Raw genomic sequence first — 72,089 nt, 5'->3', positions numbered from 1 at the left:
ACTAATGTACATAAGTATCCATGCAAGATGACCTAAGCATAGTACTTTTTAAGGGAGTTCATGCTGGGACTCGAGTAATTAATCAATACGGATGAACACCAGAGTTTTATTGTTGTCATGATGACTAAGCATCGACTCAGTCAAATAATATAGTAGAACTCATATAAGGCTTTGCTCCCATGCCCCCTGGGTGAGGGTGGGTTACGAGTCAGAGGAAAATTGGTGAAAACATGGGTAGGGTAAAAACTCTTAAATCCATGAAGGGATAGAGGTGCCCTTAGTTGAAAGATCTTGATCATCTCAGGGCGGACTGACACATCAATAAGCAATGGAGAAGAGGACTCTTCAAAAGCGGTAGACATGACTGCCAGGCAAGGCAAGAACGAGGAGTGATGATAAGTATCGATCCATGGTGGTTCCTTGAGAGACATGATTTCCATGATACCTTTATCAACGAGGAAGGTCTCGGCTAAGGGATTGGATGATTCCAAAGTGCCAATCTAGGGGGATTGAGAATACATATCAAAAGAGGTCTTTGACATATGAGAATTAGAGGATGCAGAGTTCGAAGCAAAAGTAATTTCCATGTAATTAACTTTGGCGGGACTAAGTGGCATGACATTACCCCAAGCATCAACAAGATCTAGTGCAAGTATGACCTAGGGATTAGATTTGACTAAGATCATGTTGACAGAGGCAACATGAGGAGGTGGGAGTGGAAAAATTCCCATTAAGGCAAAATCTTTGAAGAGACCTGCCCCCACACTCTCATAGGGAGCACAAGAGTGCTTTACGTACGGAACATTACCATTCGAGGAGGAAGAGGCAAAGAAAGACCGCAGATTGATGGTGACAATATTCCCTTGATGGGGAAAACAGATCAAGCGAAACAAAGAGGAGACCATAGCATGCATGGTGTGAGTCCAACTTCAGCCTTGTAGAAGATTATAATTGAGATTGGTGTCAACAATCTCTACTTCAACTTGCACTTTCTTGCCTTGCAAGGTGATGGCAAGGTTAGGTAAGACATTGAAGGGTCACGAATCACATCCATCAAAAGCTTCCAAAGTGTTTGGAGACTGGTTTAGTGCAGGGGAACCAATAACCTTCTAGCATACAATTGACATGATGCAGGTGGAAGCACCTTCATCAATGACAATGCGGTGGATGGTCTTCTCGTTAATGATTACCTGAATAAGAAAGGAAATCTGATGAGGGAGTCATGGAACATGGTTCTCCAGATCGAGATAGATCAAATTAGAATTGGTGGGATTGATGCCCCTGATAGATGACAACAAAGATTTCCATTGCAATCGAAAGCTCTGGAGTACCTCGAGATCCAACATGGCTAATGGCGCCTGAGCCAAATCTTCAACAATATTGTAGTGCTAAGTAGCTCGGGCATTGGGATTATATGAGGATTTCCACAGCACAACTCAGGAGGGTGGCCGCGTAGCGGAATCAGGGTTAGGGCGCTCGATTTGTAGAGGGCCAGAACTCGACATAGAAGAAGAAGGCGTGGCTTCTTTTTCTTTCTCAGCTACCAGAGCTGGAGTTTGATAATATTTCAATCGGGTAACCACATTAATGGGTGTGCCCATCATGAGCACTTGAGATCTAGAGGAAGCAGATCGGGGTTGGTCTATCATTTGAGTTTGCTAAGATGGAAATAGCTCTTTAAGGACAGTAGGGGTACCTTTGAGCAGGCAACTAACATGGGATCATTGTGGACAATCCTTAGTATAGTGATCCTCCTCGCAAATGAGGCAAGGATACTTAGGCTTCCGTTGTGAAGATTCACCAGTAGACAATTTGGGAGGACCCTATTTTGGGGCATTGGCTTTAGCTTTGCCTTTACCTTCCTTTTTTCCTTTCGAGGATTTGTCCGCTGCAGTATACTAGACAACGTGGACCTCTAAGGTTTTACCAGGGCCTGGTGGGTTTTGAGATGAACTATTAGGAGCAGAATTTGAAACCGACTTCTGTTTGGAAGAAGTTTTAGTAGGAGTCTAGGACACTGAACCAATAACTCCATCAACGGGAGGAACAGTTGGTGACTTTGATGCTGCAGGATTGGATGATGGTCGTGGAGAATTGGGCAAAAAATCGTGTAATGTGTCAGACTAAAAGTAAACCAGATTCAAGTACTAGGCACAGACAATGGCTTGCTCTTTAGTGACACATCCACCCATAGCTATATCGCGAGAAATTGGGGCTATGAATGATTTGGTAAACCATTCAGTGAGAAACTAATTAGCTATCTTGAACTTGATCAGGCAATGTATACGTCTCCATTCATGGATATGATCAGAGATGTGCATCTCAGTGTCTTACTTAAGCAATGTGAGTAAATAGGTTCTAGTTTCATAATGAACTGATAGTTGAAAATGTGTGAGGAAAGCCATGGCTAACGAATTGAAGTCATGGAAGGTACTTCGAGGTAGCTTGATGTACCATTTCATTATGGCACCCTTGAGAGTCCATTGGAAGAGACGAAGATGAATGGAATCATCCACGAACAAGTTTGACGAGCACCAGAGACGATATGTCATCACATGGGCCTGAGGATCTTCTTTAGTTTTGCCATTGAACTTTGGGCAATCACTTGGTATCCTGGATGGCACCAGAGGCTAGTATGGTGAATGAAGGATCAGATCATTCGTAAGGAATGATACATCTGGCAACTCAAGTGTAGCCAAGAAAGGTAATTAGGTGTTAAAAGGCATGAGAGGTCGATAAGTGGGCCCACAGGGAGGAGCCCATCCTTGCTGGTAAGGATTTTGGCCCCATAGTGGGGGATTTTGGCCATATGGCATTTGAGGCTACCCCCATTATGGATTACCTTGATCAAAGGGAGGATTCTAACCTTGCACACCTTGAAATTGTCCAGGCACAGGTTGCTGATAGGCAACGTATGGGTTAAAAGGCTATTGAGCCTGCTAACCTTGGACATATCGATATGGGACATGTTATCCTGGAACACAGGGCCATTGAACCTGTTGCCCTTGAACAAGAGGGTTCTGGATGTGCAATCCTTAGGCATAAGGTTGATACACTTGCTGCCCTTGGATGTAGGGGTTTTGTACCTGGTGCCCTTGGCTGGCAGGATTCTGAACTTGTTGACCTAGGATAAGAGGATTCTGCGCCTACTGTTGCAGGACTTGACCTTGACCCTGTCCTTGCAAGGGTTGACCTTGTTGATATGTATACAAGGGTTGCTACTGCCTTGGTTGGTTTTGCTATTGCAAGGGATGACCTTGTGGTTGCAAAATTTGTCCCTGGGTTTGCAGAGGTTGGCCCTGTGAGGGTATGGGTTGAGAGGTATGCAAAGCATATTGCATCTATTGTTGCACAACCTGCTACAACTGTTGGAAGGATTGGCCTTACGGTTGTTGCAGAAGACTTTGTTGTGGGATAACCTGCCCTTGCTGTTGCGCAGAAATCCCTTGCTGCAACAAAGGTTACCCTTGCATAACAAAGGCTGCGCTAGTTGTTGTAAAGGCCATCCTTGCTATTTCAAGGGTAGTTGAATAGTTCCCAGGAAATTACTGAACTGAATCTGGCTGTCACAAGGCTAGATGTACTTCCCAGATTGGAGGGTGAAAGGTTGATTAACCAATCCTTGAGGACCATATGGAATTTAAGGATTTTGGTATTGGACTTGAGCCCCATAGGGCTGCTGATATTGAATATTGCTCGATCTAGATGGACCACCAGGATTCTGAACCTGTTGGTACAAGAAATTGCTTGATCCAAAAGGGTTAGCAGGTGATCTAGGTGGATGTTGGTGGCCACCCACCTATCCCATTTGGACCCCCACAACTGTCTCTTTCAGTTTTTCTGTTTCCTTAATTATAGCACAGTTTACTATTTTTAGCAGTTTTTCGGGTCCTAAACTTCCGAAGCCGTTTTGAGGCCCTAAATGACATTTTTTGGGAAATCCACTAGCCAACAACTTTTCTAACAAAAAATCGCCTTTTTCGTCATAGTCCTCGGAGAGATCTTTCCAACGGGCTATCATGCGCGTCAAACGGAGATAGTACGACCAATTCACGACCCCGGGAAGTTGATGTACCAACTTACCCAAAAATGGGGCCCACAATTTGGCGTTTCATCTTCTAGGGTTAGGTTTTGGAATGTGAAGGGTTTTTCATTGTTTCTCAACAATAAATAGGCCCTCGAGCCTCATTGTAACACAGTTTTTGGAGAACAGTTCAGAGGCATGTAGCCGACACATCTCTTCTCAGAGATAAGCTACCATCGCCCTAGCTGGGTTATTTCCATTTCTATTTGTAAGCATATTTCAATATTTTACAGTAATGAAATGAAGTATTATTTCCGTTGTATATTTGTATTTATGGTTATCTCTGTATTTTATTGCGTTCCTGTTTAAATTCGGATCAGTGGTATCAGAGCGGTCTGCTTTTTCTCTGTTTTTCTTTGCATGTCCCCAACGAGGTCAGGTATAAGGAGTTAGGTCTGGAATTGGTCAACCCTTTGCAAGACCAGCCTCGCAAATCTCGACGACCTCCCATGGCGGATGAGAAGAAAAATGAGGGGGCAGGAGATCCTATCAAAATCTTGCTCGAAGAAGCCCTCGAGCGACAAAGGAACGCGATGATGGACAACTTTGCCCAAATCCTTCAGCGGCTACCTAGAGGCGACGCATCAGCTTCCAACAGAAACTCTGGAAATGCCACACCGTTTAAGGTACAAGTTAATTTTGCAATCCCCATCTTCGAGGGTTAAATAGACACAGATGCCGTAGATAAATGGTTAAATTTGCTCGATGGGTATTTTTCTGTTCATGAATTTTCAAGTCAGGAAAAGATTATTTTTTCTCTTCTCAAAGCAGCCCCCCACGCCAAGGACTGGTGGGAAACCTACTGTGAACAGAAGGATGAAAGTACAGGCTCACTGTTTTTAGCCGCACCCACTTGGAATGACTTCCGGGATGCCATCAAGGAGCAGTACTACCCTGTAAAAAGCTATGAGGACAAATACATCAAATGGACCACACTACGGCAGGGACGAGACCAAGATGTGCTGGAGTTCACAAACATTTTTCATACCCTTCGCACACAATTGGGTATCAAAGATTCTGAGCTACATTTGGTACTCAAATACCGCGGCTGCCTACACAGATACATCCAAGAAGAGATGGAGTTCTTGAACATCTCCTCACTCGACACAGCATACCGATACGGTGTCAAAATCGAGCAAAAGTTCAAACAGAAGAAGTGAGACTTTGGATCTGCAAATCCAAAGCCCAAAGGACAAAGCCAAGGCGGAGTGACCCAAGACAACCCGTCGAAGCCACAAGAAAAGAACAACACCACGAAGCTGAAGAAGGACACAGGAAAGTGGTGTGAGTTCCACAAGAGTCCCACTCATAACACAAGTGAGTGTCGGACCAAGCAGTCGCTGGTGGCCGAGTTGAAGGCTTTCGAATCAGATGCATGTTCTGACTCTGAGTCAGAACCCGACAAGGGGAATGACAAAGGGAAGCAGATCATTGATGTGGATCCCAGCGCCACTGTTGCTACTGCCAAGATCCAGAAAAATGAGCTCAAAGATCCAGAGGAGGGGGAACGTCTTTTCCACTCACAGATGTGGGTGAAGGGTTCGCCGCTGCAATTCATTGTCGATAGTGGCAGCCAAAAAAACCTCATTTCAGCAGAGGTCATGAAGCGGTTGGGCCTACCAACTACACCACACCCACAGCCGTACAGTATCGGTTGGCTTCACGAAGGACGAGATCTCAAAGTTCGCCAGTAGTGCCGCCTTCCCTACAGCATCAAGCCCTTCACAGACGAGGTATTTTGTGATGTTACACCTCTGGATGTTTGTGATGTACTATTAGGCCAGCCATACTTGTGGAGACGACATGCTGTGTATGAGTCAAGGCCTCGAGCTGTCATCATTTCTTTGGATAATTCATTATACAGGATACCGGAGGTAGCCCCGCCTACTGCCACCTCTTTGATCACTGCTAAGAAAGGCAGCAAGCTCATCTCACAGACTAGGAAATTTATTTTCTGTCTGGTTCACTTCCAAAGTAAGGGGAAGATCACTGCTACATCCATGAACCCCGCGAAGGGTTCGTCCACACAGCAGCAGCAACAGAGGGATACAGTCGTGACAGAACACAGGAACAACTTCTCCTTACCCGGAGGGGTACCACACAAGTTTCAGGTGGGTGACAAAGTTTGGTTACATTTGCAGAGAGAGTGCCTTACCAAAACCCATCAGAAACTTAGACCCCTTCGACATGGTCCTTACACCAGTAACAAGGCTACGGGAAACAATGCTTTGAAGCACAACATTCCTCCATTCCTTTGCTTGCACCGAGTGTTCAATGTGGACCATCGCCGACCATGCTCCCCACCATTTCTGGACACATCAGAGATTGTAGAACAGCTCACCAGAGACCCAGCTCAGCAGAAGCTTCCTCATCTCAGGGAGGAACTCAACGCAATGGGGACCATTGCTTCCTAAGGGGGGAGGAATGATCCAGGTGGATGTTGGTGGCCACCCACCTATCCCATTTGGACCCCCACAATTGTCTCTTTCAGTTTTTCTGTTTCCTTAATTATAGCACAGTTTACTATTTTTAGCAGTTTTTCGGGTCCTAAACTTCTGGAGCCGTTTTGAGGCCCTAAATGACGTTTTTTGGGAAATCCACCAGCCAGCGATTTTTTTGATTAAAAATCATCTTTTTTTTCGTAGTCCTCAGAGAGATCTTTCCAACGGACTATCATGCGCGTCAAACGAATATAGTATGACCAATTCACGACCCCGAGAAGTTGATGTACCAACTTACCCAAAAACGGGGCCCACAATTTGGCGTTTCATCTTCTAGGGTTAGGTTTTAGAATGTGAAGGGTTTTCCATTGTTTCTCAACAATAAATAGGCCCTCGAGCCTCATTGTAACACAGTTTTTGGAGAACAGTTCAGAGGCATGTAGCCGACACATCTCTTCTCAGAGATAAGCTACCATCGCCCTAGCTGGGTTATTTCCATTTCTATTTGTAAGCATATTTCAGTATTTTACAGTAATGAAATGATGTATTATTTCCGTTGCATATTTGTCTTTATGGTTATCTCTGTATTTTATTGCGTTCCTGTTTAAATCCCGATCAGCAGGGTTATAAATAATACTAGAAGTCGGTTGGTTTATACCAATCATGTGAGATTGTGAGACACTTACATTATTGGCACCTAACACCATAGAGACATTCAGGTTCTGCCCCCCAGGTAGTGGCACAATCTGGCCACTGACTAATGCGACATAAGAACTGGCAGAGACAATATTTGAAACCACTGGTTGTCACTGACGTGTAACTGGGATCAATGATACAAGAGTATTCAGGATGGTGGGTTGCATCGGAACTGAAGTAACAACTGGTTGGGAAGTCATGTTCGTGACAAACAAACCTAACGTAGGCCTGATGCCTGACACCAAAATAGGATTATGGTAGAGTGATGAGGCACTAGGTGTGCTTGAAACTAAGTGTCCCAAAGACACATAGCTAGGTGCCAAGCTAGCAAGAATACCTTCCGAATAAGGGAAACCATAGGGAGGAAACTGCAATTGCAATTCTTGCCCCTCAACAATGTGCAGAGTAGAAACTTCAGACTCATCTGGAGAAGTGACTGGAGCATCGCCTTCAGGTTCCATGTTTGAAAACAAATGACGATGAATGGCTGAATGTGTACTAGGGGATAGTTCCAAATGAACACCCAGCTGGTCGTACAGACTGTAAGGATGTTGTGGTGATATCTCAACAGCATCAAATAGAGGGTTTGGAGGATAGATACCTAGTCCAAGATGACCATCAGTGGTTGGCAAGTTCTTTGGAGTTCGAATGGGGTTATTCGGAGATTCTGGGCCAAGATCAGTAGATGACCCTGAATCATAGGTAGGCAGAGGACAAGATGACAAAGGTTGAACACTTAAAACAATTGCAAGTTCAAAATTTTTGTCCTTAAGTGACTCTGATAACTCAGAAAATGGATCCTCAGACAATATTTCAGATGGAGGAGAGGTAGAGGAATTGGGCGAACCAGATGGTTCAGTGTTATGAAACTAGCTCATATAAAGATAGAAAATAGAGATCAATGCCTTAGAATTCAGCCTCTTCGAGGGGGCAACCTCCTTTACATTACACAAATGAACAATTCTTGGATGATACAAATGAAAAGACCTCCTTTCTATATATAGAAGTCTAAGGGGTCATAACATAATCAGAGCTGACATAACAATAATAATGTAAGGGCACAATAATAACAATAGTGGGCTTCTATGTGGCACAATAGTAACAATATGGGCACTAAATGGGTACGTCAATATAATAAGTGGGTTGTACTAATAACAATAAGGGGTTACACTAGTAGTATAGGGGCCTAACATGTCCCTCTCGTTCAAAAAATGTTGTCGTCAACGCTTGAGTAGTTCTTGATGCTTCTGTATAAAATTCTTGTCCTCCCATGTGGAATCTTCAGCGAGTAAGTTCTTCCACTTGATTAAATACTCTGAAATTGATCGATTTCATAGCTATCGGGTTCTTGTTTCTGTGACTGCTCCACGTTCCAATATGATTTTTCCTTCCTCTTCAATTTCTGGCAATATTGTTTGAATTGGCATCTTTTGCAACTTTTGAATAACTGGGAATACTTCTTCGTCCTTCTTCCATTCATCCCTTGCTTCATTTATCCAATCTAGTTGGATAATAGAAATAGCACAAAACAATGCTTCCACATCCTCATCCTTGAAGAGTCTTCCCATTCGGTAAGGTCTCCATTTTTTAAGTGCATGTAGTATTGCCAACATTTCCTTCTCATAAATAGCTTGCTTGAGATGTAGCAGTAAAAATACCCAATCACCTACATCAAAACATTTTTCACTACGATGTTGATCTACCTGTTGTTTCGTTTGATTTTTCACCGAAGTGGCGTTATCCTTTAAAAGTTGGAGAACTTGTTGTTGATGCTCGATGTGATCTTTCTCTACTTGAACTTTTTTCTTCTTGATATGTCCTTCTATCTCTAGAGTTTGAGGAGTGGTAATTTCTTCCAATCCTTTACAAGATATGGTCGGATTCATTTCTTGATGCTCAATATGGTCTTTCACTTCTTGAACATTTTTATTCTTGATATGTCCTTCTATCTTGATAGTTTGAGGAGTGGTAATTTCGACCAATGAATTACAAGATATGGTTGGATTCATTTCCTCTTTCTTGATGTGATATTTCAATTCTTGCACCTTTTTCTTCTTGATATGTCCTTTTATCTTAAGAGTTTGAGGAGTATGCTTCCTGGTTTCCATAATTTTGCTTTCCACTATGTCACAAAGCCCTTTTACTCTTTCCAATTGTTGTGGTGTTGCTCTAAAGAAGGTGTTGCTCTTTGTATCCTCATAATGTGCTATCATTTCCTCCATGAAAATTGACCACGTAACAAGTTGTTTACGAGAACAAAGCCCTTCATACCATAAAAATTGATCCGGTTCTAAATATGAAGATGTAATACATACCTTTTGTAACAGTGGTACACCATGTAGATCAAAATATTGCTCCATTTGAAGTATCCAATTTACCGGATCCTTGCCATCAAACTTCCTCATCTTGCTTTTTCTTGATTTTAGGAGCTCGATCTTGAAATGAATGTAACTCTGTACTTTTGTATCTTTAAGTTCTGAAATTGTGACCTGTAGTAGCCCTCTGCATTCTCTTTCTAATGCCACTAGTCTAATCGAAATTGGATTCTTCAAGAAAGAGTTATGCACAATCTCCCAAGATGACCTGATTATACACCTTTCCAGAAGAGCGAAATTGTATGAAGTGCCACGTGTCACTGTTTTGACCTTTGGCTTTGAAAAATATATAGAAGAAACTACAATCCATCCTCTTTCTGTACCTTCTTATGAAATTTCAATCCAATGCTCAAAGAGAAAGTTATGACGATTCTCCCCAAGTCACCTGTTTGGAATGTAATTCAGGAGTCTGCAAAAAGACCAACTTCCTCAGATCATATCTCCCCAAATATAGAGCGAAAAGATCTGAAATTTGGATCCAAGATTCAGTGCGATTTCTTATCAAATGGGTTTCTTTTTTAGCTTTTGAAACGTCGCAGAAAAAAAGTTATAGCGCAAATTCCACAATGACCTGTTTGGAGCAGCGAAACCCTAGAATCCAAAGCTCTGATACCAAATGTTATGAAACCAGCTCATAAAAAGATAGAAAATAGAGATCAACGCCTTAGAATTCAGCCTCTTTGAGGGGCCAACCTCCTTTACATTACACAAATTAACAATTCTTGGATGATACAAATGAAAAGAGCTCCTTTCTATATATAGGAGTCTAAGGGGTCATAACATAATCAGAGCTGACATAACAATAATAATGTAAGGGGACAATAATAACAATAGTGGGCTTCTATGTGGCACAATAGTAACAATATGGGCACTAAATGAGTACATCAATATAATAAGTGGGTTGTACTAATAACAATAAGGGGTTACACTAGTAGTATAGGGGCCTAACATTCAGCCACGATGACCTTGTCTTAGTCGACATAATAAATAACTTCAAAGCTTTAAAATGTCCTTTTAAGGGAACTCATGATTTTGTCAAAAAGACTAACAGGATGTTTTGGATCATGGGAAATCAATTATTAAGATGCATAAAAGACTGATGTTATTTCATTTTTTAAGAGTCGAGAAAGAAATAAATATGACTCTATCACTTTCGATTGGAAATGAGCTTGAAAGGACAAGTGCTTGAATGATCTTTTAAGTTTAATGAGTCAAAAATATCAAATGACTACTCTGGATGATCTAGGTAAACAAGATTACCAGGAAACTGTGAACTACAGAATACCTCTTGGCGAACCAAGAAGTACGAGCAGGCAATCTCCCTGAATGTTGTGATTAGTGTATCATGTTCGCAAGGCAATCAACTTGGCTTCCTAAGGATAAAAGGATTGTAGCCTAGTGGGGTTTCCCATTATATACTCGATGGTACAGGGAGCACAAATCCATGCTAGCACTGTCTAATGCTGAAGCTAACGACAACTACTAGGTTTAAAGATGTCAGAACACGTCTCTAGCCTAGACCTTCTAGATATTATTGCTAATGTCAAATGCACCTTAGGTTAATTGAATTCATTTTAGAGTTGATATTGAGTTAAGTTTAAGTTTTTAGGTCTTAGTGATGCTACTCAAAAAACCTAAAATGCAACTAAATGGGACAAGACCCTTTCAATCAAATGCAAACAATCAAGAAACTGAAAATGAAATGATCTTTCACTACTTTTTCTTTTTCAAAAAATAAACTAATGAAAAATGCATTCCAATTCCTAATTTCCTGACAAGCACTTATCTATTAGTCCTTTCAAAATAAAAAAAATAAAATTTCTTTTCCTTTTTCAAACGCTGATGGAATTCTAGTTTTTAAGAGATGCAAATCATGATGATGCAACAAGCTAGAATTTCATCATTTCTCATGAAACAATGAAACAAACTTTTTGCATACAATATTTCAATGAAATTTTTTTCAAGACTATGAGCTCTTCAAGCAGATGAAAACATGAAAAGAGAAGTTCATTCAGATCAATGAAACACCAACTTTACCAAACACAAGACCGACAATGTAATCTATGCCTGAAAAAGATCAACCTAGTAAACGAAACTTTTTTCAAACTTGTGCAAAAGGAGGTCAAAGTCGTAAAAAGACCAAAAAACAAATGCAAGGAGAAAACACACCCACACTCGGACTTGATGAGTCCACAAGCTGCTGAATGGGTGACTAACTAGATGCCCTAGTGTCACTAACCACTTAATGACTCAATCAATCAAATAGCAAGATGACAAGCCAACAAGCAAGAAAAAACCAAATGAAAAGTAGCTTCCTAATCAGGGAGAAAATAGTCAAAAGGGCTCACGGGGTCAAAAACACAAGAGTAGAACACACTAGCCAAGATTGGGGTCAAGCCCTAATCTTCACTTACAGGCATCAGCATGACTGCCTAACTGACAACAAGCACCAGAGGCTGGTCGGCGTGACTGTTCCTCTGCAATTCACACTGGTCAGCGTGATTGTCAGTAGATTAAACATGCTAGCCGAGGAAACTAAGGAAATTTTTTTTTTTTTTTCAAAACAAGGACCAAAGCTGCTACTATGAATTTTAGACTTAGGTGAATAAGCAAGAGAAAAGAAACAAAACTAAAGGGAAAACAAGAAACTAGCAAATTTCTTACAAAATCATGAAATCCAAAACAAACAAAAGATGGGATCTCCCCAACGGAGTTGCCAATTTGTGGTGAAGTAAAATGATAAATGCGGACACGAATGAATTCCTCTAGCCCGATAATGGGTCTAGCCACAACAGATACATTCTATGGAAGATTTCCTTAGGTTAGAATCAATCAATATGGCTAACCTCTTGGTCGCTTATCCTACTTGATGATGTCCTCGCTTGCTCGCTCCAACAACCTCTCGCTTCCTTCTTCAAGCTCCTGAAACAAGTAAGCAACAACAACACACAAACATAATAATAGACAAATTGAAATTCAACCTACTTAACAAGTCAAGAAGCATTAATACACAAATATGTAATATTACTAAACATGTAGGAAATCAATCGATAGTTGCATATATTAATATCAAAGAGATATTACAACCATTCATCTTGATGTCACAATCTTCCTCTGACAATACCGAGTTCCCACACACTTCTGCTAGCACTCCACAATGGCTTCAAACAACAATAGTTTAAAGGCTCTTCCCTTTAGGCCTCACTCCAAACCAAACACACTTCTCCCTCACACAACTAGATGGCTACAACTAGTAATAGTTTTCTTGTCTAATCAAAATAGTATACTCACACTTAGCTAACACTCTAACTATGACTGCAACTAGTTTGTTCTTAGGAAGAAGGAAGGTTTGTATAGGAAATATGGATGGGAGATGGATCCTTTTCTCATGGGAGAACAACTTATCCCTTGAGGTAATTCCATCATTATAGGGGAAAGGAGGCCAAACTGTCATCCTCGACCCCATCCGGCCAAACCATTTACTAGACTTCCGTTACGAAGCTTCTAGAGCTGGAAGCTTTGGCTATAATTTAAAAAAATTTCCGTAACAGGACCAATGCGACTGGAACACAGCTCAGTCACACCGGTCGGCGTTGGGAATAGTGCTAATATTTGCACGTTGGCGTAGGGGAGACAAAGGTAATTAGTGTCGACCTTGTAAACTAGGAAAAATAGAAGTTTTAGGGGAAATGGTACAAAAGGGAAATGATCTGCTCATGAAGAGGGACATAATGGGAGTTTCTCCATGAAGATAAAGCATGTGGGGTTCACTGTAGAGGTCCTCCAGGATCAAGGAATAGGGATTATAGGGATAGTGACAAAATGTTGTGTAACACACGACCCTGACAACAACGCCAAAAAGTGATAAGCACAAGTATTGTAGCAAGAATGCTACAACTCCTGGGGCTACCAGCTTTACTTTATCAACCTGGCATTCGTACAAACTTGTAGGTGACAGTGCTATATACACAAGTAAAATTAATGGTTCTTCCTTTTGTCACTATTCAACTGGCAAGAGACCACTAGGATTTTCAAGCCAGACTTCTATGGATTCAGAAGAATCTTGATTACTAATGCAAGAAAGAGAAATCTACTCTAGGAGAAAGCTTGTCTACTGTAATAAGGAAAAGGACTAAAATCCAAAGCTAAAAACACACCATTTCCTAACTAACTGCTGAGAAACTATGCTTTACAAGAATGCCAAGCTAACATGTATGAAATGCTACTGTTCTAAGCATGGAAGTTCAAAACATCAAACATCACTACTTTGCATGTAAAGGAATGAAATAAATCTATTTTTTTCCTCTTATTCTTTTTATGGAAAAACAAGTGTGAAATCTAATCTCTTTTGGTGATGTGGCAGGTGGCTTAGGGATGTTGGTGGATGCTTGGAAGGTTTGGGAGACCCTTAGGTGACCTCGTGTGGCTTCCTGGAGGTTTTCCCTCAATTCGGCCTTAAAACATGCCAGTAGAGGAAACCCTATAGGATGTCCTAAAAACCTATAGGATTCCTTATATTTCTATAGGATATAGCCGAGAGAAAAGAAATGGATGTTGGAGGTGATGGAAGGCCTAGGGAAGGTGGTTGGTGGATTGAATGGAGTGATAAAATGCCTAGGATCACTCAGAACTCAAAACCAAGGTTGGGAGATGGTTGGATTTGCTCAACATGCTTGCAGAAGTTTCCATGCAAAATGATGAAATTGGTGAAGGTATTAGTGAAAGAAAGGAATGATTATGGATGGATGAAGTTGGAAGGAGGTTGCTTGCTATGAAATCTTTCTCTACTTTTTAAACACCTGCACTTCATTAAACAATGATATTTGCCAAAAAATCATGTAAACATGAAAAATTTCAATGATCTAGAAAAACAGAGTTTAATGAGCTAGATATCTACATCATGCATGAGGAAAATTTGTAGAATAAGATGAAGTCATTGATGAGATCTATCGTAAAATTGAAAACGGAAGAAATGGTAATTAAATCCTACACTTGAAAACTAATTAAATGCTGGTTCAAGTACAGTAAACTCTAAATTCTACGAGAAGTAGAAATCTGTCTTTTTTGGGTTGCATAGGGGTCCTTTCCTCAAATCATGATCCCTGAAGGAGGAAGTGAGGCCAAGACAACTATTGACAACTTTTTGGTGTTCCTTTTATCCCTTCTAACCTACTGTTGAGGTAAAGCACAAATGGAAGTGAACTAATAAACAAACTAATCAAATCTACACTACTTGCAATGAAATAATTCTAAGGACAATTTAACCATGAATCTATGAAACTAATCTAAGCATATAGATACAAGAAGACAAGCCTTTGCTGATAGGGTTGGGACCTAACCCAAGAACTCCATCCCTCTGAGTTAACTTAGTAGTGGATTATGAAAAGGCTCATTCTGATTATGAAAACAAAAAAATTACATAGCAGTCTGGAGCTCCAAAATAACTAGTGTTTGTACAAAAAAAAATCAAATCCTAATGAGGCTCTAGGGGTCTTTATTTATACAACTGAAGTCTCCAATGAATTCCTTAAATCTAGCGAGGCTTAGCTCCCAAACTTGAGATGAACTAACTCTTTGACTATCACTTGCTCTACTGCCTTTTGATCTTCATGACTTGGCTTCTTGTACTCCGAGATGGTGTGATTGATGGAGGAATATTCAAATGATGGAGGAGTCAATGAGGAGGATTTACCTCCTACAATCTCTCTTCCTTGTCCCATTCGAGTTTCAGCTCTTAATCTTGCCAAAATTCCCTTATTTTCACTCATAAACCTGCATTCAATGCACATTAGTCCACTAGGCATAATATCTCACTTTAACTCATCTCATTAAGCAAAATATAATCAAAACATGTAACAAGTTCTGAGAAGAGTTGATTTGACTAATGTAAGAGGTGAATGAAGGTCCATATAGTTACCCAATGATGAGGCTCATCAATGTGTCTTGGAACTTTCACTTAATTCAGAAGCCTGACAATAGGAGAGCATGTTTTGACACATGTATTGTATTCGTTTGTAATACTATTCTTTGGATTCTTGTAACGCAGGTTTCTTTAACCTTTATTAAGGCAATTGAACTATTTCAATTTTTCTAATACATATGCTTTAGAAACTGTTTTGCATAAGTTGTTAACATTGTCTCGCCCGTGTGGACAATTCCGTCGGACACTCGAAATAAACTTGTCATAACGACTGTCACACTTGTGTGGACTATTTCACTGGGTGTTGTACATGCTATACATTCACTATGTGTTTGTGACTGCCGCATCCATGTCGACTACTCCACCGGAAGCTGTGCATGTATTGTTATGTTGTGTGTCTCTAGCAGAGTTGGGACTGTTCCCTTTCAACCTGAGACTCACTTTCACCCTCTCCCTCTGCGATGACATAACTTTGACACAAGTGACACTAAGCACTCACCACACACATGAACCTTGCTATTTGAAGACTAAGTACACCACTCTCAAGTCCTAACAAGCAAGAACTAAGGTATATCTTTAGGATAATGGTAATCGGGCCATCATGACAGATAGGACTCCTACACCAAACAATGTGAGGTCTAGTTGGGACCTCATACCAGGGAGATCCCCTGAATGTAGGCAGCTCCAGCATCGTCAGCACAGAGCTATGGTTACAATCAAGGAAGGGCATCGAATCACTGTGATTGATTACAGTTCAGAATCAATAGTTCAAAGGATGGAGTAATCAAGATCAGAACCAATGAAATTATATCTCAGTTTTGGCACAGTCTCGGATAAATTCAAGATCACAGCTACATTTCAAATCTTGCCCTTGAAGACTTAGTGTATAATCACATAAGAGTTCTAGATTATATAATAATACTATAGTTTTCAGTTGGGTCATCTACACTGCACTTTCAGATAAGTCTACAAATATTGCAGCATGAATAGTATACCTCATGACATGAAGGGTAATGCTCAGTGCAAGGTTTCATTAAAGTTACATAATGATAAGTCCAGTACTGATCAATGCTACATGATGATATCACAGAACCTCAACATTCCCCTTGATATTTTCGATAAGAGAAACTTGGATCTCTTTCACAACTTGGACCACAGTCACAATTTTAGATTATAGTCTTCCAAACGTGATGACCTATACTCGAATTCTTCCCACAGTCTCAGCCTCAGGAAGCTCAGACAAAATATGCAAATGGTCACAGGCAGAAGACTCAGTTAGGAGATCTCATACAACAGTTCAATTCAGATATACATTTCAGTACCACCCACAGTCAGATGACATTCATTTCATAGTCTCGACAGTCACAGTGCTACAAGTAACCACAGTGCTTGGGTTTCTTCTAAGGTGTTGAACAGGAATTACAGTAAAGAAATAACCTGAAGATCCTAGAACATTTCTACATTGTGGCAAGGATCTCATCCTTACCCTTGGAGAAGGTCACCCGGAGAAAGCATCAGTGCATCTTCAACATGATCAAGGTGAAGATTTTATCTTCACATGTCAAGTAAGTATTTTCATTAATCAATTTGGTAAAATGACTTCATGATTGCAAGGAAATCTATAGGTTGGATGGGTCATCAAAGGTCCTTGCATGAAATAATGAGGATTGTCATAATCCTCATAGAAAAGAGAAGTCAGTGATATCTATGGAAAAGTCTCTAAAGGTCAAACATTGTTTGAATAAAGGGACTCATAGGATTCTTATGAAATCAGTCCTAGGTCATCTCTATGTAGCAGGAAAGGAGACAAATGACATACTAGAAGATATATTCTCTAAAAAATGTAGTAAAGAAGGTCACATCACTTAGACCTGATCTACACAAAATTGAAGATATCAAAGAATGAAGAAATATCTTCATGAGATCTCAATTGGGAGATCTGGAAAAGATGATAATAAGAGAATCATCATTGCTCTAACTGATAGGCAAAGAAACAAGTGTCCATGAACAAGAAGGATACCTCATTCAACAATTTGTGGTCTCTATACTAGATAGAGAAAGACAAGTTGAGGGAAAAAGTATTGAAGGATAAAGGACTTAAAAATGTGCAGAAAGGAAAGAGAAGTTTGGTCCTCAAACAAGACAAAATAGTATAGCTAGGATTATGAAAAGACTATGGAAGCTCATATCACCAGATAGATGGAGGAAGTTGAAGAAAAGGGCCAAGAAAAGAGGGAGTAACAAATATCTCCTATGAGTAAGATGGTATCCCTCACAAAAGGGTCCTATCATAAGCTTCTGCTATAAGATATGACAATAAGATGCATCATGGAATCATGGAAGCATTAGAAACAAGAGCTTGTGACATCACCATGGGAATCATGAAGGACAAAAGCCATGGTAGACAAAAATGTAGGACATAGCTCTTGGGAACCTCAGTGGACATTGAAGGAATGGAAGGAGTCATCTAAGACAAAACTCATCATACATTTAGTCAAAAAGGAAACATCTTCCAGTTGGGGATATACAAGATCCTCAAAATTACCTGATTGAATCCTCATCATAGGGTTCACTAGTCTAGAGAAGAAGCAAGTGTTTCAACAAGAACTCCAACTTATGGAATCCATGAGATGATGATATGATGACATGAAGCAGATCAAGGGATTGAAAATATTTTCAATCAATAAATTTGTTGGAAGAAGCCTCGATGACCTTAAGGTAAAATAAGGTATGAGTGCTTATGTTTAATATTATAATGTCATGTCATATGGTTGCAGGTAACAAGGATAATTTATTCTATATTGAGAAGCAAGATCAAGAGAAAAATATCGCCTCCTCTGAAAGGATGCAAGAAGGCATAAGTCACACTAGATGAAATCAACACAATATGTCCTCATATGAAGTATGAGGTGGTTGACTAAAATTAAGAAAATATGATTGAAAACTCCTAGGAATAGAATGTGTGAGGAAGGAATAGATCGTGAGATATGCAATCAACATCAAAAAGACCAAGAATATTTGACTAAGTAATCTCCCGGAACGATATCAAGACTCTGATGAAAGTCTGAAAAATATGAAGACCCTTGACAATTGATATCTTTGGAAGATGAGTCAATATGTGTGTAGGATGTTGATACCTAGAAGAAGATGTGAGGATGAAGAGCCATCTTGTAAGGTATGATTTGATTTAATATGATGTTTTTATTTGTTGAATAATAATTGGATAATGCAGGGCTACACGAACAAGAGTTGTAAATACAAGCACAACTAGCATTCATGTGGTCTATCAAAGAAGCATGATGAGAAAGAAGTAGTCATATAACGAATGTTCCATATATGAAGAAGGACACTTTCCATGAAGAAAGGAATGGCATGATGAACTAAGGAGGAATGTAATCAATGGTTGTTTCCCTACAAGGAAGAAGCTCAATAAATTGTCATGACATCAAGGAGAGAAGTTGATCAAGCAGCTGAAGGACCCAAGAAGAAGAAGTTGTTAATAGAAGAGGCCCTAGCTAAGAGGGAGCTTTGATATATCCCTAATTAAGAGGGAGCCTGGATTGAGTCACTCTTAATTAAAAGGTAGGGATAGATGTGTTTTTCCATTTCATGTGTCATGTACTAGACTAGTACTAACAACTGTAAGTCTTAGTGAAGGCCATGTATGGAAATGTAGACACATGGTAGACACAACATTCTTGTCTTCACCTGGGAAGAAAGAATGGAGGATTGGGTAATCATTTGACATCTTATGCTCTTTGAAGATGTGTATGGCATCCAAGACAAGAGTAGGCAAGAGGACCGATATTCTTTGAGGGCTAGGGACCCAAGATAAGAATAGTCCTAGAAGGTCATCCTCAATGAACACCCGGGTGGCTATGTACCTTGAGAGAAAATGATGAAGGTGTCTATAATCATTGGTCTTGCCAAGATTATGCTCTGAGGTAATGAGAGATAGAGCTGCCAGTCAAGGCCTTGCTGTGAAAACAATGTTGGTTACTATGATGCTATATATATAAGTTACCAATCTGATTCTTCTTATGAGAAATTATTCAGATTGAGAATGACCAAGTACCATTATGAATACCTCCCTAGTTAAGAGGGTGTGTTGAAGAAAGTGTAACTAGGTTCAGTCTTCGTAACAACTTGTAATTGTGATTTTATGTAAAGAAGAAACAAATATATTTATTGTATTCCTTACATCTTGGGTTTCATGAGAAAGAAGTGTTTTTCTTTGGTCAAATAATTATTCTTGATGTCTTTAGGGATTTGTCATATTATCATAAATATATAATTCAAAGTCTATGAAGTGTTGTTACACTTGTAAGAGTCCTCTAGAATAGACAAGATCAATCATCCTCACAACATCAATATATATATGATCAAACATCATGTCATCTTCAATAAATGGAGAAACAACATTTGGAGAACGTCATATATATATATATATATATATATATATATATATATATATATATATATATATCTGTATGTATGTATGTATATATATATGACATCTTGGCTCAGCAAAAATGACACGTCGGTTCATAAGGACAGGTTGGCTTAAATGTATGACCCAACAACTATAAATAGGAGAATGTAGCTTCACATTTCCATAGCAAACAAAATAAACAGAAACATTCATGACATATTCTCTGAGTTTCTCGGTGATCTAGGAAGCAAGAAGATTAGTTATTATAGTGACCACAGTGCATATTACTTTTGGGTGATATTACAATAATATTCTCCTTGCCGTCTCAGGCTTATACTCACTAGAATGCGGATGGACAGTGGGGCTCAGTAATGCTCAATGATAGTAGGTGTTGTAGTAATACGATCAATGATGAAAAATGTTACATGATGAAGGAATGATGAGGCCAAAGTTTAGGGATAAATCACAACATTGGAATGCTGCAGTGATCATGTTTTGGTGCCATGAAGAAATCGAAGAATCAAGAGAAGAAGGATGACTGTGTCTTGGTATAGGAATGGAAATATAGGTCAAGGTTCTTGGTTTTTGTCTTCATCAATTGGAATCTCTATAAGAAGAATTTGTGCGGGTTTTCCTCTCAAAGTGTGAGAGATTTTGGCCCTCGTAGAAAGGTAATATCTTGTGTTCTTATCTCTTTTGTTTGGGTAACTATTTGATGAATTGAAAAGAAACACTATAATAATAACAAGTGAATATTTGTTCTAATAAGAAAAGCTGAAAAAATGTTAGTTATCATGACTAGAAGAATCCCAATTTCCGTAGATTCTTCAACATAGAAGACAACGAGAAATTCCTAGTTTTTGCTTAAAAAATAAGTCACCTAGCTCATATGAGGAAAAAGATCAAACATATAAGAGTTAAGGATAACAACATCTTTCCAAGGCCTATAAAATTCGAACCATTTTACATTCTTAGATGCAAAAAAATACAGAAAATCATGCCAAAAGCATGTCATTCCAGTATAATAGATTCTGAGGTTCTCACAAATTACGGGTAAAGAGAATTGATTCTCTCTTGACGTATATTATTGCAATTTTTTTTCACCACAGATGTTGGAGATATCGATGCGTGAATTCAGGGGTTTCGTATTGTAGAAATTTCTCTATAGATCAGCTAGCTCTGATACCATGTAGAAATTCTCTCTGTAGATCACCTGATAATGCAATGTAACTAAAGCAAAATTCTTGATCTACTTCTACTATCAAACTTTACGGAAGCTTAATCAATTTGATCAAGATCAATCAGAACACATATAACAGAGAAGAAGAAATCATACACTGGAACACAAAAGAATACTCTGGGGAAAGCCTCAACTAAAAGCCCCACTATCTGTATTATCATACAAGTGGAAATATCTCAGGATTACACAAAGCTTTAGCTCACAAGCTATCCAGCTCTCAGTACAATCCCTCATTGCTGCTCATAGATAGAATAGACAACATGTATGCCTTCCTTCAGTCCTTCAAGCCTCCTATTTCCTTGCGCAATTTCGCCTGGGTCCTCTAGCTACCACGTGCGTGATTCTCACCTCACACACAACTCTGACCTCTGAAATAATTGCACAATCTTGAGGGACTTAATTCCTTATGCATGGATGAGTTTTTTTTATAGAAAAATTCCTCCAACTGATAGTACAATTTCCATGTCTTTAATCTCAATTGGGTCTTTGTCTGAACTGACATGCATGAGTTTTTTATGAGAAAATATTCAGTTATCTAGAGAACAGTAGTTGCATGCATGCATGCATTAACTGACTGAACTCACAATTAGTTCCTCAAACTGTTTGGAACTAATTTAACTGGACTTAACTTAGTTAACTGAGATAACTAATGACAACTCAAATACAACTCATCCTTATCTCCTTAATTAAGGGATAACTTCCTCAATCAAATGGATAATTATTGCATGTCTTCACAAAGACTTCATGTTTGAATTTTTCCAACTAATTAACTCAAGATGAATTAATTAATTATTTTTCAAATAGCTGGTGAGACTAAATTCGAATTTTAATTCTCAATTTTAAATCAAGGACAAATTAAAATTGGAATATATCCCGAAATGCTATTTATAGCAACGTTATTTTTAGCATTTCTATTTTTTGTTATTTCCAACAGAGTTGGAGTATATCCTGAAATGCTATTTATAGCAATGTTATTTTTAGAATTTCTATTTCTAGCATTTCTTGTTGCTATTTTCAACACTCCCTCTCAACAAGAAAGGCACTCAACTCGAACCTGATCCCGAACCTTTGGAATGTTATGCATGCAACACTTCTCTCAAGTTTTATTGCTCCAACAACTCTAGAAACACAAAAAAGTCCAACCTGAATCAGAATGATGCCTCTGTCATCAAAGTCTCTGACTGCTATTGCCTCTGTCGACTAAAAACTCTACAACTCTGTGCTCTTCAGTATCTGACTTCTCTAGCCTCTGTCACTTTGATCTCTGACTGCATCAATCACACTAATTCCTTTTGCTAAATCCATGTTGCTGCTGGCCCTAGCTCCCAGCACTGCATCTACACTGCACCTCCTCTCATCATGTTGCATCGTGTTGCCCACTGCTACACTGCAACTTAGTTACTAAGAAGTAAGTAACTGATCTCCCAACTGACCTCCCTGTTGGGATAGAAACACCCTCTGATGCTGAAGCTCTCTCTGTCTCTCCATCCACATCCATCTCTATCCACTCAACTAGTCCTGCTACTCCTTATTGGGGCTCCCGTAGCAAGGTTTAATCAAAGAGGTTGGGCACCTCAAGGATCCTGCCCCTATTTCAGCCTTCTTGAGATTATCACTTCACATTGCCCCACCTCACACCTGGATGTATGGCTACATGTGATCCCTCTACCCACTTGGCTCAAAATTCCCCCCTACTAGAGGTCTTTGCATGAGTGGATGCCTCCACTTGATCTCCTCTCGGCTTCTCCAGTTGTGGTTGTTCCACAAACTCCTGAAGCTCCTTCACCAATTGTGGCTCCTCCACAATTTTCTATGACTTCTTCTAGTGTTGCATGTTGAGAGGTAATGTACTCTCCCTCTCAACCACCAAGTCTCTAACATTGGCCTTTCTCCTCAAGGCTTTACATGCATCTTGAACCTCAAGAGCATATAAGTTTTGTACATGTGAACCGATTTGTTTCACCTGACCCATGGTGATGTGTCTAAGGAAAACCTTTCCCTTACTGAAGACAACACCGTAGCCTTTGTCCTCAGCCATTGTGATCCATACTAAGTTCTTCTTTAGTCCTAGCACATACTTCACATCAGTCAAGGTGATAGAAGCTCCATGCTCCCTCTGAAAAACAACTGTACCTTCACTTGAAACACGGTACTTTCCAACGTCACCCATCTCTACGCGCATCTGGAGGTTCTTCTCCTCCAATGTATTAAATAAACTCTTATCGCCGGTCATGTGGAATGAGGCTCCACTATGAAGAAACCAACCACAACCCATCATCAATGAAACCATCCATGTGATGAGGGTAAAATCTAATTCGAACTGAGAGGCCAATGCCTCACCTTCAGATCCTTCCAAGGATCCCTTCTTGGATTTCTTCAATGGAAAATTAGTTGCATAATAGTCCACCTCATGACAATTAAAACATCTCACTTTAGATTTGTCAATCTTCTTCCCACCATGGGAAGAACTCGATTTGGAATGAGAATCCTTCTCCTTCCCTTTCCTTGCCTTACTGGCTAAGGTTAGATTTTCTTCATCATCCTTGGATGAAGAACCATCTTTGGTGCTTCTCTTGATCTCCTCCTGCATCAGATCCAACCATAGTCATTCCCAATCTACATTTCTCTCTTCCATTTGCTGAGTCCTGGTAGCTATGCCAGCTCTTAGGAAGACTGAGGAGGGAAAGAATCCCCATATCATCATCAACTATCGTGATTCCTACACTTCCAAGCTCATCTTTGCATGTGGTAAGCTTGTTCAGATATGTAGAGATTGTGTCACCCTTTTCACACTTGATTTTTCGATGCTTGTCCTTCAGCACTAGCTTCCTCTGGTCGTTGTTGTTCTGATATAGATCCTTCAATATCTTCCACATTGAAAATGGAGTCTCCTTCCCCTGGAGACTCGAGACAATGTGGTCTCGAAATCCCTCCGGAAGAATCCTCCTCTCTCTCGCCACACATTTCGTCCATTCCACCAATTCTTGAGCATTAGCTGTTAGTGGCTTAGGGACTTCTTGATCAATGAAGTCCTTCAAACCGTTGTCCTCTAATACTGCTTCCATGTGATCCTTCTACACTATGTAATTTGAGCTACCATCTAGGGCATACGCAAGTCTCAAGCCATTGAATGCCATTGGTGAACTTGAGATGTGATAAGAAATCAATTTTGTACCTACAATCAAGAACCTCAAACTTTGAACTTCTCCCTTCTTTGTATATTGTTCTCCTCTTTGATCACCTTTGCTTTAATACCATGTAGAAATTTCTCTATAGATCAGCTAAATCTGATACCATGTAGAAATTCTCACTGTATATCACCTGATAATGCAATGTAACTAAAGCAAAATACTTGATCTACTTCTACTATCAAAATTTACGGAAGCTTAATCAATTTGAACAAGATCAATTGGAACACATATAATAGTGAAGAAGAAATCATACACATGAAACACAAAAGAATACTATAGGGAAAGCCTCAGCTAAAAACCTCGCTATCTGTATTATCATACAAGTGAAAATATCTCAGGATTACACAAAGCTTTAGCTCACAAACTATCTAGCTCTTAGTACAATCCCTCACTACTACTCATAGACTTAATAGACAACACATATGACTTCTTTCAGTCTTCCAAGCCTCCAATTTCCTTGCGCAGTTTCTCGTGGGTCCTCCAGCTGCCACTTGTGTGATTCTCACCTCACAGACAACTCTGGCCTCTGAAATACTTGTGCAATCCTAAGGGAGTTAATCCCTTTTGCATGGATGAGTTTCCTTTATAGGAAAATTCCTGCAACTAATAGTATAATGTCCCTCTCTTTAATCTCAACTAGGTCTCTGTCTGAACTGACATGCTTGAGTTATTTATGAGAGAATATTCAGTTATCTGGAGAACACTAGTTGCATGCATGCATGCATTAACTGACTGACCTCACAATTAGTTCCTCAAACTGTTTGGAACTAATTTAATTAGACTTAACTCATTTAACTGAGCTAACTAATTACAACTCAAATACAACTCATCCTTATCTCCTTAATTAAGGGATAACTTCTTCAATCAAAGGGATAACTATTGCATGTCTTCACAAAGACTTCATGTTTGAATTTCTCCAACTAATTACGTCAAGATGAATTCATTAATTATTTTTCAAATAGCTGGTGTGACTAAATTAGAATTTTAATTCTCAATTTTAATTCAAGGACAAATTAAAATTGGAATATATCCTGAAATGCTATTTATAGCAATGCTATTTTTAGCATTTCTATTTTTTGCTATTTCCAACAGACTTGGAGTATATCCTGAAATTCTATTTATAGCAATGTTATTTTTAGCATTTCTATTTTTAACATTTCTTGTTGCTATTTCCAACACATATTACAATCAATTTTAAAATGGGTCAAAGTATATTAAATGTATATTAATTTATTGATTAATTTCACGACTATGCAGGATAATGTATGCAAACATCTCAAAAAAAAATATAAGAAATGACCTAAAAGGCACACATGTCAACATATTATATAGAGAAAGGGGATAAAATTCTCAACACCTCTTGGAAGTTGTATTATGATGTTCACCAAAGGTTTATTGTTGGGTTTATGCTGAAAACTAGGCTACTTACCATTACTAGACTATGTTCAGAGTTTAGCTCTCTGGTAAGAACACCAAGACATGTCAATGAAAGATTTAAAGGGAACTCCAAAAAATAGTTTTTCTCGAGATAACAGGACAAAATTGTGTTGTGTTCCTAAATTCGCCTTTGGATAAGTTGAAAAATGTGACCCATTTTAGTTGCTACCTAGTGTAATCCAGTGTGATCCACAAATCAAATTGTAGCCATGGTATTCACATTGGAATTGATGCAACTTCCTGAAAGTGATATTGATATGGTAAACTGTTGAGGGTGTTGGACCTAGCAAAATGTCAGGGGATCTCCCTGGTAAGAAGTCTGAAGTAAGCTTTAGACCGTTTGGAGTAGGAGTCCCAACAGTGGGTAATATAGCAATCCGTTGACTGTCATAAAGCGAAAAGGTAAGTGTGATATATTTGTTGGAAGCAAGTGTGTGACCTTGTAGCGAGTCAAGTGAGATGCATGGGGGTCTTAACACACAAAGGAGAAAATGAAGTGTGTCCCTTAGAAGCCTGTAATAGTACAAAGTATGAAAGGAACATGAGTTGAATGACATCAAAAGATGTAAAGTAGAATAGTCCACAATCCAAAATGGAAGGTTAAACCAACAACACGATTAGAACAAAATTCATATAACGACATACAAAATAATTAATACACAAATGTGTAAGTTAAATAACATACATTGCTAAAGCAACCAGAATAGTCCAACTACAATAACAACATATGCATGAAAGCATGTTAGCTTTGTTATATATATATATATATATATATATATATATATATATATATATATATATATATATATATATAAAGTGAAAGTTTCATCCATACATACACAATTGACAACAGCTAGCCCCAATAGTGGAATATTACAGTCAACATTGCATGATCCTCCAAAGAGATGTACTCACTTTACATTGTGGAGAAGCCAAGGCTCATCACAACACTCTCCAAGCCTACTCTAAGCAATGCCTAGCCAAAAGCTTGACTCCCAAAAGCCTGTACTATGAGTTATGAGGTTCTATATATAGCAAAGGGTGGGGTGACTCTTCAAATTCTCCTTTGACTCTTGGACTACCCTCATGACTCTTCACATTACAACAATGACCATTCACATTCCACTAATGACACTTGGAATTTTACTTACAAAATATTTTTAATAATACAATTTCCACATATACCCATGGGGGAAAAATAGGCTTGAGTTAGCCTGACAAGACAAACAACATCACTTGGGGTCTTGGGGAAAGACCAACTCGGTAACCCCCTCGCAGTGATCTTTGGTGACGATCTGATACCAAGCTTGGTACTGCGCCATTGTGTCCCCATATTGTTTTATGACATCTTTGTCAAAGCAGACTCGCAGACTCTTGCCTCCATGGCTTGTGGGTATATGGTTCTAAAACCTCTGTCCAGCTCATCCTGAAGCATGCACAACATTTTCATGAGTGTGGTTGGACCACTAATGTACATTTGCATGTCCTCTACGTTGAGTTGCAAGTCATCAATGGTGGCTATGCACATCAACTACTCTATGTACTTTTCGATATGAAAAATGACTTGGATCTTCCTCATGGCCTGGGTGAGGGTTCCAACTGAATGGATCTTGTGCATTCACACTATTACATCCAGACTCTTGAACAACCATGCATACGAAGCCTCAATTCTAGTGATGACTGGAGGGAGCTGCTCATAGTTCCATATCAACATCTGAATCCATGATTTATCTAGGTTAGCCTCTAGCTTCATCCTCTTGTGCAAGTAAAGTGGGGCTCCCTTGTATCTTATTGTCCATTCTTGCATGTGTTCAATAGCAATGTGAATGTCTTTGAGAGTTTGTGCTGTCTTTGCACACTACTGCTAAAAACTGTATATATGGACAATCGCTTTGTGCATGGTGACAAATATTCTATACATTGTCTGTGTGTTCGCCTCCAAAGTTGATATCTCCACCACTATTGCTTTCTTCATATCTGTCATGGCAGATTCTTTAGATTGTTCTGTTTTCTGCTTGGCCTCTTGCAATTCCTCTGTCATTCGATCATTCTCTATTATCATGAACTTGACTGTTGAACTCGTGGCTTCTGCATAAGCCTTAAAATCCTTGGTCATGGAAACTGAATGTCTTCTAACATTTGGTACAATCACCCTTTCTTTTGTGTGCGCGAGTGATGTGTGATCATCTGGGAGCTTCTTTCTCCATGCCTGTACAATCCTCCGCTATGTCTTGTCAAATATGAGATTGTACACATCCGTCTCCATATCATCATTAAGGAGAACAACTTATCCTTGCTCACTCAGAACTACTTCTGATTCTGGAGGTGGTAGAGACTGTGGTGCGACCTCATATGTTCTTGACATGAGATCAGTTTCTTGGTCCTGTAGCTCCTATTCCATCTCCATTTCTGTTACCTCAACCAACTGCTCAACCTGCTCAGCAAGTTCCCAAACCTGCACCTACTCACCCTCTTGATCGTCTGCTGGTTACTCTACTATCTCAACCTATATCTGCACAATTTGTCCGTTAGTGTGCCTTGTCCTTCTTCCTATTCTTTCTTCCCTTTTTCTCCTCCTAAGCTCTTGTTCTACTTTCAACTTCTTCTTTGTCTTCTGCAATCTCTTTTCTGTGTCTTCCAACCTTCATTTCTCTCTTCTCTTCCATTATACTCTCCTTTTGCGTTGTCGCCTTTTCAATCTATCTCCAAAGCTATTCTCTCAACAAATAGATCTTCTCTGAACTTGTACCTTTTCTAAGCCTCTAAGCCCTCGGAAATCTTCCTCTTGCCCTTGTCTTGTGTCTATTTTATACTCACTATTGTTGTTGTTGTTGCTTCATGTTGTGTTTCTTCTTGCAGTGATTCTTTCCATTCCAAAGCCATGTTGACCGGTTCATTGAGCCTAGAGGATTTATAGCAATACCTCCAATGATCTTCCTCTGGCCAATGATATGCCCCATGGATCCATGGGTAGTACACCTTCACACAATGGTTCTTGCATATGCAGGAGGGATCATATGGATTGAAGTTGTTGCTGCCAAACCCAAACTTCTTCAAGTCCTCGGTCTCGATAGCTGCATCTTTCAAGGTATGAATCTCGTACAACCCAATCCACAAGGGAAGAGCAGGTTAGTGTGCCTTCTTCCTCCTATGCAGTTCTACTGATAACCATGTGGAGATGTGATATGCAACCTCTTCCATGACCAACTTATTGGTGGAAAACCTTAGTACATGCAGAGGCTTCTCCATGCCAAACATCTTGATGAAGGTGCCACCAAGTGAGGCATACCAATATACAATGTTAAGCAATTCATGCATTGCTTCCTGCAACATGAAAGGTTGATATTGTTCAAATATCATCCTATACAATGGGCTGATGAAGTGGTTAGATAACCTCGCCATGACTCCTCAGTAGTTGTACTCAAAGCTAAACTTGCAATAAACTTTCATAGCTTCCTCTAATGTTGTTGATGTATGACCAATTCCAGGGAACTGTTGTTGGACATAGATTGCATCAAGTAGGCATGCAAAAATATAGAATATTTCATGTCCATCCTTAGGTGGATTCCAGGCATTAGACACATGAACTTTCAACTGAAGAGCCAACACGTCCAACCAGTTGAAAGGCCTTCCTTCATTTTCCAACTGATCTAACATAACAACCCAACTCTGCAGGAAGGTCTTTGTACTCTCTTGACCATACAAGTGACATGTGAATATGACCAGGAGGTTGCAAGACATCCTCAGTGACTTCTTCCTGTAGACCTGCTTGGGTGTCGTCTTGAAATTCGATGGCTCTTTTACCCAATGCTTCATGATATCTCTAGAGTTTACATTGCTATTGGGAGTGAAGAATAGTGCATCCATGTAGTTCACCAACTGCGACAAGTGATACATATGATGATAGTTTTCCGACCTGAAGGTGGCAAGCTGTGTTCCACTGGTATTTCTTAATGTCACTGTCTCGTGATTGATATGTGAGACAACCTAGTGAATGATATCCATGCACAGGAAGGCGGGGTACCTGCATGAAACCCTGTACAAGACTCACTTATGAATGTTGACATAGACTTTTCAATCTTCCAGATCTTCCTTGAAACTACCTGAAAATATGTCCTTTATTTCTTTCCATGTGATCTTCATGTCCTTCTCTATGAACAACTACATATCTGCATAGATGGGCAAGTTTATCGGCACTTATTCAACTACGTCTCCAGTGTTTCTCTCGACAATGCCTTTTGATCTAGCACTCTTGGAAACCATGATGCTTATACTAATGAGAGGTTTCTCAACCACTGATGTACCTAGAGATAGAGTGGACACTCACAACAAATGAATGTCAGTTAAAAATACACAAAGCACTTCAAGGATCAATCATGCAACAAATTGGGTCACTGTTGGGTAAGATTGCGTAGTAGTGACTCTTAGAGGCAGGAGACTGTTAGCTACAATTGCGCATTCTGTAATCCCAACTACCAGTGGGACTTACTTCCAGCTGGGTTGAATGTGGACTGGAACTGCATAATGGGTAGTTTAGTCTGACTTGACTGCTGGCTGGGACTGCATATTGTGCAATCCTAGTAGGCAAGAATGGGCATTGTCTCCCAGAATTGCGCAAAGCACAACTAGAGGCCAGTGACAGGCAACTTCTATGCAATTCCTGAAGCCAAGACAGAGCCTTGAGTTCCAGAAATGCACAGGGCATGTCGGGCAAAGCAAGATCTGAGCTAAGGCAACCCAAATCTGCCCAAGGGAAACTTGAAAACGAGTAGATCTGAGTGCATGAATAGAGTATGGTGAAGATAGGAGTGAATGATCATGCATGCAATAGAAACCAATGCAGGAATCAGTCAAATGGAGGAACAACGAAGTTGGTGGGGAGAGTCACTACAACAACAACAGTTAGTGCAAAAACAATGTTATGCATGCGACGCTTAAGAAAGACAATGAAAAACTTGGAACGACAATTCTACAAGTTAAAAAAAACTAAAACACCAATGGTCGTTCAGAAAAGCATACAAAACAACACTCGCACAAGACAAGGAAATAAAAGCGACAGAAAAAACTGCAAAAGACTTGAAAAGCAAAACTTATCCGGAAAAGTTGTATAGACTGTGTCGAAGCTTCCTAGATGCTTTGGCAATGCCAGAGCTCCTATATTGAATGTGTAGAATGAGTTCCGGGGCATCATTTAAATAGATTTGGTAGATTCAGGGTTTATGACGTGCATGCCACAAATCTAGGGAAAAACGACAAGTGGTGGGAAGTTTCTAAAATCAATTTGAGTGTAACTCCCAGTGCTAAAAATAGATCCATATTTTTTAGGGATGGTTTTACTTCTTTTTTTCTTTTTCTTTTTTTATTTTTCGAGAAAGGGATGCCATGAATGCATGGAGAAATTGCGCAGTTCTGGAGGGAACCAGGAAACTTGCCGACACACAACTGCTCACGGAATGATTTTGCACAATTCTTGGGTTGAGTGGATCTAGTTGCCTCTCATGCTCTGCGCCATTTCACAGCTGAAGACAAGTTGTCAGCTGGGTCTGCACAATTTCTGAGTTGAAGCCCAGTGTTGGGATGTTTTGGGCAAGTTCTTTGAGCAAGGCTGTGTGCTGGACTACTCTACGCAATTATGGAGGGTAGAGCTTACTCTGCACAATTCCTGAGAGCAAGGCTAGTTTCCTTATAAGATTGTGAAGTTTGCCAAGGCAACGCAAGAACAAGATGTAAACCAAGTCACGGGGTCAACTTGGGGTTAGTCCGAAAAATCAGTGAGAGAATACAAGTTGCAAAGTGAAAGATAAACTTGAATGAAAACACAAGTAACTGAAAAGTGCAAGACATGCTGCTAAGAATTTGTGGAGAGAAGCTCCAAAACAAAGTAAAAGCAAAATTTTGGAGGACGGTTGTAGCCGCTACAACATAAACCCTACATAAAATCACTTGATGTATACTCTTGATTCTACATGTACAAATCCAAATATTTTATTTTCACTTCATATAAAACCTAAAACAATTTTAGGAATATGATTGATTTAGATGAGTGCTGCTTGGGGACCTTTGTAATCTTAACGATGGCTTGAAGAATTAATAAAATCAACAATTCCCTAAAATTCAATGCTGGCATTCAAAAACCAGTGTTTATGTCAATGACACATGACCTCAAACACTCCTCAAATTTACAGAGGATAAGTTTCTCAACCGTCCACAACTAATAATCGATGAAGCGTGCAACTCACAAGAAAAATATTCTCTTACTATTTCAAATAATTTAATTTAAACATGGTCCCAGGAATCGCGACAATGAGAATATGTAGGCACGAGGCAAACCCAGTTCACATTTTTATCTTGGCATAACTCCTCAAATATAAGGAACATTCGTCAAATATAAGGAACATTCAAATGTAAGGAACATTGAGAGAGAGATGTCGAAAATATCCCATATTTAGTGATAGAGGTTCATGTGTCGGTCTAATCAACGTTTCAAACTAGTTCAATTAATCGGGCGGAGGAGAGGAAAACGTAAAATAATTTGGTAAAATTTGGGAAAGTTTTTGGAAATTCAAGATTTTGGGTATAGTAGGGTTTTAGATAGTGTTAAATTTATTTTCATTATAAAAAATAAGATTCAGGCATTTTTATTAAAAAACAAATTAACAAAAAAATAGACATGGCAAATTTGCAGCTATCCTTCCCATACTAATGTTAAAGGAATTTTTTGGATTGAAAGACATAGCATTGTTAAATTCTATAAATTTTTAATGGCGTTAAATCTATTTCATTATTAAAAACAAGATTCAAACACTTTTACCATTAATTTAAAAAAAAAAAAAAATAATTCAGAACTCATGGAAAATTTGCTGCCCCGCTCCATACTAATATTTAAGGAATTGAACCTATAAAGTTAGTTTGACATAATCTTTGGGTGAGAGGCATAGCATCTTTAAATTCTATAGATTTCGTTTATAAAATATTTACTTGAATTGTGAGCAGATGCTAAAGTTACTGTTTTGAGGAAAGATAAATAGTACTAAACGTGAAATTTCGAACACCACCATGATCAGCGTGCTTCCAACTTATAGGCATTGAAATTTTAAAACAAGCGTTGCAAATCCCCATACATTTCTGAAATCGTTAAGGTGACTTCCTATCAGTTTAATGTTCTCAACTGAGTTCTGAATTTTGACAACAGGCGTTGCAAATCCCCATACATTATAAAAGTGGATCCCAATTTAGTTTTGAAATCATAGAGCTAACTTCCTATCAAATTTTAATTTATTGGTATCTCTTGCGTGAGAGGAACACGTCCAATGTAATCCAGAGTAAGAGATCCAGAGTACAGAGAGTCTCCCCTCTTCAATCCTGTATTTATTTGATTTTTCGAATTCGGATCGGAGTACAGCGCAATGGGATTGCCCATCTCATTCACAGCCAAAACACCTGGTTCATTAATTGGAGCATCGATGAGTAGACGTGGTGCCAATCTCGCCATCAGAGCCGACACGTGTCTCATAGACGAGAACTTTGCTGTAATTGCCCATGATTAGGTTTGGCTATGTGAAAAACCTACTCACTCTAATATCAAGGAATACAGAACCATGGTTAGGTGGGGAGATTTGATTTTCACAAATTTTATGTTGCAACCCTAGATTTAATGGTTAAGTAGATGTAGTTTGATAATTAAATTTGGTTTTTACAAATTTTATGTTCTCACAAATTTTATGATCCAATCCTATGGACACAGGTGATTTCCGGAATTTGATTTAATGGTGGTTTAATAGTTAAGTGAATGTGATTTAATAATTAAGAGAGGAGAATTAGTTCCCACGAAGTTTATTGTGGAATTCTAAACAAGATTATGGACGCAGGAGAACTACTCCAAAAGCGATTTCTTTCAATTAAACTATCAATTAAATTTATTGAACTGGATATTACGGTGACAGAATATTACCGTTGGAACTCCGATCCAGAAGGTGCCGTTCCCGTCATAGTGGATGTTATCTGGAAGTCCAGGGAGATTGTCAATGAAAGATTCGACGGTGCCCTTCTCTGGCCCCTTTAACCAGTACTTCTGGCAACGATACCTGTAATGAAAAACAAGGCACCGCTCAATTATACTACATGATCTGGATCTTTCCTTATAGAAATAATTAATGATTGAGTGCAAGGCATACAGTGAAGTTTCACAGAAGACGAGGAAGTCCTGTTTGGCAGAGAGGGCCACTCCGTTGGGGAAGTAAAGATCTTTGAGCAGCACGCTCGTTGTCTTGGTGGAGGCCTCGTATTTCAGCAATCGGCCGTGTGGTCGGTACTCCAAGATATCTAATAAGTGGTCATGGAAGCCATATTTATATGTTGCATCGGTGAAATAAACTGCCCCTTCTCTGCTTGCATCCACTCCATCTGCAAATCTTCAATGATATAACCATGGAATGTAGTTATGATTACTTGAAGCATTCCTTGAGTCTACTGGTCTATGTTAACTGATTTATACCTAATGTGATTCACATATATAAAAAAGCATAGCTAGGATTTTAAAATAATTTTTCCAAAATTATTAATAATCATGATGCTCAAAAACATTACTTGAATTTCAATCCATCTTCCTCGTCTTTCAGAATCTCCACATGGCCTTCCGTAGCATTTATCAAACCCTGCGAAACCTAATGAAAATTGATACATAGTTGAGAAAGGAAATGGTGATGTGTGATCACGTGAGAAGGCTCGCAGACTAATAATTCTCCATAGATGCCAAAAGCGAGGCCCAGAGGACGACCTCCAACATATGTCCAGTTCTCCACAAGAACATCAAGGTTATCAAGAAAGGAGATTCGCTTTATCCACCCATCTCCACAACCAGTATACAGTCTGCCTTGAGAATCGAACACCAGATCTTCTGGGTTGGGGATGAGTCCAGATCCAAGTTTGTGTGGATTCTGCAGCCTCTTGTTGTGGGCGAATACACCAAGTCTTTGGGGAGGATGAGGAAGGTCGATGTTTGCTGCATCGAGAGATAAAATGTGAACATAATTGAAAAAAAAGAGATGTAGCTCTCAGGTGTGGCCTGCACCTGGGGACTACACTCACAAAACTTGAGAGATCACTCTCGTCCACTCTATTCATCAATCAATCAAAGATTACATCATTAAATACAATACCAGGAAATAGGAAGTTGCAACCAAATCCCATAACTATAGGAACTAATCCTAAACTAGGGAGAAAGTTACAACAACTTAACTATTTTCTCCATTAATATCAAAATAATATTAATTATTCTCAACTCCCCCCCTTAATGGAGAAAGGATTCTCCTGGACTCCTAGCATCTTTCTAAACAATTCAAATTTCACTCGTGCAAGAGGCTTTGTAAAAATATCTTCCACATTGTCACAAGTTTTACAATATTCAACAACAATTTCTTTTGACTGTATTTTCTCTCTAACAAAATGGAACTGAGTGTCTATATGTTTGGTGTTTTTGTGAAACACTGGATTGTATGCTAATTTGATGGTCCTCTGGTTGTCGCTTTTGATAGAAGTGGGTTCCTTCTGTTCTTTTCCTGCATCTTTGAGAAGTCTCTTCAACCAGATCGCTTCACAGGTTGCTGCACACAATGCTTGATACTCAACTTCACATGACGACAAAGCTACAGTACTCTGTTTCTTGCTGCTCCATGCTATAACCCCGGAACCTATGTTGAATGCATAACCTGTGATAGACCTCCGATCATCCAGGTTACCTGCCCAGTCTGAGTTTGAAAAACCTGCTAGAGTAACATCAGATACATCAGTGTATAAAATACCAAAATGAACAGTACCACAAAGATACCTCAACACGCTTTTTGCTGCTATCCAGTGACTTTCACGCGGTTTCGACATGAATTGGCTCAACACACTAACTGAGTATGCCAAGTCAGGTCTAGTTGTTGTAAGATATATTAGGCTGCCAACCAGTTGTCTGTACATTGTGGCATCTACCTCCTTAGTGCCATCGTCACTATTCAATTTCAGATTTTGCTGCAAAGGTGTCGCTGCTGATCTACACCGATCCATTCCAAACTTTTCCAACAAATTTCTAGCATACTTCCCTTGGGTAAGAAAAGTTTGCCCAGTATCTCTGAATACTTCTAATCCCAGACAATAGTTAAGGCTTCCGAGATTTTTCATTTCAAAGACTTGTGCCATGAGCCTTTTGATTCCTCTGATTAAGTCATCTGCATTTCCTGTTAGAATCACATCATCCACATATAGAGAAATCAAAATAATCTGCCCCTGACTATTGTACTTGGTATACAAATTTGGGTCATTTAAGCTTCTATGGAAACCATGCTCTATAAAGAAAGAATCAACCTTTTTATACCAAGACCTGGGAGCTTGCTTTAAACCATATAAAGCCTTTTTCAACCTACAAACAAGTTGTTCCTGCCCCTGCTTTACAAATCCTTCTGGCTGTACTAAGTAAATTTCTTCTTTTAAATCACCATTTAAAAATGCAGATTTAACATCTAGTTGGTGTAATTCCCAATTACATTTAGTAGCTAAAGCAATAAGTAATATGATTGTATTTAGCTTTGCTACAGGTGCAAAAGTATCATCAAAATCAATACCTTCTTGCTGTGAGTATCCTTTTGCAACCAACCTAGCTTTTAACTTATCTATACATCCATGTGCATTAATTTTGGGTTTAAACAGCCATTTACTTCCTATAGGTGTTTTGTTTTTAGGCAGCTCTACTGATTCCCAAGTATTATTTCTAAGAATTGATTCCATCTCCTCATTCATTGCAGCTCTCCATTCCTCAAATTGACTAGCTTCTTCATAATTAGAGGGCTCTATAATGTTCAAAAACTTTGACATCAATGCATAGTTTCTCAACTTCATTGGTAATTGGTTCTTCCTACCTGACCTCCTTGGTAGGGGACTTACCTCAAATTTGTTTTGTTCTGCCATCACTGGGCCTGCTCTTTCACCTTCTTGCTGTTCTTCTTCATTTTCTTCTTTCTGCTCCTATTCCTGCTCCCTTTCATCCTCGCTGCTTTGCTCCAATAGCAATGGAATGTGCCAATCATCTCCAACATCAGCTTTCCTTTCTTGTACATGTTCATGAAAGACTACATCTCTACTTGCAAATGTCTTACGAGACTCAGGATTGAACAGTTTGTATGCTTTAAACTCTGTACCATAACCAACAAGGATACATTTTACTGCCAAAGGGTCTAATTTCTTTCTATCAGCTTTGGGTACATGTGTAAATGCCTTTGACCCAAAGACTCTTAAATGGTTTACTGCTGGTTTAAATCCATATAAAGCTTCAAAAGGGGTTTTGAAGCCAAGAAACCTAGTAGGACTTCTATTTTTCAAATATACAACAGTATTTATCGCTTCTGCCCAAAAAATATTAGATAGACCTTTACCTTGCAGCATGCTCCTTGCGCATTCCACCAAGGTTCTGTTTTTACGCTCTGCAACTCCGTTTTGCTGTGGTGTGTGCAGTACTGTATACTGCTGAACAATCCCGTGAGATTTGCAGTATTTCATGAATTCTTTGATTTGTATTCTCCTCCTTGATCAGATCGGAGAATTTTAATACTTTTTCTAAACTGTTTTTCCACCAGGGTTTTGAAATCTATAAAACATTGGAAAGTTTGACTTTTCTTGTTTAAAAAATAAACCCATGAATACCTAGTGCAGTCATCAGTAAACAACAAAAAGTAGTATGCTCCCCCTAGCGACCTTGTCTGCATGGGACCACATACATCAGTGTGCACTAGCTCTAAGATTCCTGTTTGCCTCCTCCTATCATGCACGGGGAACTGTTCTCTGTGCATCTTTCCTAAGGCACAACCATCACAGTTTAACTTAATGTTACAAAAGATGGGGAGACCTTCGACCATACCTTTATTTTGTAACAACATGAGATCTTGCAGATTCAGATGACCAAACCTCTGATGCTAGAGTTGTTCAGCTGTCGACTCTCCTGCAACCATGGCTTGCTTTGATATACGTTTTGCATCCAGTCTGTATAGGCTTCCAACTCGCATGCCTGTTGCAACAATTTCATTCCTGCAGTCCTTTATCACACAGTGAGTCTTGAAGAATTTGACATGCATATCTTGATCAACCATCATGGATACAGATATCAGGTTTTTCTTTATTCCAGGTACATATAAAACATTTGAAAGGTGACTAATCTTTCCATTTGGTAACCTAACTGAAATCACCCCATGACCTTTAATCTGATATCCATTATCATCCCCTAGATATATTTTTGATCCATTTATAATTTCTTCAAGACTATCAAAAAATTCCTTATCACCTATCATGTGAGAGGATGCTCCGGAATCGACATACCAGATGTCATCTTCATTTGATGCTGAAAGGGCACAGTCGACTATGAACAGTCGAAATTTGTGACTGAAGTCTTCTTCTTCAACAAAATATCCTCTGTGTTTTGGATTTACCTGTCTCCTCCTTGCCTCATCAGCCTGCTTCTTATAATAACAATCTCTCTGTATATGACCCTTCTTTCCACAATAAAAGCATTTCTTTTCAGAATGATTTGCAAGCATACCTTTATGACAGTGATTTTTATGTGTTGTTCCTCCTTTCTGGACTGATTGCTGCTGTCACTGCTTCCCTTTAGATAGTCGTCGTTTCTCCACCAGCGCAAGATCGTCACTTTGGGGGTTCAGATTCAGGTTCTGCCATCGCTCTTCCTCTTGCTACAAGATTGCAGTGAGATCATCAAATGTGGGTGTTTTCTCTCTTGCCGAGACTCCAGTGATGAAGGTTTGGAAATCATCACGCATCCCATTCATTGTTATTGCAACAAGATCTTCATCAGCCATCGCCACTCCAATGGCCCCCAATCTGTCTTTAACATCCTTAATTCGCGCAAAAAATGCAGTAGCAGACTCCCTTTCGTCCATCCTCATTGAAAATAGCTTGCTTTTCAGAGCCAAAACTCTGTTTGCATTTTGGGTTTCATACAGACTTTTGATTTTCGTCCAAATCTCTGCGGACGTTTTACAGTCTCTGATGTGTGCAATGACATTGTCTTTCACAGACATCTTCAACAGGACTTTGGCCTTGTTTTCTCGTTTTTCCCGGTCTTCCTTCTGTGTGGTTGCAGTCGGCTTCTGCTCATCGCCTGTCACTATAGTCCAAGCATTCACACCTTCGAGTAGGGTCTGGATCTTAAACTTCCAATTCGTGAAGTTAGACCCGTTGAGTTTACCAGATTCGTTAAGGTAAGATTCCATCGTATTACTCATTGTGAATCTACTTAACAATAACAAAATACAATACCTGACAGATGGATCTGTCACCTCTACCACCGATCTACAGTGTCTGGCACTCCCGCTCCAATGAGCAAATTCGGCGTTTTCAACATAGCCGAAACAATGATCTGATCACAATTGATCCGATCCACCTCTCCTGAATTGATCTGCCACTTCGCCGATCCTGCTCTCCTTGCAGATCGCCAAACGAAGTTGAGGTTTCCCGCAGATCACCTCTGGCGTTCTCCCGATCTGTCTCTCCTGGACGGATCTGCAACTCCACCGATCTGCACCATTTGCAAACCGCCAAACGAAGTTCACACTATCACAGATCCCCTTGGCGCTACCCCGAGCGAAAAATCCGCGCTAATTAAAAATCGGTGTAAGTGTTGCTAATTGGCATGACTTTCCCGGTAAAATCCCGCGCTAATCGGGTTTTCTGGCGCGTTGGCGTGATTTATCCCTTAAAATCTGCGCTAATCAGGCTTCTGGCGCGACTGTCAGTGCAAAATCCGCGCTAATCCGCCTTTCCACTCAGAAAAAAAAGTTTTCCGAGTCCGAGCCAGGTGTTCTGCAGTCCACCTGCTCAATTGAGCACAGAGCTCTCGTGTACACACATCCACAAAGGCACTTCAAGCCACACAGGCTATTCCAGCCACACAGGCACTTCCGCCACACAGGTGACAAAAGATCAGGCTCACTCAAGCTGAGCTCTGATACCAAGATAAAATGTGAACATAATTGAAAAGAAAGAGATGTAGCTCTCAGGTGTGGCCTGCACCTGGGGACTACACTCACAAAACTTGAGAGATCACTCTCGTCCACTCTATTCATCAATCAATCAAAGATTGCATCATTAAATACAATACTAGGAAATAGGAAGCTGCACCCAAATCCCATAACTATAGGAACTAATCCTAAACTAGGGAGAAAGTTACAACAACGTAACTATTTTCTCCATTAATATCAAAATAATATTAATTATTCTCAACTTCGAGTGGAGAATTTCCCGATACCACTGCAATCATGGGATTTTCAATCACAAAAGAGGGGGCTAAAATGTGGAACAGAGAATCTAGGAGACTATACGAAGGGAAAAATGAATTTCCAACGACATGACACATGCTCTTTTAGTTAAGTTTCCATATGTTTTGGAAATTTAATTTGTGCTTCCATGAAATTGTTGACTTACCCTGTTACTAGTGGAAAAAGAAGAAACCCCACAATAAAGGGAAAAAAATTTTTGAGTGACTCTGTCGGTTCGGTTCAGTTCAGTTTTGTTTTGTTTTTTTAAATAGTTCATAATTTCATCTCGCCAAAATTGGAAGCAGAAACCCTAAAAAAGAATTGGGGTATTTTTTCTTTTTCTTTTTTTCCAGATTTGGTAAATCTTTTTAAAGTAAATTGTGTATTTTTATTTAAATTAGAAATACGAATTAAACTCAATAATATGGTAAAATTTAAAAAAAAATTATATAAATTCAATGATTAGTAAAAGTAAATAGACATCCACCCTTGATAAATATCAAAGTACTTACTAAATAATTTATTCTATGTGGGGTCTCGAGCACGCCCTAAAAGTGCTTTTGTTTGCCTAAGAGCTAGCCTTCCTTGGACGTAAGGAATAGGTTAAGGGACCAAGACAAAGGGGCATTTGGCAGGAGTGAAAACCTGCTCCTTTAAGGACCACCAACGAGTTATTTCAAGTGGCCTGGCTTTCCTTGAATAAGGATGATGACTCTGCCTGCATTCACTCTTAGTGGTTAGAGATAGTTGTCCTCACCACTGGTTTGTCAACTCAATTATAATAGGTTTTCTCACCTGTAGAATATATCTATCTATATATATATATAATAAAAGGAATATATATATATATATATATATATATATATATATATAATTTATTATTATTATTAATATAAATTAAAAAAAAAATTAATATACGAGTTAAACATTTATATAATAAAATATGGATCTCAAATTTTGATTTATGAATATTATTAATATTATTCTAAAATATGTTGTGGAGGTTGCTACAAAGAAACTAGCACAACCATATAAATCAAATGGTTGGTAAACACCTATAGACATAATAAGCAAGAAAACACTTTACTATACATATCATATTGCTAAAATTTTAAAAAATTATAAAAATTCACTAAATTATAACTTTATTTTAAATTAGCCTAGATCCATCTTAACTCCAAGTCTATTAAACAAATCTCTCGAGGTACAAACACTTTCTTAAGTTTTGCACTTTAATTTTATTTTCTATTTTATAATTTTAATTATGGAGCAAAATATAATATTAATAATAATATTAATATTTTATTATTATTATTTACATAACATAATATTACAACAACGCTTCCATACTAAGCTAAAGAGCACCCTTGGTTGCAATTATTACCGGCCTAGATCCATCTTAAATCTAGATACACCAAGTGTTGATAGTGATCTAGTCCTATAGGGCTTGAGGCCTAAATTTTCTCCCTAATTCATAGTCAAAGTAATGATACTCATACCTATAGCTCAAAACTTTATAATGGTTCCCATATCCAAACTATGAGAGAGATGATATTCTCATTGCATTACACATGGTTCTTTAAGGCATTTTTCTTGCAATTGGATGCATGAAAGCTTACTTTATGTCTTAAGGCTCAATTTTCTTCTTTTGGTCATTTCTATTATCCATGAGATATGGGTGTTCATACTACTACTTGAATGAAAAGTATCCCATATAAAGATCATGGGTGGTAGTTTGAGGACTCAATAATGGCTCTTGAGCCCCAAAAGTTGTTTTTTACACCTATTACGTAAGTTTCACTGCTTTTTAGGTTGTGGATCCTCCCACTACTACACCAAGGGCACTTTTAAGATATTTATTTTAAAACAAAAGAAATCTTTTGTCTTAAAAAGTCACTTTTTATTTTAATTATTTTAATATAAAATTTAATATCAATTGAATTGTCTTTAATATAAATTTTAAGACAAAACTTTATATTTAAGACAAAATCAACTTAATACAAATATATTTTAAGACACAATTTTAAATTTAAGACAAAAATAGTTTAAGACAAAAATATTTTAAGACAAAACTTTATATTTAAGACAAAAAGCACTTTAAGACAAAACTATTTTAAGAAAAAAACTGTTAGAGACAAAAACATTTTAAGACAAAACTTTGTTTTAAGACAAAGCTTTATATTTAAGACAAAAATAGTTTGAGACAAAAATACTTTAAGACAACTTTATATTTAAGACAATGCCCACTTAAGACCAAACCTATTTAAGAGAATTAACAACTAAGACAAAAACATATCAATTTAAGAAAATATTATCCAACAAAAAAATTGACTATGACAATCCACCCTAAGTCCATCAACTTGTAGGCTACTAAAGTATCGCTCCTATACCAATGCTTCTATTTCACTTTCCATTTATGTTAACTTATATAAAGACAAAAGCTTGTTGGGCTCTTCGTTTTGTGGGGGTAGATGACTCTGGAGAATGCAAAAAACTTTACCTGGCAATATTTCCTAAACATTAATTACTCTTTTGCCCCTTCGATCTCTGTTGATACGATTAAACACAACTTGTATATCATTGCATTCGACACTACTAGATGGAGGGGAATTTGAAGACAAACTAAATCTTTTGTCTTCAAATTTTGAATATGAGGTGCTAGTAGAAAAGGTAAAGGAATAGGGGCTCGTATTTATGCTATTGATGGGTTCTTCGAGAAGTAGAGCAATGGAGGCTGAAAACAACTAATGGAATTTATGGCGATGGAGACACTTTCAATGAATGTTGATAGGTGTTAAGATAGTTGGATTACTTTTCGAGATCTCCATCGATTGCGTGTTAATATGCATTTTTTGGCTGTTTTGTTTATTTTGAATGCTACTTATATCCATTGTTGTTTTTATTAGCACATTGTTGTGTTGGATTGGCAACATGGATTAGATTCACCTGAAGGATTGTTGAAAAATGCAACAAGAAATTCTCAATTTGATTTTTCCTTGATTAAATTGAGAAAATTTGAATTTCCACATCAGCAGACAACTTAGATGCAATTAACATGTATGAGATGGCTTGTGTCACCCATTTTACTCAATAAATTCGTGTTGGAGGAGTTAGAGTTCAGTTAAGCATGAGTGAGCACTAATTTGTAGCAATCAAAGTCTATTATCTCATGTTTTTTTAGTTAAACTAGTTTTAAATGTTGGAGGAACTAGTGGAATGCCAATTATGCAATGGGACTTCAATTAGCTGCAGTGATCATCTAGTTATCTGATCAATTAGCCTAGAGATGTTACAAAGCCAATAGAATCTGATGCCCAAAACCCTGCCCAGTGGAAGAAAGACGTAGACACTATCTGGAGAATAATATTGGAGGGAGTACGAGACCACATTGTCAGCAATCTCCATGGAAAATAGAATCCTTATGCAATCTGGTAGGAACTGAAAAATCTATTCTAGAATAGTAGTGACCAAAAAAACTTGGTTCTCAAGGATAAACTTTGAAATATTAAGATGTACAAGAATGAATTTATCCTGCAATATCTGAGAGGTTCACACAAGTTCGTGATGAGCTTGCAGGAGCTGGTGTTATTGTTTCAAAGGATGACTTGATAAGCATAGCCCTTCTAGGCCTTCCCAAGAGTTTGCATAACTATCAAGAATAAGTGAACGGGAGGGAGAAACTACCAAATTGGGAACAGTTATGGTATGATTTGGTACAAGAGGAAATAAGGAAGAATAGCAGAGATGGGACCTCATCCAAGGGAAAGGATGAAGAAAACTTTGCATTGTGGAAAGAGAAAGAAGGGAAAAGGGAAGAAATATCAAACCAAACTAGAATCCGGCCAAGGGGGAAAGAAGAAAGTGTTGTCAAAAGGTAAATTCTTCCATTATCATGAATACATACACTATGACATGAAGTGCCCATAGAAAAATACAAGCAAGAAAACCTTAGGAGGAGCAGCGGGTGAAGCCTTGGCTTGACAGTTCGACCTTGACTTTACCCTTATCACATGCATATCCAACACAGTGATGGGGAGCGTGTGGTACTTGGACTCAGGTGCATTTTTCCACATGACAGGGTGTAAGGATTTTTTCAGTGACCTGGAGGAGAAATATATCCAGATGAACATCAAGCTAGGGGATGACAGAAGGTACAACATGACCGGTATTGGTACAATCACCTTTTAGAGGGACTCAGGCTCCCCTCTCAAGCTCAGGGATGTCATGTTTGTTCTATGCCTAAAGAAAAATCTCATCCCTGTTGCAGTTTTGGAAGACCATGGTTATGATGTGATCTTCAACAAAGGAAAAGAATTCCTAAGACACATAGCCACAAGACAAGTGAAGAAGATCAGGGTTTGTGTGAATAATTTGTATAAGTTAGATGTGGAAGATTTTGCTGCATTAAGCACTAAGGAAGAGAAAGTGTAGGGCGGCGATGTAGGTAAAATTTATCACATAAGACTTGGCCATTTGCATTATGGCACCTTGAATATTATACAACAAATAGCCACTAGCCTCCCTAAAGGAGCACTTGAGAAGTAGGATGTATGCAAAGGATGTATCTTGGGGAAGTACATAAAATCCACATTCCATGATCGGGACAACAAAGCGTGTACAGTCCAAGGAAGGATCCACTTTGATGTCTATCGACCTTTCTCGATAGCCTCCATTTCTAGACACAAATATTTTTCCCTTTTTATTGATGGCTTCTCACATAAGTGTTGGATCTCTTCATGCAGAAGAAAGATGAGATGTTTCCCAAGTTCGTAGAATTCAAGGCACTCATTGAGAAAGAAACTAGCAAGAAGGTGAAGGCTCTTAGGAGTAATAATGGAGGTGAGTATGTGTTGAATGAATTTAAAAATTTATGTGAGAAAGAAGGCATTCGACGAGAGGTTACAACACCCCATAACCCACATCAAAATGGAGTGGTTGAGTGAAAGCACCATAGCATTTTGGGAGAAACGAGGGTGATGTTGCATGACCAAGGCATACCACCGCATTTGTGGGTTGAGGCATACAATACAACAGTCTGTTTACAAAACTGAAGTCCTCATCAGATTCTTAGCATGATTACACCTGAGGAGGCTTTCTCGGGAAGAAAGTTGGATGTGTCACACTTCAAGATTTTTGGAGCCTCTATTTACTACCATGTCTCCAAAGAATCAAGGAATAAGCTTAAGTTGACCCTAGAATTCAGGGTATTTGTGGGTCACACATAAACTCCCCATAACTACCATGTGTATTTGCCATCACTGAGAATGATAGTTGTGCGAAGGGATGTAAATTTTGATGAGGAGAAAGCTATTTGGTGCTCTCTTAAGAGGGAGCTTTAGATCCCACCAAAAGATGAGCTTTTAGCTCCAAACGAGGAACCTCAAAAATTTGTAGAGAAACTACAAATTGAGGAGAAGAGAGTGGAGACATTCACTCAAGAAAAACCATCCAGAGAAGGTAGAAAAGGAACTAAGGAAGTTTATAGACTTGTGCAGGATGTGAGGGAGAATGTGGGATATCCTTCAAAGTTGTTAAAGCAAAGGAGGTCACCTAAGAGGTAAATTGGCTACATGGATCTTACGACTAAGAAACTTGTATGGGTTGCTGCAATGGTGGAGGAATACGATTCCATTGCAAATATCAGTGTTTGGGAAAAGGTCCCAAGACTAGCATATAATTCAATAGTGGGTTTGAGATGGATCTTCAAGGTGAAGTAGGAAACAGATGAAAGCATAGAGAAGTATAAGGCCAAATTTGTTGCCAAGGGGTACTCTCAAGTTGAGGGAATTGACTATGAGGAGACATTTTCTCTTGTAGCAAGTTACTCACCCATTAGATCATTCTCACTCTAGCTACGCAAATGGGGTAGAATATCCACCAGATGGGTGTAAAAACAAGATTTCTCAATGGGGTTATTAAGGAGAAGGTGTACATAGAGTAAAAAAAAGGTTTTGAGACATTTGATCAAGATTCTCATGTGTGCAGACTCAAGTGAGTGTTGTATCATCTCAAACAAGCACCTCATGCTTGGTACAACAAGATCGATAGCTATCTAACTGGTTTGGGCTTCACCATAAGTGAAGTGAATGCAAACCTCATCACATTTGGATAGAAGGTAAATTACTTATTATTGTCTTCTATGTTGATAATTTTATTTTAACTAGTAATGAGCAGTTGATCATATCTTGAAAGGAGGACCTTGCAAAGGAATTTGAAATGAAGGACACGGGTCTCATGCACTACTTTCTCAAGTTAGAAGTATGACAAGGTGATGGGGAATTGTTTATCTCTCAAGGCAAATATGAAAATGAGATGCTATAGAGATTCTACATGGAAAGTTGTAAAACCATGGAGACACCTCTAGCGAACAACCAGAAGAAGGAGGATGCCACTTCAGGTGAAGAAATGGATGCTACCATTTATCGGCAGCTAGTGGGTTCACTCATGTACCTTGTGAACAAATGAACATATATGTGTCGTGTATTCAACCAAGTAAGCTAAGCTATGATTAGGTCAACGAAATTATTTTGGAAGGAAACTAAGCATGTTTGACGGTACCTCAGAGGCACTACCAAATTTGGACTATGGTACAGACGAGAAGAGGGAGTGAAGTTGTTGTTGGCATTATGTTTCTGGTATGGCTATATGTTACAGATGTTGTACTTGATGGCAACTCCTGTGGCAGGCTCTCAATGTGTTGAAAATTAAGAAGTACGCAGGAAATCAGTTCAGAAGGTGCGTACCTGCAAGTACACCATGTAGGGACCGCGTCCAGATACGCAGGCCAGCCGTTCAGGAGGTGCGTACCCCAGTGCACACATTTCAAGGCAGAGAAAAGCACACGTGGGGGTTTCTTATGTTTTACTCTTGGTATCTAGCCGACGGTATTGTGTTATTATGGTGTCGGCTCGTGGTATTGTTCCATGATTTGAGGAGGAGCTTGCCTATATAAAGCAAAGGAGATCACTTGGCTAAGTATCTTTTGCAATTGAATATCTTTAGATCTGAAATATTGGGTTATGGTCTTAAAAGCTTGATCTATATGAAAGGGAAGTTGAAGGCGAATCTGTGAAGGGTGATCTCTTGAGTGCATGATCAGATCTGAGCAACTGTGCCACTCTGGTGGACTGTCTATTCGGCCCTAATCAGAAGGACGCAGGTGTCTAACAGAAGAGCTGCGTGGGTACGCAGTGCAGAAACAGGAGATCTGCGTGGGGACGCAGAGCAGAAACAGGAGACCTGCGTCGGTACGCAGAGCAGAAGAAGGAGACCTGTGTGGGTACGTAGAGCGACTAAGGTTCAGGTGCGTCCGTACAGTAAAAGTATGCAGCGCGATAGTATTTCCAGGTGCATCCGTACGCGGCGCGATAGTATTTTTGGGTGCGTCCCTGCAGTAACAGTACGCAGCGCGATAATGTCTCTGGGTGCGTCCCTGCAGTAATAATACGCAGCGCGGTTCAAGGTACAGTGCGTGGGCATGCAGTTCGGCGGAAGGATTCCTGCGGGTATACGCAGGAAAGCAGAAGGTGAATAGCGTAGCGACGCAGGCCACAGAAGGGAAAACTGCGTATCTGTATTAAAATGTTCTGTTGACTGAAATTTTCTGTTGATAAGGTGTTCTGGGTTAGTTCTGTTATTGCTAATCTGATAACTGTAGTGGACTGTAACCTTTATGTACTTGATGATCATTTGATGCTTTATGAAAAGAAGTAGGGGGTTGTAGCTCCCTTCCAGGAGAGACTGGAAAACGAGAGAGAGAGAGTTGTAGCTCTCTGCAGGTTGCAGCCTGCGTACTGGTAAAGGACTGCACCAGTACAAAACCCTTGTAAAAGAAGTTTCTAAGTTGAAAGAAGATAGAGACATATTGCAGCAGGTGGTTTTCACCCACATTGGGTTTCCACCTTACATCTTGTGTTCTTTGGTGTGACTATCTGTTTTTCTTTGTTCATGCTCATTATTTTATGGTACTGACATGCAAAAATAATTCAAAAAACAAATAAGGAAGATTGATTAAAAGAATTAGATAATACTGATTCACCCCCCCCCCCTCTCAGTATTATTTCCAACAATTGGTATCAGAGCAGGTCCTTCAGAAAATCTTGATCGCTTGAAGGCAGATCGTTCATCATGAGCAACTACGAGAGAGAAGCATCAATCAGGCCACCGGTTTTTGATGGGACAAACTTCAATTATTGGAAGGTAAGAGTTACTGCCTATCTTCAATCTCTTGGTACAGAAGTTTGGGACATCGTAGAGACAGGCTACGCTTTTCCTTCAGCTACTCCTACAGATGCAGCCGAGAAAAAGAAGTATGAAACAAATGCGAAAGCAGTCAGTACTCTATTGGGATGTATATCTCAATCAGAATTCATGAAGGTAATGCACTATAAATCCGCAAAAGAGATATGGGACAAAATTGTCACAAGCTATGAAGGAGATGAACAGGTAAAGCGTGCTAAACTTCAAACTCTCAGAATTCAGTATGAGACTCTCAAAATGTATAATGATGAAAGTGTGGCTAACTATTTTCTTCAGGTAGATGAGGTTGTTAATTGTATGAAAAATTTGGGTGAAGAAATAAAAGAGGCTATTGTGGTTGAAAAGGTTCTAAGATCATTGTCCCCCAAGTTTGAATCTAAAGTATCTGCAATAGAAGAAAAGGAAAATCTACGAATTCTTACTATGTCTCAGCTACATGGAATTCTAACAGCTTATGAAATGAGAAAGGGAGGTCCATCAGACAGAAGAGAAGCTGCTTTCAAGGCATCAGGCAAAGGAGATTATTATGAAGCAAGCCACGTCCCAGAAGAAGAGGAAGAAGAATCAAATTTTGTCAGAAATCTTCAAAGGGGTTCTGGAAGGTTCAGAGGTAAGTTACCTTTTAAATGCTTTGCTTGTGGAAGAGTAGGTCATTATGCTGCAAAATGTCCTTATAAGGATAAAGGAAAGGAACCTGCTAGATGGAACAAGAAACAGAACGCAAATAAGAAAAGCTACTACACTCATGAAGATAATGATGGTCTATCAAACAGTGATGAAGATGAACAAGGTAATGAATATAAGTTGTTAATGGCATTTGAAGATGATGATTATATGGATGCTGTAGATGTGGATAACCTTTATGATGAAATTACTAGACTCAAGAGATGTATAGAAGAAAAGAACATGATCATTGATACTCTACAATTTCAAATTGATGAAAAGGAAAAACATCTTGAAAAATTAGAAGGTGAAATTGTTGGTCTTAGAAAAGAGATTGAGAAAACAAAAGCTATTAATCTCAAGTTTGTCAAAGGATCTGAAACTTTGGATGAGATTATCAATGTGCAGCGGTCTCCTCTAAACAAGACAGGTCTGGGCTATAATGGAGAAACTTCTCAAGCATCCACCTCAAAAAGTTATCTTGATGCAGCAAGAAGAAATGAGCAAAAGAACAATGAAGATCAACAGGTAAAGCAGGAACGAATTACAAACAGAAACTATCAAGGGCAATCCATCTTAAGGGTGAACAAAAGCTACAACCAGCCACAGGTAAAATCTTCTCAATTTGGTTCAAGAATAGATGAAAATAGAAACTACAATCAGTTGGCTGGTAGATTCAATAACCGAAGAAGTTTCTTCAATGGACAATGTTTTTCTTGCCATAACTTTGGTCACAAAGCAGCTCAATGTGTTGCATATAAAACGATCATGACTAGGGAAGCTCAAAAACAAAGAAGTATGACAGGGATTACAAAAAGGACCTATAACAACTTTTCGGTTCTTGAAAATGAAGTTGAATGTTCTATTTGCAATAACTTTGGTCATGAAGACTCTGAATGCAGAAGCAGGTTTCAGCAGAAAAAGGAACAAGCCTCAAGCACCAAAACATGGAGAATAAAGGAACCTCAAACAGAAAGATGTGGGATAGCATTTTATGCAGAGGGACAGGAAAATCTATGGTACATTGACAGTGGATGTTCGAAGCATATGACAGGTGATAAAGAAAAACTCGAGTCTTATTCTGCTCTAGAAAAGGGAAAGAAAGTCTCCTTTGGAAATGATACTCCTGCAACTATAAAAGGAAAGGGCATTGCTCAGTTAAAAGAAAAAGTCAAGGCTGGAAATGTTTTGTATGTTGATGGATTGAAGCATAATCTTCTAAGTGTAAGCCAGATGTGTGATCAAAGAACCGAGGTTATATTCAGATCAAATGGATGTCTTGTTCGTGATCTTGATACAGGTAAAACAGTGATCAAAGGCAAAAGAACTCCAAATAATCTGTACATATTTGAAGAAGGACAACAACAATGCTATCTGAGCAAGGATGATGAGCACTGGTTATGGCATCGGAGGCTAGGGCATCTAAGCTTTTCACAAATAAGGAAAGCATGCAAATATCAGGTAGTTCGCGATCTTTCAGATATCAAAATTCCTGACAACACCATATGCAAATCATGTCAGTTTGGAAAACAAACCAGAACTAACTTTCCAGAGAAGGAAGGATCAGCTAGCACGCCTCTCGAGCTAGTACATACAGATACATGCAGTCCTTTCAGGAAAAGAACACCTAGAGGAGAAGAATACTTGATACTATTCATTGATGATTTCTCCAGGTTTGTTTGGCTAGGACTTATGAAGCACAAAGATGAAGCATTCGAAAAATTCAAGTCCTTCAAAGCCTTGGTTGAAAATGAATCAGGTCACAAAATTAAGTGCCTCAGATCCGATAGAGGTGGGGAGTTTACCTCAAATGAATTTTTCGATTTCTGTGAAGAACATGGGATAAGAAGAGAATTCTCTACAGCTAGAACTCCTCAGCAAAATGGAGTTGTGGAAAGAATGAACAGAACAGTCCAACAAATGGCTCGTGCTATGCTTGATGAATCAGGAACTCCCGCAACTTTCTGGGGTGAAGCTGCACATGCTGTAGTTGTTATTCTTAACAAAACAAATGTCCGGGTGAACAGCACTCAAACTCCTCATGAGCTCTGGAGTGGTAAGACTCCTTCGGTAAAGCACTTCAAAATCTTTGGGAGCAAATGCTATATCAAGAATACTGATGAGCAGCTTGGCAAACTTGAACCTAGAGCAGATGAAGGCATTCTTCTTGGTTACTCTCCACATAGCAAAGCATACAAATGCTACAATAAAAGACTTGGCAGAATTGTTGACAGTATTGACGTAGTGGTTGATGAGAAGGGATACATTCCCAGGCAAGTACACCATGAAGACATCGAAGAAGATGAAGGCTACCCTCAAAGACAGAATGATGAAGAAGAAGAACCTCAAGAAGAACCTCAAGAAGAACCAGAGGAGCAAACAAGAATAGAAGAAAAGACTCCATCCAGATATGTTCAGAAGAATCATCCAGAATCTCAGATTATGGGGCAGAAAGAAGCAGGTGTACAAACAAGAAGAACAGTTGCAGAAGCTTCAAGCTATTTGGCATTACTCTCCTCTACTGAACCACAAAGTGTGAAAGAGGCATGCAAAGATGAATGTTGGGTGAAAGCAATGGATGAAGAACTTGAGCAAATCGAAAAGAATAACACTTGGGAGCTGGTTCCTAGACCAAAGGATAAGAATGTTATCGGAACAAAATGGGTCTTCAAAAACAAATTGAATGAAAATGGAGAAGTAATTAGAAACAAAGCCAGACTTGTTTGTAAAGGGTATGCACAGCAAGAAGGAATAGACTTTGAAGAAACCTTTGCTCCAGTTGCAAGACTTGAGGCCATCCGAATGTTCCTTGCTCTCTCAAGTTTTCAAAACTTCAAAGTATTTCAAATGGACGTGAAATCAGCCTTTCTGAATGGAGACCTGGAAGAAGAAGTATACATTGAACAGCCAGATGGGTTCATTCTTGGAAATGATCCAAATCTTGTATGCAGATTGAAAAAGGCTCTCTATGGTCTCAAACAAGCTCCAAGGGCTTGGTACTACCGTTTGGACAAATATCTTCATCAACAAGGTTTTTCAAAAGGATCAGCAGATAGCAATCTTTATATAAAAGTTGAAAATGACAAATTGCTAATACTGGTTGTGTATGTAGATGACATTATTTTTGGGAGCAATGAAGAAGCTATGAGTCAAAGCTTTGCCTCGGTAATGCAGAAAGAATTTGAAATGTCTTTGCTAGGAGAACTGACATATTTCCTTGGTTTACAAATCCAACAAAAAGAAGGAGGAATCTTTTTATCTCAAACCAAGTATCTCAAACAGATTTTGAAGAAATATGGTATGGAAGATGCAAAACCAGTATGTACACCTATGGTCACAGGATGTAGCCTCAGTGCAAATGATGAATCTGCAGTAGTACATCAACCAACCTTCATATCTATGATTGGAAGCTTACTTTATTTGACAGGTACCCGACCGGACATCATGCATGCAGTTGGAATAGTTGGAAGATTTCAGGCAAATCCGAAGGAGACTCATCTTCAGGCAGTGAAGAGAATTTTCAAATATCTTCAAGGGACTCAAAATTATGGCTTATGGTATCCTAGAGATACAGATCTTACACTTCATGCTTATACAGATGCAGATTGGGCCGGAAGCGTGGATGACAGGAAAAGCACAAGTGGTGGTGCGTTCTTTATGGGTTCCAAACTGGTATCTTGGTTCAGCAAGAAACAGAGTTCGATTGCCTTGTCTACAGCTGAAGCGGAATATGTTGCTGCTGCATCTTGTTGCACTCAACTCCTTTGGATGATGCAGACTTTGCAGGATTTTCAAATCACTTGTACCCCACCTATTCCCATCTTATGTGATAATACAAGTGCAATCAGCATCTCAAAGAATCCGGTTATGCATTCAAAAACCAAGCACATACCAATCAAGTACCATTTTCTCCGAGAACAAGTACTTGAACAGAAGGTCAAGTTCGAGTATGTTCCTTCTAAGGAACAAGTTGCTGATATTCTCACCAAACCATTGCCCAGGGACACTTTTGAATACCTCAGGCAAAAGCTGGGAGTTGTTGATGCATCATCTTATTGTTGAACCTTTTCTGATTGATGGTACAGATTCAGGGGGAGCATATAATGCATTGTTGGCATTATGGAGGATGGTCAGAAGGAGATCTTGGAAATAGCTGCAATATGTCTCTATCTCTTTCATGGTGGATTATGGTTCTTTTCTGGTTCATTTTTCAGGGGGAGCATGATCTAAGGGGGAGCATACCCCTTTGCCCTTGATGTCAAAGGGGGAGAATGAAGCTGAAGTTTGTGAGGTTGCCATCAAGTCCAAAGGGGGAGATTGTTAAGCCTGTATGATTATTAATTTGTAGCAATTAAAGTCATTTATCTCAAGCTGTTTTCAGTTAAACTAGTTCCAACTACTTGAGGAACTAGTGGAAGGCCAAGTGTGTAGTGGGACTTGAGTCAAACTCAGTGATAATACAGTTACCTGATAAATCAACCCAAAATAGCTAGTGCATGGAGAATTAGAGTTCCCCAGCTGTGGTGGAGATTCCAAGGTAGTGTAACATCAATTGTAGACTAGTCTTGAGTGTACAGGTGTTGCATGCAGTCAGATGATCAACCTTGGGAATTGCAGAATCCATTTTGTAAAAATTCCTAAATAACAGGGGCCTAATTTCTCAAGGAATTATGTAAGGAAATATGGGCTCAAGGAAAGGTAGAAATTTGCTAAGTCTGGGTAAGAGCTTCTCAGTGAGTAGAGAGACATGTTATTCACTTTTGTTAGAAAACTGGAAAGAAAAATGTGAATTGAATTAACTAGCAGCTCACAGGTGAGAAAGCTACACCTGGAGACTACACAAACTGGAGCATACACTCTCATGTTCAATTAATTAAAGATGAGATAATAAATACATCTCTAAAGAATAGGGAGGTGAGAACAAACTCCTACAACCTAGGAACTAATCCTAACTTAAGGAGTTACGTTACAACCATGTAACCATTTCTCCATTAATACAATATAATATTAATCATTTTCAACTCTCCCTCTTAATGGAGAAAGGATTATCCTGAAGTCCTAACATACCACTAAATAATTCAAACTTCACTTTCCCAATAGGCTTTGTAAAAATATCAGCCATATTGTCATATGCTTTACTGTACTCAATAAAAAATTCTTTTGACTGAACCTTTTCTCTTACAAATTGAAACTGAGTATCTATGTGTTTCATGTTCTTATGAAACACTGGATTTCTCTCCAGCTTAATGGAACTTTGGTTGTCATAATTGATGATGATCTCTTCTTTCTACTCTTCTCCTGCATCATGGAGAAGCCTCCTCAACTAGATAGCTTCACATGTTGCTGCACATACTACTTGGTAATCAGCTTCAACTGAAGATAAAGACACACTACTCTGCTTTTTGCTGCTCCATGCTATTACCCCAGATCCAATACTGAATGCATAACCTATGACAGATCATCAATCATCCATGTTACTTGCTCAATCAGAGTCTGAAAAACCTGATCAAGTAACATCAAATGTATCAATGTATAAAATACCATAATCACTAGTACCATGAAGATACCTCAATACACTTTTTGCCACAACCCAATGACTTTCAAGAGGTTTAGACATAAATTAGCTCAACACAATAACAAAATATGCTAAGTCTGGTCTAGTTGTAGTCAAATATATGAGACTACCAACTAGATTCCTATACAAAGTAGCATCCACTTCCTTAGAGCCATCGTCTCTGCACAATTTCAGGTTCTGCTACAAAGGTATTGATTTTGTCTTACGCTGTTCCATTCTAAAATTTTTGAGCAGCCCTTTAACATACGTCCCTTGAGTAAGGAAATTCTGCCAAAAGTCTCTCCACACTTCCAGACCTAGACAATAATGTAAGCTTCTGAGGCCTTTCATCTCAAAAACCTGTGATATTTGGAATTTGATTTCTTTGATTAATGCATATGCATTGCTTGTTATAATCATGTCATTCTTCATAATTCTCGAGCTACTAAGCACCAAGTGAAGGGCAACCAAAGAAACCCCAACAAAAACATGAATGATTAGAATACAAGCCATACCTTTTGTTTTGAAGATGCACTTATATTCAAAGCCCAAGTTTGAAGAGAAATTAAATGCATCATTCCTTTCTTCTTGTCTGCATATTTAATAAAAGAACAGGAAGGACTTTTAGAATTCATGAATAAGATCTTCCAGCCAAAATGATAAGGAAAAAGTTTCATTACAGGTAATCTATCAGGATTTTATTGTAGTAACACCCCAAAAAACCTACAGGACTTACATGTTCATTATACAAAAATTGTAATGCCTGGCCACTTTGTTAGTGAGGTTGGTTGTCATATCCATTATTTTTTGAAATGTGAGACTAGAGAATTGAGATATTAGATCTTCTCCGTTTACTGGTGCAATATTGTTTAGCTGAGCCCTAACACCAAGCACACTAATAAAACCACACATGGTGTACAAATATAGAGTTGAATTTCCCATTTCCCTACTCTTTGAATGTAATGAATGCGAGTTCGCAAGGCGATATAGCTATTTCATTTGAAATCACATATTCATTTTTTGTTGTTTGAGGACAAATCATTAATATCTAGAGGCTTATACTAAGTTCTATCTTCACACTCACATACCCATCTAAACTTGGGTATCATATATAACTATATCTAGAGGCCCATACTTTGTTCTATCTTGCAAGGTAGGATTCTTGTAAGCCTGGTAAGCCTCTCTGAAATCAACATCTTCTCTATAAAGTTCTTTCATAAAATCAAACCCCATTACTTGGATTTGAATTTAAAGGGCTCCAATCCATCAAATGGTGTGTGGTCATGGCATACAAATGAGTTATATTTGTGGTTGTGGGAATTGGAGACATTCTAAAGAGGAGGTTATGTGTGTCTTTGAATCCAACTAGTGTAAGGTAATCTAGAACTTGGTTGAGTTTGGGATCAAGAACCTCACAACAATTTTTGCCATAATTATACATAGGGTATGTTGTGAAGATGGCCTATTTAAAGGGTAATAGTCATAGGCTGATTGAGCATGACCTCATATGTGATGAGAGCCATGATAATGTTAAAGTACACGATGGAAAGGTAAATGGAAAATGTAGGGGCAAATTCAAAATTTTGCATGGAACAATATAAAGGTGGAGGAAGAATAATTCTTCTTGTCAAAAGAGGGAGAGAAGTAAAAAGAGTTTCTTATAGTAGGAAGGATAAAGGTGAAATAAGGGGGTTGGGGGATCAATTGCTAGTGGAATTAAAAAACATGTATACATATAAGTGGGAGTAGTAAATGGAATTATCCTAGCCTACTTAGGCAACATGACTCTTATGTTTTCTTGGAGATTTGGGGTGACCTAGAAGCTTAGGAGTTTGAATAATTAATCCACTGGTTGATACCATAAAGATATCAACATTTCTACATTTTCTATAGAAATAGAGTAGATATGATCAACTAAGAATAAAATTATTAGGAAAGTATGGGAGTTGTTGCTATGTTTGAGAACAAACTAAGAATATAGGAAGGTTGAGAAGTGAGGGAGAAAGTTTAAACATTAATTAATTTGGATATGTTTGATGTGAACTAAAAGGGGTGATTAAGGAGTGTTAGTTGATTATTAAAGGAGGGAACCTGGTTTGAATGGGGCTAATTGAAGTAAACCAACTTAAGAAACTAAACAAAATAGAGAAGAAGGAAAAAAAGTTGGGTTTAGTACTAAGAAGAGATGACTTAGATGAGCAAGGCTAGAAAACAAGGGAAAATGAGAAGAGTTAAAAAACATGACTTAGATGAGAAGAGTAAAAAATAAGAGATGAAATAGAGAGAACTACAACTAAATCTCATCTTTTGATCCAAACTTGGATGAAAAGAAAGAAAGGGAGGATAACGATTAAGGTTTATTATCTCTTTTTTTCGTAGGTGACATTAGGAATTTAGGGAAGGAAAATGTTAATTGATTTCCTAATACTTGAATCAAGAAAGTGAGATTTATGCTTTTACAATGTGATCTCTAAAATTAGTATGCATATCCAAAAAGGAATTAAGAAGTTATTAGGAATCAAGTAGATAAGTGTGACTGTAGTGTACCCCCTAGGGGGTGGTAATATGCGGTACCTAGGGAGGCATCTAAGGGGAATAATAGTAGATGTTTAGGTATTACTATATAATGAATACCATCATTAGGTACCCTTTGGTACCTCTCTATGTACCTCATATTACCCCCCTACCCATAAGCCAATGATAAGGAAGACATGTATGTTATTCTACATTTTTCTTATTCTACCTTTAAAAGAAGAATGTTTCCCCTTTCTCCACATAATATAATAATATTGCATTAAAAAGATTAGATATAACTAAGGAACCAAAGAAACATAAAGATCCATACAATGCATAAATAAAAATAATGTCTTACAATACCTTTATTAAAAAGGAGAGATATACTACTTTATAATCACTAGTCTTGTTAAAATATTTTATAAAGTTTTTATTTTTTTTTTGCAATCAATTTTTGTTCCATTAATTCAAAAAGTCACTACCTAGCATACTTTGTCACTCTCTCCTTAGCACACCTAGAACCCACTGGCAATCCCTATCACACACTCTTATTCATTCATTTCCATGCATTTGAAACTAGTGCACCCTTGCTTTTCCGTAGCATTCCATAACTCTCCTTGACATGCATTGGCACACCCTAGCACCTAGCACATCTTGACATGTTTCCCTAGCCTTCAGCATGACTTATCACTACCTAACATACATTGTCACTCCCTCCTTAACACACCTGGAAGTCATTGAAACTTTATGTCAGAAACTCTTAATCGTTCATTTGCATGCATTATTTTCACCTAGTGCTCCCTTGTGTTTCCCTAGCACTTCCTAGCATGTGTTGCCCTCATTTTGCTAAGGCCATAGAAGAATGTTGCGGTTCCAACAACATAACAATTTCTTGGCTCGAATTGGTAAACTAAGGTCCACTTAAGTGTCCAACAAACATTGTACTTGTCTAACATTGATGTTATGAATTCTTGAAGAAAGCAAGGTCTCACTTGAGGAGTGCTACCAAGGCATTAGATAGGTGGGGATCTCTACACAGTGAAGTTATCATGTTGTGATGTATTTCTTTCAAATAAAATTCCATATACATTCATTTAACACCATGCAATCCAACACCCATAATTTGTCTTTATGTTATGACATTAAATTAGATTGTTGTAGTTGATATTAATAATGGAGAGAAATTCAAACATTAATATAAATATAAAACATAATAAGAACTGAACATACATCATATATCATAAAATAAAAAATGAAATATATTTAAATTGTTCTAAAAAACTACCAACATATACGCTATGCTCCTTAGTTCATATATTCAACCAAAAATTTCCTAAATGTTTCACTATTCAACCATATAACTCTTTATCTTTACCCATACCATAGTAATTATACATTTTTTCCATATAAATTTTTTGACATAACTACAATTAGCACGGATGCAGACGACCGCTTTTATCCGCTTTCTTTCTACATTATATTGATAAAAACCATACACCCTCATCCCAAATCCTCTACACAACACTCCTTTCTCTTCGATTAACACAGCTAGATAACACCATGGAGACCAACAACTGGAGGAATGAGGAATCCAAGCAGAAGATCATCAATAAGATGTAATCAATCTGCACACAAAACCCATTTGTCTCATTTGTTTTGTTACTGTTTTTTATTTGGATCATGGTGGACATTTCAATGTAGACTCGGGTTTTTATTGATTGATGATAGTTTAGGTGACCTCAAGCAATCCATAGAAAATTTTCTTATGATTGTGGAATTTTAAATAATGTTTGGTTGGAAGGAGGAAGGGCTCTGGGATACTGGACTTGGTCTTGCACTTTGAGAATACCAAATATCCCCAAGCCTCTGTTGTTGAGTTCAATGCATTCATTCACTCTTGGAAATGATTATTTTTTTAAGTATCTTACAAGGAAAGGTGGGATGAGGGCATATATATATTAGATCCAGGTTTCTAGGATATCTCTTTTCCAGAAACATGAAGGATATAAAATTTTCTCATCTTATAAATCAAATGGGCCAACACCCATATGAGTGAAATTTGTTTCTTCTGGACCTGCAAAATAGGATTAATGGGCTTTTATCATTGACTGCAAGATTAATGGGATTTTACCATTCACCCCCACATTGAGATGGTTTTGTTAAATGATTTATTGGGGGTTCTTTAGAGAGTTCCGAGCATCATTAAAACTGTAATGAGAGAAACAAGATAAATTGTGATGATATCAAAAATTCTAGAAAATTGGAGTGAATCTCGCAACGCACAGTTGGAACGCGGGTGCCTAATAAGCATAATGTTAGGATAGAACCTTAAAATTTCCCAAACCACAATCAAAACAATGAAATTTTTTCTAGTTATGTATGCTTTCTGGTTCAAACTATGTTATTTTTTATATACCTAATTTATAAGTCACACATGTAATTTTACCTACTGAGATTTGTAGACATGAAGGAGTGTAGGACTTTGAAATGATAGGATCAGGGCCTTTGATACGACATCCATTGATTGGGCATTAATTTGTACCCCCATAAGATATAGTGACAACTTTCAAACTAACAACAAAACAAATTATATCCTATCTCTCTGATTTCTTAGACGATTGGCAGGAGAAAGATATATGGGTAGAGGAATTCTTATCTTTTGTGGCCAAGAAAAAATATATTTCTTTTCCTACCCAGTTATGCATATGTGTTGAATGTTTAAGGATGCACATTGGTTTTCTTTGGCACACTAAGAAATTTGGAAAGGACCTTAATTGTCAGATGGAAGCTAAAATGGAGAAGAAAATCGATATTGAAAGAAGGAAACAAGTATCTGCAATGCAGTCCAAGATCATATCTAAACGATTGGCTTCATTTTTGTCTAGAAACAAGGAAACTACCTCCTATGGTCACAAACATATAAGGTTCGAGACAGTTTCAAGTTCAGATAATCATGAGGATCCTGCAGCTAGAAACACGAGTGTAAGATTGATACCAAATAGAAAATTAGATTACTAGTGTGAGAAGTTTGGGGGTAGGTTCCCATACCTATTAGCAGCAGAAGAATTGGCATGGTTAGGAAAACAACCATCAACAGATAAAGAAAGAAATTGCCTTAAATTCATTTTATGATGAGGATGAGGATCCAAGTGGAAAATCACAGGATATATCTAGGAGGAAAAGGAGAAAGGTTTTGCAACATGAGAAATCCTTGGTTAGTCACCCTTGCCATTCAACAATAGGAGAGCATGCTATGCTGGGGAAACAAGTATCCACAGAAAAATCCAAATATGTAAAAGATGATGTTATTATTCTCAAAGATAATGAATTGAAAATATTCATTGTAGCTTGGAAGGACATTTTTTGGGAACAATCAGTGTATGAGATCTTTAGAAGAATGCTAGAATTGCAATGGATGGAAAACAAGAAGGGGAATAGAAATTGCACAAGAAAGTTGTTCAAACTTTTCATAATGAAACTAGCTATTGGTTTGTTTAATGTTGTTGTGATGTTAATGAAAATGGGACTGTGGGATAGCCTCTATGACACTTTCCAAGAGGTCAAAAAATAGGATGGTAGAAATACTGAAACTGCTTATGTTTCAGGGGTGATAGATGTTGTAATTTCTAAAGCAACAACACCAATTCCATCTGTTAAGGAAGAAGGTGACACTTTGGTCACTGCAAATGGTGTAAGCGTTTATGAAGTTCTTCAAAAAGTTATAAGTTTTCTCGAATGTGATTGAATATAAATTACTGAGGCTAGAGACTTAGTAATGAAGGAATGGTTCATGACATTGAGAAGCTTTTGGGACTGTGAAAAATGGGTCATTTGTGTTCTCGATATTTCAAGGGTGGAGGATTCCTACCAATGGGTATGCCAAAAATGAGTATGAGAAATAGTACAACAGATGAGTCGTTTCATGCACTAGCAATGATGTAAAAACTAAAACAGGTTATAATAATGAACTCTGAAATTATGTGCTAGATTAGTACCATATATTACATTTCATATCCCATGTGAAGTAGAAATAGCAAACAATTTCCAATAAGCTATCAATGTGGACTGGCAGGCATGACATTTAATTCAATGGGAGTCTTTCAAGACAACCCCTCATTTGTAGGATCCAAAGCACTCCCACCCTAATAATACTCTTAAAAATAGGAGTTTGACTCATTAATATCGATAGCTAGTCCCTAAGTTACCAATGGACTTAGTTCTTATATGTGTTATGATTGTAATTAACATTTTATAATTTATTTTCCTTACTTTATTGTACATAATTTGTGCAGGCCTTAGTCATGCATATCATTCACCAAAATATGTATATTTTAGTTGTAGTCTGAGGGCACTTTTTGCCAATTTTTCATCTTTATGAATAAATATTACGTGGAATTGTGTACCATATGCGTACATTGTAGTGTTCTCCTCTCTATATCTAAATAATCTATCTCTTGCGGTGTTTTTTTTTATATATTTTTTTTTAATTTTTTTTTGTTTGAGTATTCATATTGTTGTTTTATGCTCGTATCAATTGTTATAGACCTTTATGATTGGGGCTTTTTAAGGGCACCACAATTCCAGCCTCTGTAGGGATTTTATGGTTGCCTCAGATTCTCCTTTGAAGCTCTCTCCAAGTAGTTTGAGAAATTTCTAGGCGTGCCACCACCACGAATTCCTATTTTTAAGCTAATTCTATTGGCCAAGGATTATATTGATCTTGAGCAAGAAGTATCTTCACTCACAATTTTAGATTGGAAAAAATGCAGACAATTGATCATGGACAATGTCATCCAAGATAACTTTTGTTTCTTAGTAGTTGGTTGACTCGCTCCAAATCCATACCACACTGCATCCACAACCCTATCATTTTGGATGGGTCCAGGAAGCATGGTCATCCACACCTACCATCCATAGGTGTTCTATCACTTTTTCTATTCGACCTCTCATTGATAGAGTTGGCTGTGATGTTACAATCATATATTTTCGTGACATGCTTCTTGGTAAGCCCTACCAATTTGACAAAAGAGATCACATATGATGGATTTTCCAAAACTTATAGATCTCAAAAGGACAGTGAAGGCTGCCAGATCACATCTTCTTTCCTGTATTATCGAAAAAACATCGTTAAACATGTAAACCTCCACAAATTTAGAATTGTTTTTTCTACTCCAGTCCTCATTTCACCCAAATTTTTGCAAGGTCATCCGTGAGCTTGAAACTTCAACAAGGAGATGACACCCCAATGTCGATTCCACATCCTATCATCATTATGCATCAACCCATATTGACGTCACTTCAACCTTGAAGCATATGACATTTCATCATTCTTAGGGACACCATGTTAGTTTTTCTCCTCTCCACACAGATCTACGGTTTATGGCTTTTTAGCCTACACTTCAACAACCATAGGAAGGAAATTTCTTCTTCCAACCAAGCACCAGTGGTTGCATGATCTCACATTTTAATAGTGTTTACCTTCCATTGTTCTATTAGGAAAATCCAACCCACACATAATGCTTACCAATTATGTGGTCTCCTTCACTGGAAAGTAGGTTAACATAAACAGAAATTGTGAACAATTGTCTCTTAGCAGGGAGAAGTTGATGAGATTTAGTCACTAATTTCCACTTCCAATGGACTTCGTTGTTATATGTATTATGATTGTAATTTTTACTTTTCACTTTATTTTTCCAATCTTATTATACATGATTCATAAGGGGCTTGGTCACCTTCATTCACCCACCAAAATATGTATATTTTAGTTAACCATAGGATACTTAATCAAAGATGATCACACTTCATCAATATTGTACTTTTATAAATACCTAATACATTGAAGAGTGTACCATGTGCACATTGCAACAATTTTGTCTCTCTACTACCATGATTGATCTCTTGGGGTTTTCTATTCTCATATATGAGTATTTGCACTGCTAATAGCTATTTAATGTACCTATTGACGTTATTTTTAGAAATGCAAAAATTTTTACTTTTCTTCCCTTTTAGAGGACATTTTTTCAAATTTTTGTTTTAACAAAAAAGATATGCTCAATAAATATTTAAAATTTTAAGTTTTCCATAGCTAACATCTCATTTATAGTCAAGATGCAATGTCATCCCTTGACAACATGTTCCATGGAGAGAGGAGCTCATATCTCTCTTATTTACTGCAATGAATTTTCCATGGTGCTTGAATGTCTTTTAGGTCTTTCACTACTATCTTTAATGACAGTTATAAACGGTCTTGAAATCACTGATGTAGTTCCCAAAAATGTGACAAAAATACTAAAAAATATTCACTCACATCATGAGAATCAACATTATCTGGGATTGGACCTGCATATGAAGTCCTGCCAATGAAACCTTATTTTTTAATTTGACTAGTTTTTTAATAATTTCTGGCTTTTCCACTTCACAAAGTGGATCAAAATATAAAGGATCAAGATCAGTCTTTGCTTTCTGAAACCAGATTCAAATTTATTATTTGAATGAAAAAATGCCTCAAAGTTGTAACATCTTATAAATGTTGTATACCAATTTCTCTCAATAGACAATAAATGCAAGGTAAAAGGATATCCACACTTGACATAAAGAACCAAAATAAGCTATCTAAACCTCATAGAGTTAGCGGGGATGCATGCAACATGCAGAAGCACCAAGATGCATGGCACCTAAAGTAAAGCGAATCAGTAATGCTCTTAACACATTTAAAATCAACCATTTAATGTTGGCTGTACTAAAAATAAATATGGTTTACATATATTAGTTGTCATTTTGGCAACTCTTATGCCCAGTAAAATCTGATCAAGCTAGACTTGACCAAATGTTATTATGTCTAGACATCAGATTCAATAAGTTTGAAATGAAGCCCTTTTAAAGTGTTCTATTCGAATAGAAGCAAGGAAGTGGCTATACTTTGTCATCATTTCTATGATAAAACATAAGCATCTTCAAGAACTACATATCAAATCTACCATTGAACCTTAAGTTATGTAGCATAGCTACAAATTGGACTTTTCTCATTGTGGCCAATTCTAGGTGTATGGCACACGTTTTAAAGTTGGTGGCTTCACTGTGTCACAATTCTATGAGGAAATATAAGCTTCTTCAAGACTGATGTATTAAATGAAATACTAAACCTTAATCTACAAATTGGACTTTCCCATTATAACCAATCCTAAATGTATGACATACATTCTTATACTTTCTTCTATTGATTACACTTGTCATGAAGACAGAGATAAAGTGTGTTCAATTGGAACTCTTATTTGTTAAATAGGCTTCATGGTGCCCATGAAAAGATCATTGTGATGAAAATCGAAAATCAACCATAGCTCAAAAGTGTAAAGACATATTTTCTTGTGCCATTTTGTTAAATATAAATAAATCAATTTCATTCTACTATTATCAATTTTTTTTCACTTTTTGATGTAATATTCTCTGATTTTTCATAGAGTAATGCAGGAAAAAATATCCTTTTTTCTCATGACTTTTTCTATTTTATTTGTTACTATCTCATCTAAGTTGCCTGATTCTATTGGCACTTGAATTTGGAGATTTTATATGTAGACACTCATGCACGGCCTTTCTATTCTCTATCTTCTTTAGGACTTGTCTTTCTGAAAAAGCACACAAAGTGACATAATTTAGTTTGAAAGGGGTTAACTCATGTCATTGTTGAGTCCTTGTAAAGTAATAGGATACCATACACATCATGTTGTTGATTGCGCAGATAAGGGAAATGTGTTAAGTAAATCACAAATGAAAATATGGACTGAAGAAATTGGCCCTGGAGAAAAAGATAATTAGAGAAGGTAAGTGCCATGGCAGAGCAAGGAGAAAGAATGCCAGCTCCTCCTCTATCACTAGCACTAGGAATTACATCATGTCCAACATGAGCACTATCTCTATCTCTATCACCAACACCAACACCAACACATGAAAAAAAGGTACATTCATTCTTCCAGTGAAATAATAAATGGACTTCTCTTTTTAATTGGATGGGTCATTGAATGTTATAAAGAAAATACTCTTTTGGTGCAATTGTTTGGCTTTTGAAGTTGTCCTTGTTCCAATATCTGGTTGGAACTCTGCAATTCTGGGTGCTATAACTATTCTGTATCAGGAAGGATTCTAATGTACCATATGAAACTAGATAATATTGAAGCAATAGTAGGATATAAGAGTTAAATAAAGCTCACAATAAAGTGAAAATATATGCTCCCTGCCAATGATTTTGTTGTGCATAAGATTTTGTATGTCTGAACTTTGTGTTTGTTTTTTCAGCTTGATCCTTTTTGTTTCTAGAAATGCTTCTTAGAACTGTCCTTCAGCCAAGTGGCTATGCTATGAGGCATGAAAATCACCTAGGACCTGTAACCACCCATATCCGAACCCACTCGAGGGTTTTAAACCTGGGGTTTGGTGTTAATACAAGCCTAGTCACTTTGCTCTCGCTGCTAGACCACACATGTATGTGCTTCAGCTTACTCTTTACTAGTTACATCATCAACAAATGAATTATATTCATTCCTAAAAGTCATGGAGGGTTAGAAGTGTGGTTGATACACTATTAAATTGTAATATGACTTCAGGAATAAAAAGGAAAACTGGAAATGGCAGGAAACGGGCTTCCAAAACCTACAATGGGTGGGGTCCACTATGCGATTGAAACTTGGAGTAAACATCTGAAGGTAATCGTGAGAAAGAGGGAAACCATAGGAGACAGGGAGAAAGAGAAGGTCCATCAGAACATCAGAATTTTTAACATAAAATAAGAAACTTAAGTCATATATCATTCACACATAAACCAATAAAGAAGTTATAACTTGATGCCTGTATAATGCAATAACTTTTCATTGCTAAATTTAAAATTTGAGAATATTGCATCAAAATTCAATGACAACTTAAAGAGAACATTGAAAACTTATCATTAACAACTTCTATTGCAAAGAACCAACTGTTAGAACCTTTATCATAAGCTACATCAGAAAATGGTGAAAATGTATTACTCACTAGAGAAGAAGTCAATATTCTTTTGTATAAGCAGTTCTTTGATTAGATTTGAGCTATCAGATGGTTATTCATTTGAGGAGGTCTTGAATTATATTAGGAAACTTCAAAATTATTCTGAACAAAAGAAGACAAAGTATTTGACTTCATTGCTAGCAAGGAATAACACAAGTGATCATTCAAGTCTAAGCTCAACAATTACTCGAAAGTGGATATATGAGCCTTTTATAATAGCTAGAGCATTTAGTCACATGATTATGTTGATGATTTGAAGTTCCTACTAAAATCACCTATGTTATCAGATCTAGAGGAGTGGTCACATTGGGATCATATTTTTTCTCCTACACTTGGTCCAATTTTGAACTGGTTGGACAAAGAAGGGAACAATAGCAGTTTCCTTTGTCTTGTATTAAGGAGTGGAAAAGTGGTCTCCATTGATGGTTCAGCAACAATGGAAGGCTTCTTGATTGTTCTAGTGAAGTTCTCTGCAAAGAAAACCCTCATCAAGTTGCAAACTACGAATTTTTTAATCTTATCATCTAACTATCGATATAATCAGTTTTCAATTATTTGCAACCCAAAATTCTTTAGTGACACATGGTTTACCATGCACATAGTCCTGGAATGTAGCAAAAAGAAATGTTGATTAAAGTTACAATAAATAGCTAAAGCATTGATTAGTGTTGCCTATTGATTATAAAGCCCAATAAATTATCTTGTCTGTTAATACTACATTGACATGGCATTATTCTTTCTATACTTATTTGCAAGGTTTGTGTACCTATAATTGATTAGAGTTTTAGTGGGTTTTTTTGGGTTTTGTTGTATTCTTTCCATGACTATCCCACATAGTTAACTGGGGGATTAGAAGGGGGGCAGAGCGCCCCTTCATTGTAATGATTGTGTAGTAGGGGGAGTCACAGGGGGTCTGAGGGGTGTAGGTAACCCCACTCTATGGGGTCTGGGGCAGCGGCCCGGAAAACTTTGGTTTTGGACCCTATTTTAGGTTGGACGGACCTACCTATGATTTTGTGCATGTTTTTCGCACATGGTTTTGGATGCGATGGTTTTCGGTCCATGGTTTTGGACGCGATGGTTTCCAGTCCATGGTATTGGATTCTTTGGCATATATAAATATGTATTGTAACATTGAAAGGAACATAATGAAAAATCAAGCTGGTAGTCCAGGTTTTGGGATCCAGGGGAAAATCTTTGTGTATATGTGTTTTATGTGTTATGCTCTCGCATTGTTTATTTTCTGTGTTTTAGAATTCTTATGCAGGTAATTTTTGTACGGGGTTAAAACTTACAATTTTGGTTCTTCCAACCTATAGCAATTAGGGTATAATGAGTAGTGAAATGGGAATGTTGTTTGGTTAGATTAGCAGGTCCAGTTGGGTTGATTTTGAGATCAACAAATTTTATGTTCTTTGGATTAGGCATATGAGACTTGTATACCTTGAAAATATACATCAAATTCCATGCAATAAGTCTTATTTTCAATGAGAAATTTCTAATGCATGAATGGTTGGTGATCTACTTGAATTTGTTGTGATAGATCTTGTTAATTCAATTTACCTGAATTTTTTGTGAACTCTGTAAAATTTGTATGACCTTAGGCAAAGAAATAATGGTCTTTCTAAGTTTGCAAAAGCTTTTTGTAGTTGGTTGGTTTGCTAATAGAAATCATGGAAGTAGTTTTATAAGGCTATTTTTATTTTTTGAAGAATGGACACTCTTCATATACACATGCCACAGACAGGTGTAGATGGCAGGAATGAACTGAAAATGATTGCTTTGTGGTTTTAGGAGAAGATTTATACATACGCTATAAGTCAAGTGTGCTACTTCTCACATTGGAATTGTTGTGATAGATAGTTTTCTTCTGAGGATAGTCCCTTTTATCAAATTTTGTTATCATGAAACGATACTTGATGAACTACTTTCTTCAAAGTTCAACCGATAGAATATTTCATGAATATGCTATCTATGAATATCACCACGTAAATATATCTCCTTTCATACAATGTCAGATGCCATTGTCGTTTGAATACATATTGAAATTTCATTGTGGCATATCAATGGAGTCTTCGTTTGTTTTCAAAGCCAAAACAAGTGATGTGGGTTGTGTTACAAGGTTGGAGGTTTGAATTTCTGTCAAGTAGCACCATCAGTTAGTCGATGTTGTGGAAGAATTTATGTTTGCGTGTCTCAGTCTTTTACTTTAAAGGAGGATTGCAGAACTTATTGGGGTTTACTTCTTAATTGGATGATGCTTGTTATTTGGAACAACACTTCATTTCGCAGCCGCTAAGGAAAAGAGGGTGGTGATGGAAAATAAGGTAGATTTTAAGTAGGATTTTGGGTTGAACGGTTCTACTTCTAAAAATTCAAGTTATTTTATTTGTTTGGTTATTTAAAATTTTCCTTTAAATTTGCTGCGAGATCCTATGCAGTAGAGGTTTTTTTTTGCTTTATCATTGATGAAAGACTTCATTTTGAATTTGCTGGAGCAATCCAGTGCCAAAATATATGTCATTTTAAATAATTATGAAATTTTATGTTTGTTACAACACATAAGATCCTAGATTGATATCTATAAAAACAATTTTGTTGATTGCAAAGAGTGAAACAAAAATAGAGTTATCTTCAGTCCGTAATACAAAATATGATGACAAATCTTAGAATATAAATCTTGTGACCCCAAAGGTAAGTAAATTAGTTGCATACATGTCACTTCTTTTTCAATACATCTCCATACATCCATTTCCTGTGATATGTGCACTTGCTTTTTCCTTTGTTTCCTCATTACTGTGGAAGAGTCAAACCTTTTGTTTTCACTGGTAACTTGGATACCATGGAAATAAATGATCTACATCCTTCCAAGAGGCTTTCTTTGCATCCACATACCATCTCTGTATTAAATGAAATGCATATCATTTGGGAAACTATTTTATATTAATCAAGATATTTTTATCAGGGGTAAAAACTAGTGTTTTATTTTCCTTAGAGAGAGGAGACGAGCATCAACATAGATAACGACCAAAATCCAAAGTGGTCCTACAAGATATGCCACCAATACTCCATGTGATGTTAGTACTAGACTAAGAGAGGATACTATTACATCAACCCTAGGATTTTGCCCCCAAATCCTTTTGCCAAATTGGAAAACCTAGTGCAGGTAGTGCCTTATAAACCACCTCTATCTCATAGTTATTACTAACACTCACAATTAGTAGGAGTACTAATGTGAAATGGAATTATAATCACAGGATACACCGATGCATTACTAAGACTTTCAATTGTTGTGGACATCACCTAGGTCACAACCGTAAACCAGGGAGAGAGACAAAGATGACTCCGTAAAGTTTCCTTATCATGCATGTTTAAGGATATTTCTGGGAGTGCATTTACAAAATTGAAAACTTGTTACTAGATCTTGCAATTAGCTTCTTCCCAAGATCATTCTATACAATACATTCTACTCATTCTAGTCACCATTCTTTGGAATATATATATATATATATATATATAAGTTCATCGGCTGAGACATGTCCATGGGATTGAAGTTTCAATTACTTGGTTACACAAGGGCTTGCCAACATGCCTTTTTCTAATTGTGCTACCACCCCACGAACTTTGCAGAATTTATACTGCAAATGGAACAACTTCACATTGTTAGGAGGAGATGTGAAGCCAAAATGACTAGGTGTTAAATTTCCATTGTTTAAACTTTAAAGTCTTGATAGTTTATAGATATCATTTAGTTGAGTGAATTCTACTCACATTATTCATACCTTGTCTCTGCTTGTTGTTTTTGACGAAACTAATCTCCTGGCTTAAATATAAAACTTTATTCCCTTAGATGCTAGTGGTCATGATGTCAAGAAAAATGTGATGCAACATGGTAAATTTGGATAACCTTGCGGTTTACTAAACATGTTCCTTGTGTGCACAAGGTTGATGTTTTAGGTTTTAAATCTACAGTGAGGTCTGAACCAATAACTTGGACTTATATAATAGAAATATGAGTCTAAGAGCATCCCCTGATGGATTATGATGATGAGAAGATCCTTTAGGAGTAAAAAGCAACCAGTTGTTTGTAGGATGTTAGACCATTCTATAGGACAAACTTTAAAAAGTGCATTCTAGGATAGATGATATTCATTATTTAAAATGACCTATTCTCATGAAGGTCCTAGTAAAAGGTAAGTCAATGCAATTATATGTTTTTGGACATAAAATCTTCCTTTAACTAATAGTAAAATGTTATGTAGAGAGAGTTTAGAGAAACATTCATAGACCTTAAATTAAAGCAATTAATCACAACAAATACACCAGTGCACCACATGTATTGATACACATAATTTCTTTTTTATCAGATCCCATGGAAATGGGTCTAAGATGAATCCCATCATATGCACAATTTGTTAGGCAGTCTTCCAGGTATCTAAAGTTGTTATGTATGAAGTATCTGTTTCCTGACTAGGTCAGTTAAATGAAATGTATTTGCTATGAATCATGTAAGTCTTCTCAATGTGTAAATAATAGATGCAATGACTGGTTTAGCCAAGTAGAAGATCATGATGCTAATTTTGTTGTGTGTTGAAATGAGAATTCACAACATAATTCACGAATGTTGCAACATTGCTTGAAATCCTATGTGAGAACCAACATGTTCACTATAAGTCTAGATTCAAAGCTTGGATGTAGATAAGTAGGATGGGTTATTAACATAAATAATATAAGTTATCCATCCTCAAATGTTATGAGGCAGGTGGAAGGTCCATCTAGCTAAAAGTCAAATTCATTTGCAGCTCACATCTATTGCTTTTAGATAACAACATGAATGATTTATTAACTGGAAATCTTCTAAGAGTGAGACTGTAAGTATTTTAATCTTCTTGTTTGTAACTAGTAAAACTAGGTTTGTAGTAGGTCATGAAAACCATTGAGGATATGCAACCTGGTGGCCAAAGTAAGCAAAATGAGGGGAATTATTTTCTATTATGTGGCCTACCTTAGTATAGTGAAGGAATTAAGCATATTCCCTTAAAAACCACCACACAGTGAATTACAATTAGTCTCCACATGAACCAAGATCTTCGAGAGAGAGAGTTTGAAGAGCCATTTGTAAACCTTATTCAAGCAATTAATAATGACAAATGCACACGATTTCTTGATACGTAGAGTCTCACTTTCTGACTAGATTCCACAAAAATGGATATGAGATGAAATTGTCACACACAAAATTGATCAGGCAGTCTTCTAGGTATGTAAAATTGATCTGTATCGAGGATGTGTTTCCTGATCAAATATGATGGAGGAGATATATCTGATATGAATTTTGTGTGCCTTTGTTTGCACAGTTTTTACACTAGAGAAAAGGAACTATTGTCCCATAGATCTAGCATTAGTATCTTCTAGATTACTCATAGAATGCTAAACAAGTCTCCCCTAGATCTCTAGGCACATGACCTCTCACATATAATATAAACAAAGGAAGGAATTGAATATGCACCTGGTTTCCCTCACCTATTGGTGTAGACTATTGACTCAATTCAATTGCCAAAAATATTTCTCTTCATCCAAAGATCTTGTAGCAATGCTTGTAATCTGTCACCTAGATACATACTACAATCATAGACAAACAAGGAAAATCCTTTACCCCTAATAGAAGGAAAATAAGTGTACATAAGAGAATCAATTCATAATAATCTATATCAAAGTATATCAAAGAAAGTACAATCACCTTGGAAACAAAGTATTCCTCTATAGTTTCTTAATCCTAACCCTTCCTTGACACACACAGATTGGGCTCATTTATGTAGCTGGGAAAGGTCTCTTGGGGAAAATTCCTCACCATGATAGGATAATATGAAATATCTCCTCCCTTTCCATACATCCACCCTTGAGAGAGTTTGGTTGTATACGCTCTTCCTAGATCTGGGAGGATTTATTTGGT

At 37.8% G+C, this 72,089-nt stretch overlaps 1 pseudogene across 1 annotated transcript; it reads right to left on the bottom strand.

Moving 5' to 3' along the window:
• Positions 1 to 33,086: 33,086 nt before the first annotated feature.
• LOC149191206 (protein STRICTOSIDINE SYNTHASE-LIKE 4-like) lies at positions 33,087 to 41,517 on the bottom strand (annotated as a pseudogene). The gene is made up of 7 exons (XR_016255627.1): positions 41,504 to 41,517; positions 39,230 to 39,380; positions 34,531 to 34,866; positions 34,403 to 34,470; positions 33,991 to 34,227; positions 33,768 to 33,900; positions 33,087 to 33,389 (listed from the first exon to the last, which is right to left on the bottom strand). The product of XR_016255627.1 is annotated as a protein STRICTOSIDINE SYNTHASE-LIKE 4-like (transcript).
• Between the last annotated feature and the right edge of the window lie 30,572 nt (positions 41,518 to 72,089).

Source organism: Pinus tabuliformis, chromosome 3_1 (genome assembly GCF_031772625.1).
Source record: "Pinus tabuliformis cultivar Carrire ecotype Pingquan chromosome 3_1, CPIR1, whole genome shotgun sequence".
Taxonomy (NCBI): Eukaryota; Viridiplantae; Streptophyta; class Pinopsida; order Pinales; family Pinaceae; genus Pinus; species Pinus tabuliformis.
The sequence above is the reverse complement of the archived record's forward strand: the minus strand, read 5'-3'. Positions and strand labels throughout refer to the sequence as shown.